This window comes from Periplaneta americana, chromosome 14 (genome assembly GCF_040183065.1).
Source record: "Periplaneta americana isolate PAMFEO1 chromosome 14, P.americana_PAMFEO1_priV1, whole genome shotgun sequence".
Classification (NCBI taxonomy): Eukaryota; Metazoa; Arthropoda; class Insecta; order Blattodea; family Blattidae; genus Periplaneta; species Periplaneta americana.
Genome location: NC_091130.1, coordinates 80705542 through 80777630, shown reverse-complemented (window position 1 = coordinate 80777630; position 72089 = coordinate 80705542). Strand labels below are relative to the sequence as shown.

The 72089-nt window shown below is 35.7% G+C and overlaps 1 protein-coding gene across 3 annotated transcripts; it reads right to left on the bottom strand.

The window, feature by feature from the left end:
- Positions 1 to 22123: 22123 nt before the first annotated feature.
- LOC138713504 (uncharacterized) lies at positions 22124 to 56477 on the bottom strand. Of its 3 annotated transcripts, none has more exons than XM_069845672.1 (4): positions 56354 to 56477; positions 48983 to 49494; positions 36834 to 37044; positions 22124 to 22824 (listed from the first exon to the last, which is right to left on the bottom strand). In XM_069845672.1, exons 1-4 carry the CDS (start codon positions 56399 to 56401, stop codon positions 22723 to 22725), a joined length of 873 nt encoding a protein of 290 aa, XP_069701773.1. In that variant the 5' UTR covers positions 56402 to 56477; the 3' UTR covers positions 22124 to 22722. The 3 variants fall into 3 exon arrangements, 2 of the variants coding, with proteins under 2 accessions (XP_069701773.1, XP_069701772.1); XM_069845671.1 differs by lacking the exon at positions 56354 to 56477 and adding an exon at positions 55951 to 56287; XR_011335878.1 differs by lacking the exons at positions 22124 to 22824; positions 36834 to 37044 and having other exon boundaries at positions 49356 to 49494; positions 54538 to 56377.
- Positions 56478 to 72089: the final 15612 nt, after the last annotated feature.

The window sequence follows — 72089 nt, the reverse complement described above, 5'->3', positions numbered from 1 at the left end:
GAACTTCGTAACACTTCGTGAATCTCCGTCGATAGCGAACATTGCATACTTCGCACCATGGCAGTTGAGCGCTAAAGTGATTCAAGTTGTGGGGCCCTTTGACACGGGCCCAAGCTCACAATATTTAGTGTCATAAAATCTTCGACGTTTTATTGACACACATTGCGCCATTTTATGCAATTTACTGAAACAATTATGAATCCAGTACCAGTGGCGGCTCGTGGGTATTGAATTCAGAGGGGCTGCATACAAAAATAAACCATGCAACTAACCTGATTTAAAGATTAGTTCCATGCGCCTTGTCTTGTAGGTTGGAAACTTTTTAATCATTTTATTAAAATCCGATATGTCGTTTAACATAGTCATTACAATATAAAACATAGCTAATGCGGTAAGTCTCTCTTCTCTCATCGTATTTCCGAGATAGGATTTTACTCTCTTCAAACACGAAAAGCAACGTTCTGGTTCGGAAGTTGTCATTGGTATGGTGATAGTTATGCGTAGTAGTTTCACAACTTCTGAAAATGAGGCCTGCAAATTTTCAGACAGAAGAAACTGCAAGAGCTTGACTGCGTCACTGATATTTCTGAATTTTTATCTCTGATACAACACAGTGAGTTCCGTTTTTAGTTTGTCTTTATCGAACATTGGAAAAAGCTTCACGCATGCATTTAGGTAATTTTAAGGAAATGAGCTTTTGTAGCATTCAAAATTTTCTTGACACAGAAGAGAAGATAATATCAGATGATCTATGAAGTGGAATTGGATGTTAGCTTGTGTGATAATGAGGTCACACACTTTCTTGGCTGCCGCAACCCTTGTCTGAATCCCTTCGACCTTACGACGCTTTTTAGGGTTTTCATTTTCACAGATCTCGCTGCTCAACTGTGCACTGTTCCGTATTGTCTGTATGGCATTAACAAAGCTTGATATGCAGAGTCGGTCTCGGTAGGATAATAGGTTGCGAGTTCGATCCCGGCCCAGGTCGACGGCATTCAAGTGTGTTTAAATGAGACGGGCACATGCCAGTAGATTTACTGGCATTTAAAAGAATCCTGCGGGACAAAATTCTGGCACACCGGCGACGCTGATATAACCCCTGCAGGTGCGAGTGTCATTAAATAAACCATAATTTAATTTTTTATATGCAGATTTGAACCTTAGAAATATCTAACTGGCGATGTTGTAGTTGGTTGTATAATATATCTATATGATACATCAATAAAAAACAGCCAGGATCTTCAAGGGTACGCACCAGGGCCTCATTTATTGTGATGTTGTTAGATGTTTCAGATTTCATTATGGTTTGAAAACATTCTAGCAGTGGCTCCTTCTTCTCACGAACAACATTTACTGTTCTTATTTTAAAACTCCATCTTGCTGATGGAATTGTCTTTGAAACACATTAATCTAATACAGACTATGTGGAGATCGAGAGAAGAAAGCAGGGATACTGGAGAAATTAGCAAAAACTATGCGAGCCTTTGTATTTTGTTTAGCGACTCTTTCCATTATGAGATTCAACTGATGAGCCTAGCAATGCGCAAAATATCCATATTTGTAACAATCTCTAACTCTTGCTTGTACCGCAATTAATGCAACACTCATCACAGCTGCTTCATCGTAGCTCTATCCAACAAGCTTATCTTTCTTTTGTTTTAAATTTGTTTCTAGCTGTGAAAGTACGCACTCTGACATTGGATTTGCATCTTGTCTGGTTGGGTTAAAGAAACTCCAGAACCTCTCCACGGCTTTTCCTTCTTTGTTACAATACCGAACTGCAATCACAATTTTTCAGATATATCTGTGGTCTCATCAGCAAAAACAGAGACAAATTCGGCTTCCCCAATCTCTGCTAAACTTTCCTCTCTGAATACGTCCAATATACATTCCAGTAGCTCATTTTGAATACTTTTTGATAGGCCTTTAAATGGCGAAGAACTCTCCACATGGGACTTGAACATCGAATCTGTTTCACTTGTATATTTCACCAAATTGAGGAATATTCCTTGATTGTCACACCCTATCTTTTCATTATGCCCTCGTAATGCTAACTTGTTGGTTCTACAAAACTTGATTCAGTCAATAATAAAATTCTAGATAACATTTCTCTGTTTTTTCTCACGTAGTTTTATAATGTTCAACAGCTTGTTTATGAGCTAAACTTAAACGTTCCTGAATATTCACTCTTCCCAACATAGCCAAGTTCAAGGTGCTATTTATATGTTTCACCGAATTTGCATGCTTATTAATCTTTTCCTTTACTTTCCTAAGATCGGTTATGCCTTTCTGAGTCCAGGCTACCAAACAAAAGACATGGAAAACAGAATAGCGCATTTTTAATATCACAGCCTGTCAACCATACAAACTTCTTATGAAACATCCTCATGTGTTCTTTTTGTCGGCTTGTCGAATACTGTTTTATATCTAGCACGGCACTTAATTCCACATTTCTCCTGAATACTGGAAAATACTGTAAATATTAAGAACTAGCCATACCCCTATGCTCCGCTGCACCTGTTAGAAATAAATATAAAGTAATTACATAATTAAAATAGGACGTTTGATCCAGGGAACATTCGTGTTTTATAGAAGGATAAATCGTTTAATATGCTACTTAATTTAAATTGTATTTAAATAATTTCAATGCGGTCATTTTTGTCCAGAGAGCAATCATTTGTTGCAATGACAATTCCTTTAACATGTTTCTTAATTGTTATTACATGCAACCATAGTTTAATGAAGATTGACATACCATTTAGTTTTAATGTGTATACTTCATATTACTTGCTATATGTTTCACATTGAATTATGGTAATAACTTAATTTTAACTCTTGTTTTCTACGTCTTCAGTAAATGGCGCTTAGCCCACCATGATTCTGAACCCTTTAAATAACTTAAATAGTGATACAGCAGCATAAACAGTGATATGTAATTATATTTCTTTCTTTCTAGAATATAAGAATTCACGATCTCCTATGTACCATTGCCATGGAATGAATAAATGTGTTTTTTCTTCCTAATCAAAAATTTTATACGAGTATTTTGCACATTGGAGTTACTGCAGGAACAACAACGCTATAATCTGAGGCAGCGGTGAAAATGTATTGTATTGTTATTTTAAAAGTCTTGTATATCCTTAAATTTCACTCAGAAGTTACTGTAATAACATTATAGAATTAGCCTATGTTCATCTAGAGAAACTACACTTTCCAAAGGTGAAATAATAATTAAACAATTAATTAGCTTTCGATATTACTTCATACAAACACAGAAACATTCTCTGTACGCTATGTTTAATAGCTTTCGATTGTTGTTGTCCAAGGCCCCTTATAGACGAAGTCATTTGTTTTTATTTCAATACAGTGCCTTGGATGGCGTTGTTATTGTAATTTTAAAAGTCACTTATCTCATTAAATATCAGTGCTATCAAAATTTTGTATAGAATAAAACTTATCGAAAATCATTTTTAAAGAAACTTTTGTTATGTAACATTTTTCATGAAAATTAATAATAAGGAAGATATTTCGATTTATTTAATTAAGGCCCCCTTATAACCCCCCTTTTAAATAAAGTATTTTGAATGCCGTATAGCCTAAAATCTAAGTTACAACGAACTTAATTTATATTCCAATTTTCATATAAATCGTTCAGCCATTATCACGTGAAAAGGTAACAAACATCCAGACAGACAGACAGACAGACATACAAACAAAAATAAAAAAAAAAGCGATTTTCGGTTTCAGGATGGTTAATTATACATGTTAACACCAATTATTTTTGGAAAATCGAAAATTACCAGAAAAATTTTAGCTACAGATTTATTATTAGTATAGATTAAAAATTGTTGCACTTGTTATACTCACAACATTAAAGAAAATGTATTTAAAACTGCACGCTACTGACAAGCTGCTGCAAATTTTGCAGCGCCTGGTGACTCTGGAATCATGGCCAGGGGCAGCAGGGGGAAGGGTAAAACTAACGTGCAAAGCATCCGAGACGAGACTGGCAGCTCCAGGGGAGGAAGTGGCTTCACCCATAGTCCTTGTTTCTGGCTTCGCTCTGGCAGCACCAGGGGAGGAAGTGACTTCACTAACAATTGCATGCATGTCAATGAGAGAGAGATTTTAAAAAATTCGAGCCGCTAAATAGAGACTGTATAATAAATGCATTTCACAACATAAAACAAGACAAGAGCCACAAATGTCTGGGGGTGCTGCAGCTCCGCAGCCCTTCTTCGAATGCCACTCCTGTCCAGTACATTGTCCTGAACAAAATTTACGCATTTTAAATGCGAAAAGAAAATTGCTGGGGAAAGAAATATTGGTGGGGCACGGCCCCGGTGGCCCCTAAGGACGGGCCGCCCTTGGTCATGTCAGTATAATAAAAATAATATCATGATACATGAAAGGAACGATATTTTTTGTGAACTTATAGCATTAAATTTTGTCCTGTGCACACCATGAGTCCATGTTTTACACAACGATTCATGAGGTTTCTAAGCAGTTTCTCTGCTCAACCAAAGAGGTATGGAGTCGTTGGTTTAGATGTTTTGAAATGCTCCAAAAAGGGCTGGGGCTGACACTCAACAACAATTGCTTTTAAAAGGCAAATTTACACTTTGCAAATGGATCCGCTACTGTTTCCTTATGATATTCAACAATTAATTCTCCAAACCAATGTACAATTCAGAACTTCAAAGGAAATGGTTTACAACCAGTCAATTCAGTGAACAGTGATCGTCGAGCAGAACTGTCAGTGAAAAGGTAATACAAAATACGTAGGAAACTACTCAATTCTCAGTTGATAGATACTACTCCTGTTTTTAAGGTACTGTACCATGCACAAGCAGCCCATATGTTTCTAAATTTAGCAGCCTTTTTTCATCACTGCAATACATTTCATGCGGTTTGAAAAAGTGTTACGAATGTAAGACTGACATTAGGGCTTCCACTGAAACTCGCATCAACTTGGACAGAGATAGAGAAGAAATTCATCCAAGAAATGCATCAACAAATGTTGAGCAGTGCTTTTATTAACAAACATATCGTTCAAGTGAATCATTTATTTCTAAAACCCCACAAGTGACAAAAACAAAACTTTTGGGAAATCAATAAAAACTGTTTATTTTCATTACTTTTATTTTTATTGTCAAAATGTATTTAACAAGTGATATTAATTGCTAAATATGAGGTTTATTTACTATTAATTAAATTAATTAGGATGTTATGGAGTTTTTCCAACAAACAAACTGAAACTAAGAAAAGCATTGCCTTTTTCCAAGTATCAGAGTGAATGAAAGACGAGGCGCATCCAAAAAGTAAGTTTCCCGATTTTTTCCCCTTGAAGGTAAACGTAATTAGCCGTGTCAATTGCGCATGCGTAACAGATCTATGACGTATCAATCATATACCAGCCGGACAAGTCCCGCCTGGTGCCAGTAGCATGGCAGCAGTGGTCCGAAATGGAAGCTCTTATTCCTTCTCCCGCTGCCTGCAAGGTTCGGTCGGTGATAAAGTTCTTTAATGCACAAAGCATTGCGCCAATTCAAATTCATCGGCAGCTCTGTCAGGTCTATGGGCCGAACATCATGAGTAAGCAGATGGTGCGTCGCTGGTGTAGGCAGTTTTCCTAAGGTCCTCTAAGTGTCCATGATGAAGAGCACAGTGGGCGACCGTCCCTCATCAATGATGATCGTGTTGAGCTGGTGCGGTAGTGCATCATGGAGAACCATCGCTTCACGATTACGGAGCTGAGCAGCCATTTTCCGCAGATATCGCGATCCTTGTTGCATGAGATTGTCATTAAGCACCTGCAGCTCAAAAAAGTGTGTGCCAGGTGGGTGCCAAAAAACCTGACACCCGAACACAAAATGCAACGTTTAGGAGCAGCACTGACATTTCTGCAATGGTATCATGATGATGGCGACGAGTTCCTCGACAGGATCGTCACAGGCGATGAGACTTTGATTTCGCACTTCACCCCAGAAACCAAGCAGCAGTCAATGCATTGGCGGCATAGTGGATCTCCAGTCAGGACGAAATTCAAACAGACGCTGTCAGTACAGAAAGTGATGTGCACGGTGTTCTGAGATAGGAAGGGCATTCTGCTCATTGACTTCCTTCCAAGAGGTGAAACAGTGAACGCTGACCGTTACTGTGAAACACTGCAAAAATTGCGACGTGCCATTCAAAACAAGAGGCGTGGAATGCTTACTGCAGGTGTTGTGCTCCTCCATGACAATGCTCGTCCACATACGGCTCGGCGCACAGCAGCTGTTTTGACGGAATTTGGCTGGGAGTTGTTTGATCAACCACCCTACAGTCCTGATCTAGCTCCCAGCGATTTTCACGTTTTCTTGCACCTCAAGAAATTCCTGTCCTCCGGTGAGCGTTTGGCAACGACGAAGAACTGAAGACGTCTGTCACATGCTGGTTCCATTCACAGGCGGCAGAGTTCTACGACAGAGGGATACAAAAGTTTATCCCACGATATGACAAGTGTCTCAATTCTGATGATGGCTATGTTGAAAAATAGCTGAAACATTGCTGTACCTGTTGCCAATAAATGTTTTCCTGAAAGTGTGTGTTCTTTTTTTTTTTTAAATAGGGAAACTTACTTTCTGGATGCGCCTCGTAAGTATGAACAAACTTTATACACTACGTAAAAACTACAGTATAAAATCACAAAACAAATTAAAGTTTATTCTGTTGCAACAGACATTTTTCTTATCAGGACTTATTATTTTTCTAGTCTTGGCTTCCACTGTCATTACTATCTTTGTTGGTCGTAGGCCATGTGTACAGTTCTGTGTAGAATCCTTTCACTTCATCCGGTATGTACTGCAAAATCTTCTTAAAGTCCTCCATTTTTTTAACATTGATTGGTAACGTCGAGCTGTTATAAGCTATGTGTGTTGGCAATTCAAACGGTAAATTTTCAGCATAAACACTTTTCTCAGGAATTCGAATGGTGAATACTTCTGCCGGTACAATGCTGTCAATGAACTCTTTACAAAGAATTTTACCTCTTTGTTCATTACAGTGAAAAAACTCATTCACCTTCAACATTTTAAAATGTACCTTTTTATCCTTTGGTACACCACAGGCATAAGATGAATCAGACATGCTACCAAGCTTTGAAGTTAACCATATCATTAGCTGTGACTTGTTTTACCTTAAACTTAGACGAGTTCTCAGTAATCCCCATTAGCAATATTTTCATCACTTGAACTAACCATCTCGTAACAAAATACTCAAAACAGATAATGATAGTAAGGGCAACACTTAATCAGCAATAGACAGAACAAAATACTAATCCGCTGTGACTGAAATCAGTTGTTGGGTGCGACAGTGCTGCTGTCAGCTAGTTTGGCAGACTAGTTTATTTGAAAAACAATGTGATGTTGGATGAGGGGTTTTTACAATAAATGCATATTTCTTGTCCAATTTTTTACATGTTACATGCTAGATATAAGGTTTTCATATCAAAAGATGCGCATTCATGCTGGCAATCAAAATCCACAAAAAGAAAACGCATTTTGTAAAAAATCGCGGTTGTGGTGTTTTTACAACAAACGATTCAAGTAGCGGTTGGTGACTTTTTGGTTGGAGTTGTCCAAGAATCTGATAATGATATCCATCTACCCTCTTTGAATTACTTTATTTAATGCTTCGTCAAAACACACAACATAGTTGTTACATAATTTTAGATGGTTCAATAAATTGTTCTGAAAGTAAGGAGCCGGATCATGAACAATGAAATATGCAGCTACTGGGCAATCTGAGGACATTCTCTGGAAAGTTTTGTCTATATTATGAGATGAATTGAAAGACTTCTCTTGATAACTTACAATGTCCAAACGACTTCTGCTTTAGATACATCATCTTTTAAAATGAAAGTGTGAAGGTTTCTCTGAGAATCTACATTTTATTCTCACATCTTTTAACACCATTCTCTTGTAGAACAACATGTCAAGTCACTTCCAGCTTTACTGAGAGACTGAATGTCAATGTGTAATTTAGCTTCTCTTAAAATCGAATGAGTTGTTGAACAAGAATCACTTGACTTTGCTTGGGAAAATGTTGACAGAGTGCTGGTGTCTCATACCTTCAATAATTTTCACATGAGTTGGTTCTTTTGCATGAGACACCAAAGCCAGCTTCCCCCTATTGCTAATTCAGGCTCAGGTCTCTTTTTCGCATACTTTACAATATACTGGAGTTTTATTGTCAAAAGCACTAATTCAGCCACTGGCATAGCTCAGTCAGCTAAGGCGCTTGCCTACCGATCCGGAGTTGCATTCGGGCACGGGTTCGATTCCCACTTGGGCTGATCACCTGGTTGGGTTTTTTTCGAGGTTTTCCACAACCATAATGCAAATGTCAGGTAATCTATGGCGAACTCTCGGCCTCATCCCACCAAATATCATCTCGCTATCACCAATTCCATCGACGCTAAATAACCTCATAGTTGATACAGCGTCATTAAATAACCAAGTAAAAAAAAAGTAAAAAAGCACTAGGCTAATTCAAGATACAAGTTGAGAAAAATGTGGGTCCAACCGCAACTGGTTAAACATAGTAATATTCTTTAGACATTGTTATACTTTAAAGAAGCCTAACAAACATTACAACTACAACCTGAAAAGAAATTGTAACATTAGGATATGAAAATATCATGGTAGGTACCTACAGTATAGACTCAATAAGTGTTTGAGCGTCAGTAAACTTTGTTCCATATAATCTGAGGCATCTTAAGGAGGGAGAGGAAGGTTGAGAGAGAAAGAGCGAGACCAAGACAGAGAGAATGGCAGAATAAGGAAACTGAAGATGACAAGTCTCATCCAACTAGAATTATCAAGATTCTGCTGCAATTATATATATCATCAGTTTACTCAGTCAGAGATTGTCTGGATCTGTCTATATAGTGACAGGCTGCTGACATATAGCATTGCTGAAAGTAAGTGCACTTACCTATAACTATGACAAGCTCAAGCTCAAGCTAGCAAATTCCCCTCAGTTTTTCATGTTTGGGGAATTTGCTCTTAACGAATCAAATACACTTTTTTCCTTGGATAATATATGAAATTCATGATTAATTATTTTATTTTAATTTCCCTAACATTTAAGGCCCTCCCCAACTTATATTTTTCCCCTGATTTTCCAGAATGTAGGGACCCTGTTTATTCTACATGCCAAATTGATTTAAAGGCTTAATTTTATAATTTTTAATAACTCTTCCAGTTAGGCTGATCAGATTTTTTATGGCCCAGCTGGGGACATCGGCAATTTCAAGAAAAACCACAAACACTTACCTAGTCACTCTCTGTTGAAAAGTGGGAGAAAATATATGTAACAGTAGATACAATGATAAAACTTTGCACACTAAATTTGTGGAGTACCTTAACGTTTTGAAGTAATTGCATAAACACACGTAACTCCTATATACAGATAATTATAGCCACTAAGAATTCAATTTCAGTACTGACGCATGTATGGAAGTCTTTCACATATTGTACACACTGAAGTCTAACACACACATTTTACAAGTACTTGTCTGAATAAGGTATCTTTTTAAGGATCTGTTCATTCCTATATAGCTTCACACCAAGTTCTTCAAATGAGGAATGAAAGTTTGTTTTCACTTGCAAGTCTAACAAAGCTTTAACTGTTTCAACTTTCTTTCTTGACTCTTCATGAGTCCAGACTGAGTTCACTGTAGAGAAAAGTCTTTCAACTGATGAATTACTGACTGGAAGACACATGATTAATCACACTATTTTGAGAAGATTTTCAAACGGAATGAAAATTTTTTTTAAATGTTGAAAAACATCATACCACTTTTCACCTATTGGTTTGTCACAAAAATTCTCATTTTTTGAACTACTTAAAAATGGATGCTGCGGCAGTTCTAACGCTTCTGCACAATGCGAATGCTAAGATGACCAAAGACAAAGATGTTATGTTTTTCTCGTAGAGTGCAGAATATGTCATACTGTGCTTGCTGGTTCTTGTATCTGATACTGAGAAGCGTTCAGAAATGTGCATGAATCGCAGCAGGTTCCATCATGATCCTTAAATATTTACGTGTAAAATGTTATTGAAATAAAATCAAAGCTTTTGGGGACAAAACAGGGACATTTGGTCCCCAGGAACAAGAACTCAAAATCGGGGACTATTCTTGGAAATCGGGGACGTCTGGTCATCCTACTTCTAGTTTGACATTTAATAAAAATGTCTTATATTTCATGAATTTGTGTTTTAATATTTATGGTTAGAGTATCAGTTTACTATGTGAAATATTATTTTTCATTTGACATTTAATAAAAATGTCTTATATTTCATGAATTTATGTTTTAATATTTATGGTTAGAGTATCAGTCTACTACATAAAATATTATTTTTCATTTTCTATTTATGTACTGTGTTTTATTAATTATATAGGTTATACTTAAAGATTGGAAAAATTCGCAGCCATAAATTCAACATATTTATTTAAATACAGAGTGAACCTTAAGTAATGTCATTAATTTCAAGGGGTTATTCTTTGAGACATTACGAACAAAAAAGTTTTAAACACAATTTTGTTCGTTTTTGCTTCCTTTAAAAAAAAATATATATTCTATGTGAAACACTTCATAGCGTGCTTTGGGAAAGCCATTGATTTAATTCCCAATATGCTCAGTCAATTTAAGAGAGCAGTGCATTATGATAATAAATGATTGAAAGAATTTTAGTTTTATCCTTTAAATGTGTAGAAATTTGATCCGAACAAATGTAACATTTTAAAATTCCTTCGCAGAACAAAAAGTTCCATTTGTTTGGATGAAATTCCTGCACATTTAAAGGATAAAACTAAATTTTTTTTCAATCATTTATTGTCAAGACTGATATAATGCTCTCTTAAACTGACTGAGCATATTGGGAATTAAATCAATGGCTTTCCCAAAACACGCAATGAAATGTTTCATATAAAACTTTTTTTTTCTCGAAAAGGAAGCAAAAATGAGCAAAATTGTATTTAACTTTTTTGTTCGTAATATCTCAAAGAATAACCCCTTGAAATTAATTACATTACTTATGGTTCACTCTGTATATATGAAGAGTACAGAGGAAAAACAAAATCACAATTCACTTAAGGGTGATGTCATCATCTAATTCTATTACTGAAAAATTTGTGTGTTTTTATTATCAAAACTATAAAGGAAAATTATCATCACAGATACAATTATCCTTTCCTACTTTTTTCATTAGGAACAGCAATAAGTTTTACAGTACCGGTAATATATTGAATTGGTGAACAGTATTGCCCTTAAGAGAATTGTGACTTTGACTGTTTTTCCCCTGTACTCTGCATATACATGTATCACAGATCACTACCAGGTTGCTAAGATGAGCATTTGCGCTGGTCACTACAAGGACACTCTATGAGGTGTGTTAAAATTATCGGACCTTAGGTCGACAAAAATATATTTATTCATACACAATAAATTTACTCTAAATCTCCTTCAATGTAGTCTCCTTGATAATGCACACACTCCTCCCAGTGGTACCATCAATGTTGTGAGCACTTCTGGAACACATCTTTTAGAATGGTGTTCTGCTGGACTGTCGCCTTCCACATGTCTTCCCTTGATTCAAATTGCGTCCATTTTAGCGGCATTTTCAACTTGGGGGAATAACCAAAAACCACATGGAGCAATGTCGGAGAAGTAGGGAGCCTGACGAATCACGGAAATGTTGTGTTTGGTAAAAAAAGTCGAGTCAGATGCGAGAAATGGGCAGGTGCATTTTTATAATGGAGCTGCCAAGCTGTCACTGCCCAGAAATCTGGTCAAAATTGAATGTACCGATCCAATGCTTACCCTCAACTTGTTTGCAAGTTCTCAGACTGTGATACAACGATTCTGCATGACTAAAGTCCGCAATTGGTCAAGGACATTGTCATTTCGGCTTGAGAGTCTACCAGGACATGGATCGCTGTCCACTGATGTGTGGCCATCTTTGAAGCAGTTGTACCACTCCTTTATTCATGAGGTACTCATGGCATCATCTCCAAAAGCATGTTGGATCTTGTGAATGGTTTCTACTTGGGTATCGCCAAGCTTTCGGCAAAATTTGAAACTGAAAAATAAATTTTATGCCATCCAGAAAGTCTCTTTACAACGCATTTTTTATTTACAATGAAGTCTTTAATATGGTACATTTTATTTTGAGGCAAACTTTACCAATGAAACGTGAACATCTGCAACAATGTTCAGTTTAATATTTCTACCTGGCGATAATTCGAACGAAAGTGAACACCTGCAACAATGCTTAGTAATTCGTTTACTTATCCCACTTAGTAAAAAACAGAGTTTAGAATCGTCAGAACATATTGGTCAGTTTCTGTATATACGTACATGTGAGTGGGTGATAGTGCGACTATTTTATCAAAAGTGCTTTATTTAGATTTTATCATGGACAAATTTTTAATTCGAAAAAGACAATCTGAATCCAGTTCTGGGTTAGATGAGAGCACTGCGAATTCAAATAATGTGATCGAAAATTACAAAAACGTTCATTGATTAAAGTTCTCGTTAACACTTTGTTAAAAACATAAAATTTACACTGTCACACGTTAAAAGTGTTAAAATTGTTTAAAAAGGTATTTACCTTCGACAGACGGCCCGTTTCAACGCTATTTGTCGTCGTCTTCAGTGTGTCTTGAACCACTGCTGATTTTGGCTCTGCGATGTGCAGTTGTCAATGGTAGGGGTGGGGATGTGTTGTTCCTATGGTGGGGGTTGGCTGTCTGTATGTTATGACGTATTATGATGTCAAACAATGTGTGCATATTGAACTGTAGTTGCGTATTAAGTATGTAATGTGGGTGTGCTATTGTATTCTTATATATTTCGTATTGTTCTAGGATATTTAACTGTAAACTTTTTGGTGTGATGTGTAAAATTTCCATATCTGTTTCTATAATATTGTAGTCATGATTATTGTCGATAATGTGATCTGCATAATTTGATGTAATGTAAGGTTTGGTTATAGCTTTAATATGTTCGTTGTATCTTGTATGAAAGGATCTTCCTGTCTGTCCTATGTAAAAATGTGGGCAACTATTGCATTTTAATTTATAAACTCCAGTTGAATTATATATATTTGAATGTTTAGTGTGGTTATTTAAGTATTTCTGTGTTGTATTATTTGTTTTGTATGCAATTTTGTACTTTAGTTTTCTGAATGAAGTTGCGATTTTGTGGGTATTCGTATTGTGATATGTTAATGTTATGTATTTATTCTCGCGTGCTGTTTGTGTTGGTTTGGTCTGTTTTTGTTTTGCCTTTTTTATTAGTGTGTCTATTATGTTAGGGTTGTATCCATTGTCTTGTGCTATATATTTTATTGTGTTTAATTCTTCCGTGTAGTTGTCTTTGTTCATTGGTATATTAATTAATCTGTGTATCATTGTACGGAAAGCTGCATGTTTATGTTGTATGGGATGATTTGATGAATTGTGTATATGTGTTGTGGTTGTAGTGGGTTTCCTATATATTTTGAATTCGTGTCTGTTATTTGTTTTGGTTATGGTGATGTCTAAGAAGTTTATAGCTTGCTTATGTTCCATTTCTACTGTATATTTTAATTTGGGGTGTATTTTGTTGAGTTGTTGATGTAGGTTTTCTATTTGTCTTTTGTTTCCATTATATAATACTATTATGTCATCTACATATCGATGCCAGTACATTATTTTCTCTGCGTGTTTGTTGTTGTCGGTATTTAGTATGTGTGTTTGTTCTATGTTGTGAAGAAAGATTTCAGCTAATATACTTGATATAGGTGAACCCACTGGTAATCCTTCAGTTTGTGTACAGTATTTATTGTTATGTGTGAAATAATTTTGTTTAGTAATAATTTCTGTGATGTGTAAAATTTCGTTAATATGAGTCTGTGGTATGTTATTTTTGATAAGCATTTCCCGAACTATTTCTAGTGTTTCTGTTACTGGTATAGATTTACGATGTCAAATGATGCTAATGTTGTATTGTGTGGAATGTGTTTGTGTTTTATTTTGTTAACTAAGTCTATGGTGTTGATTATTGTTGTTGGGTTTTCAAATTGTATACTATTTCTTATAATGTTGTCTATATATTTCGCTAATTTGTATGCTGGTGCATTCTTGTAGTTAATAAGAGGCCTGATTGGTATATTTTGTTTGTGAATTTTTGGTAATGCGTTTAGTTTAGGTGCGTGAGGTTTAATTTGTTTCAATTGTTGTTTTTTGTTGTTAGGTATGATGTGAGTGTTTTGATTTATTGTATTTTTGACTATTGTTTGATATTTTGTTGTTGGATCCGTTTTTATTTCTGTAATGTTATTTTCGTGAAAACATGTGTTAATTTTATCATTCATGTCTTGAGCATTCATTATTACAGTGCAATTACCCTTATCAGCTTTTACAAATGTCAAATTGTGTGCTTGTTGTTTCTCTCTTAATGTCTTTATTGTTTTAATTTCGTGCTTATAGGTTAAAGGTTTGTTTATTTTATCTATGTTTCTTAATAAATCTTGTCGGATGTATTCTTGGTGTTGTGGTTGTGTGTTTTGAATTGCTGTTTCTGCATTGATGATCATTTGCATTTGTTGTGTTCTTGGTGTCTTGTTATATTGTAGGTTATGTTTTAGTCCTTTTTCTAGTAATTTCGTTTCATTTTGGTTAAATGTTACGTTGGTATTGTTGAATATCTTAGGATGGAATTTGTGTGTGGTGTTGTATTTGGTTTTTTGTTTATGTGTTAATGTTGCCAGTTTGTTTCTATGTCGTTTCTTTATCTTATCACTTATTTGTGCTATTACTTTGTTCGTATGTAAAATAATTTCCTCTAATTGTATATGATGTACTATTTTTGTTAACTGCAAATATGTCTTATATGCATTTGTATTGTGTTTGTTTTTCATGTGATGTAAATATTTTATATTGTTTTGTATGTAGATTTTCTCTGCTGTAGCTTTTGTTTTCTGTGCTGGGTATGAATTGTTTTTTATGTTTATGTGTATGTAATTGGGTATTACGTCTCGTTTGAGGCATTCTTGATTAAATCTAATGTTGTGGGATGCGAAATATATAGACAACATTATAAGAAATAGTATACAATTTGAAAACCCAACAACAATAATCAACACCATAGACTTAGTTAACAAAATAAAACACAAACACATTCCACACAATACAACATTAGCATCATTTGACATCGTAAATCTATACCAGTAACAGAAACACTAGAAATACTTCGGGAAATGCTTATCAAAAATAACATACCACAGACTCATATTAACGAAATTTTACACATCACAGAAATTATTACTAAACAAAATTATTTCACACATAACAATAAATACTATACACAAACTGAAGGATTACCAATGGGTTCACCTATATCAAGTATATTAGCTGAAATCTTTCTTCACAACATAGAACAAACACACATACTAAATACCGACAACAACAAACACGCAGAGAAAATAATGTACTGGCATCGATATGTAGATGACATAATAGTATTATATAATGGAAACAAAAGACAAATAGAAAACCTACATCAACAACTCAACAAAATACACCCCAAATTAAAATATACAGTAGAAATGGAACATAAGCAAGCTATAAACTTCTTAGACATCACCATAACCAAAACAAATAACAGACAGGAATTCAAAATATATAGGAAACCCACTACAACCACAACACATATACACAATTCATCAAATCATCCCATACAACATAAACATGCAGCTTTCCGTACAATGACACACAGATTAATTAATATACCAATGAACAAAGACAACTACACGGAAGAATTAAACACAATAAAATATATAGCACAAGACAATGGATACAACCCTAACATAATAGACACACTAATAAAAAAGGCAAAACAAAAACAGACCAAACCAACACAAACAGCACGCGAGAATAAATACATAACATTAACATATCACAATACGAATACCCACAAAATCGCAACTTCATTCAGAAAACTAAAGTACAAAATTGCATACAAAACAAATAATACAATACAGAAATACTTAAATAACCACACTAAACATTCAAATATATATAATTCAACTGGAGTTTATAAATTAAAATGCAATAGTTGCCCACATTTTTACATAGGACAGACAGGAAGATCCTTTCATACAAGATACAACGAACATATTAAAGCTATAACCAAACCTTACATTACATCAAATTATGCAGATCACATTATCGACAATAATCATGACTACAATAATATAGAAACAGATATGGAAATTTTACACATCACACCAAAAAGTTTACAGTTAAATATCCTTGAACAATACGAAATATATAAGAATACAATAGCACACCCACATTACATACTTAATACGCAACTACAGTTCAATACGCACACATTGTTTGACATCATAATACGTCATAACATACAGACAGCCAACCCCCACCATAGGAACAACACACCCCCACCCCTACCATTGACAACTGCACATCGCAGAGCCAAAATCAGCAGTGGTTCAAGAGACACTGATGACGACGACAAATAGCGTCGAAACGGGCCGTCTGTCGAAGGTAAATACCTTTTTAAACAATTTTAACACTTTTAATGTGTGACAGTGTAAATTTTATGTTTACAAAAACGTACTGCATTTCGTAAATATAGTAATGAATACTTGTAATATGGTTTTACATTGCGTGGAGATGAATATAAACAAAATCCCGAAATTTTTTTTGTGTGAAAATGTTTTGTCGAATCAGTCAATGGTGCTGAATAAACTAAAAATGTATTTAGAACTGCCATTTTCAACTTCATTCTTGTGTGAATCTGCATTTTTCTAGCATGAAAATAGTAAAATCTAAAAAAACGGAACAAACTGCTGCATCTTAAAAGATGATTTAGGCTACGTCTTGGCCTATCAATCATAACGCCGCATATATAGAAACTCTGTGCAACTCACAAAGTGCAGACTTCACATTAATTTAAATACACGAGTTTTCAAAAACGATAATAAAAATTTTTTATCGGGCATCCAGTATAGATAGGTTGGGATTTTTGACACACAGGTATTGTAGCTTTGTTTTTTTTTTCTAATGCCACTCAAGTTGCTTTTCTTTTTCTTTTTTTAACATCGACCTATGTACAATACTGGATGTCTGACACTACATAGAAGTTATCAGTGCTTTTTTTCTAGCACTGTAACAACTTAGACCTTGAAAGTCTTAGTTGGACGAAAAGGAGGTTAAAAACGACAAAATCCCCATGCAATGAACAGAAATCATCACCCTGTTAGCTACAAAATATTCTACACAGAGTTCCACCATCTTTTCTCCAGAAAAAAAGCACTAGTTGTTATTATATTATTAGTATTAAAAACAAATAAGTGTGTCGCGATACCGTGTGCATTCAGTAAAGTGCGCGGTCAGTCAAAGAAGATTGGGAACCACTGGGTTGGGCAGAGAAATATGATTACAGATACTGTTGGTTTGAAGTGGATTGGGTGACAGAGTGAGGTGGTATCACTGATGGTCTCGTGAGAGCTTATTGTAGTACCTGTTTAATCTGCATCTGAGCCCAAAGGTTAGTGTGGCCTGACAATATTTAAAAAATTGGAACCAAGAATAATAAAAAATAGTTTATCACCATCACCTTCACTTGAAATGTTCGACTTTTTAGTATCACTAATCTATCCAGCACAACATCTTCATAGTTCCTCTTTTTTTCGCTTTTGTCGATGAGAGAGCTGAAGTACTGGGCATCCAGTACTGTTTTCATTAGGGTCCACAACTTCCTCTGGGCTTTCATTTACAGTTTCACCTCGAGTTTATCAATATTGCTACAATGATTCATATACTAGCAGAACCTCTAGTACAGGGCCGGGCATGAGAGCGGCTTCATATATCCAGCCAGAGCTGCTCTCGCTCCGTAAGGCACTTCAATTCCAAGCCAGAGCAGAACGCTCACGCAGTGGCGGACTCGCTTTATAGCTACCTTCTCTGCATTAATATAACAAGAGCCACGGTTGTTCTAGTCATTCAGTCTGTCAGTACATAATAGTTTATAAGGATATTACATCAATCTATTGTACAGTACAAACTTTATAACACTCTTATTAATTTAATGGAATAAACTTCGCTCTATGCACACACACAAATCATTAGGCTTATTTACATAACCCATACGCACATACTGCAATCTCCTCACCAAGGTTCTACGAGACAGGGGTATGGCTTCCACTTCCCATACTTGCTGTGGACAGAGGACAGAGTTCACCTGCCAATATAATTAAACATCGCTTGCTGAATTCACCTTCGTTGAATGTTTTCAATTCCCTTGCAATTTTGTGGCAAATTTTGTAGCTAATTCTCATAGCCAATTCACTAAGTGCATTATTATCATCCTGTTAATACATAATATAATATTATATGATATGATATATGATATGATATGATATGACAGCCTATATCATAAACTGTAATATACTATACTGTGATATAACATAATACTTGTATAATTTAAAATTATATATTACTAAATGTATAATAACTTATAATGCAATATAAATATCAAATAGATACTCTGATATAATGTACCTGAGAAACATTTTCTTTAAGTTGTTGCATTAATTTATGGCGTTCATTACCAACATATTTGTCATATTCAGTAGCATGTTGTAAAGAATAATGCCATTGGATATTGAACTTCTTAATCAGTTAGGTTATATTAAAAAAAATACTGCATTACTAATGTCATTTCGGAATATTATGTGATACAGTACTTATCATCAGCATTATCATGTTCATCAGCTGCTTTAATGTATGAGCGGAAGCTCCATCTTCAAAGTTCGCCATCATACTTCAGAGTCACCACTGCACCAATACTGCATGATGTACAGTATGCATACGTTACAACGCTCAGAAGAACCGCTCTTCAAAGCACACAGCGCTCATTTCTCAGAATCAGGTAATGTGCCCAGCCCTGCTCTAGTATTAACACAAGCAAATTCGTTCTGAGTCAGAGAACAACAGAACTGAATGCCTGTTCTCAGTGACGCAGAATGAATATGAACCTCTTTTGACATGCCGACAACTCTCTCAGAACCTCAGCAAAGCAAACATGTTCCTTCACCTTCGTTCCCTTTCTTTTTGCTCTTCAAATAGAGCAAATTTGTTTGTACATTTATATTCGTTCGGCTTCGTTCGATGTGTATAAACTCAGCTTAAGTTAGAACATTTGAGATACTATACACATCATATGGTAGTAAGCAAGAAAGAACATAGTGTGAAATAAATAAAAAGTATAAATAAATTCACATTGCCATCTTCATTTTGCACTATCTTCTCCACACTGTGCCATCCTTCTATCATTGCTTCTGCAACTCTAACCAAGCTTTCCCTTTCACATTCATATTGCAGTAGCCTTTGTCCTTAAAAGTATCACGCCATGGCATCGTGGTCTAAGGCATCCTGCCTAGGACTCGCGTTACTGAATGCGGGCTGGTTCGAGTCCTCATAGAGGAAGAAATTTTGTCATGAAATTTCGGCCAGTGTATTATTAATATTTGTCCTTTAAATCATATAAACATGGTCGGTGTTAAATTTTATCATAAATTTCTCTGTATCAAACATACTGGAGCAACAGTGCGCCCTTCTCTAAAGAAACAGACATTGGTGTGTTGTTGCAGCCTAGTCGTCCATGGCCATGTGATTTATGCACGACTATGTTGCAGGTCGCCACGTTAAGGTCGCCAGTCTTGCTGTAGCCTAACGTCAACCGCATATTGAAGCAGCCCACTAATTAAAGTCATAAATTTAACCAGTCATCATCCGATTCAGACTTCAGATCCAAGTAACGAGAGTATATAACTGCTATCCTTCTTAAAGGCTCTGCCTGGACTGGCGTCAATATGCAGTCATTGTTCCAACCCTACTCCTCTGCGATATTCTGTCTCCCCAACTATCCTGTGCTACCCTATGCTGCCTTCAATATGTGGCCAGCCTAAGAGGCCACCCATGATTTTTTAAGTATAATAATGGAAAAGCAAGGGCCACAAGTGTGGTCTATTAGTAGCAAGCAGGACTCTGCTTTGAGGTTGTGTTCTGGTGTGGGTTCGAAACCTGTTCAGGTTCTTCAAGGTTTTCATCATGTGTAAGGTGAATAGCAGGTAATCCATGATGAATATTAGATCTCATCTTACTAAAATACCACTCTGTGATCATTAATTCCAATGACTCTAATAGCTTCACATTGTACGAAATGTCGTTAAATAAGTGATTAAAAAAGAAACATAAACAAGAGAAACTTTTATAAGAATTAAAAACAAATATCTTACTGTAACTGATATGCGAAATATCCCTTACTATAACAGCCATTATTCTCTCTCATAGTTGCCTATGATTTTTTCAGTCCATTTCTATGGACGTGCATTCTTACGCCCACATCTTATCCAGTCTCCTCACTCTGTAACGGTAGTCAACCACATGACAGGCCAAATCGGCCCAGAAGGTGGTGAGAGATTAAGGCTCCCACCTTTACAATCAGCATTTAATGGCAACAGAAATGTCAGTCCTACATGCCTGCGACCTTTACACCCCTCCCCCCACCAAGGAAATGCCCCTGATACTCACTTCTGTTAGAGGTTGAGTAGACCCCAGAGCCATATTGCAGCCAGAAGGATTAGATCAATGGAAAAAAATCCACGACCCCATCGGGAATCGAACCCGTGATCTTCTGGCTTACAGCATTGCTCTTTAACCCTGATACTACCACACGAGTCCTTTCTGTATCACAGATATATTTCCCATTTTAGAAGTTCTATCGAGCCCATGATAAAGTATGCATTCTCTTAACCCATTCAGAAACTTCCTCTCACCAAAATTAAAACAGACTTTTTAGTGCAAACTCTCACATTACTACTATTTGACTATTGCGACGTATTACTTACAGACTTGGCACGAACAAGCTGCAGTGTGTGCAAAATGTATGTGTCAGATTAACCAGCAATGCTCGTTCTCTACTTCACAAGATTAGGGGCTGTCAGACAACTACTTTCACGAACAGGCTAAGCAATTTCTTACTGACGCAGTCAAATTGAAGTTATAATTATAATCATGATTGAGTTTAATAATTTCATTATATTTAGGTCTGATTAATATTATTATTATTATTATTATTATTATTATTATTATTATTATTATTATTATTATTATTATCATCATTACTCTTTTTACTATTATTATTACATAATTATTTTATTGGTATCTTGGGAAGATAAAAGGAATTGTTATTGTATTATATTAATAATTATGTATTAAGTATTGCATTATATTGTATTAATTATGTAATTTTCTATTATACTGGTTGAGTGGAAGAGAATGCTAAATGGCCTTAATTCTGCCAGTTAAAATAAAACATTATATTATTATTATTATTATTACAAACTTACAAATGGCTTTTAAGGAACCCGCAGGTTCATTGTCGCCCTCACATAAGCCTGCCATCAGTCCGTATCCTGTGCAAGATTAATCCAGTCTCTATCATCATATCCCACCTCCCTCAAATCCATTTTAATATTATCCTCTCATCTACGTCTCGGCCTCCCCAAAGGTCTTTTTCCCTCCGGTCTCCCAACTAACACACTATATGCATTTCTGGATTCGCCCATATGTGCTACATGCCTTGCCCATCTCAAACATCTGGATTTAATGTTCCTAATTATGTCAGGTGAGGAAAACAATGTGTGCAGTTATGCGTTGCATAACTTTCTCCATTCTCCTGTAACATCATCCCTCTTAGCCCCAAATATTTTCCTAAGAACCTTATTCTCAAACCCCTTAATCTCTGTTCCTCTCTCAAAGTGAGAGTCCAAGTTTCACAACCATAGAGAACCAGTAATATAACTGTTTTTTAAATTCTAACGTTCAGATTTTTTGACAGCAGACTAGATGACAAACGCGTCTCGACCGACCTATATTTATTCTGCGTTTAATTTCCTCCAGAGTGTCATTTATATTCGTTTATATGCAGTTTAAAAGCTGTGGAATAAAGAGGAGATTTTTTGCACAATAATACAATTATGGAGTTTGTTACAAAGACGACAATTTATCAGCACAAAGTATATTTCCATTATTATTTACAACATTTAATCATTAAGATATCAAGTCGTTATTCTTTCTCCAAATCTGGAATGTAAATCTGTGTGGGTAAATGTCAATTTAATCTGAACACAGTCTAACAAAGCCGAAGTAACGTAAAATGTCTCACACAATTAGCATATTTGGATTTCTCTGTTGTGACTGTAAGAGTTTATTATATGTTTTGATTTACTCAGCCTCATAGCATCAATAATGTAACATACTAGGAATTCACAGCTTCCACTCATGGAAAAGGGATTTGGATGTTATGAAACGTTACAAAAGAGGCAAAATCTTTTGTCGCTGACAGGCAGATCACCCGGAAAACACTGCCAATTGACAAGAAGAAAGCACAGACTTTAATTAACTTCAATCTTTGTGTGATTCTAATGAGGTGCACAGATGTACCTTCCACAGTACTTTGAATACAAAATGTACATAATATTAAACAAACATATAATCTTAAATTAATGACTGAGTATTTTTTTTAATTTCTTCAATACTCCGCAAGGGAAAGAGAGAATGTCTGCAACTGTGAATACACCAAATGACGTGGTCAGCACCAATCACTTAGATTTCAGGAGATCAACAGGAACTTCCAAAGGATTAAAACCTTGTATCTTGACCAGCTTACTGATCAGTTCCTCGGAAGGAGAAGCAAAACTCGTCTGCAATATAAAATAACACAAATACATTAATTATAGTGTGATACACATCATTTCACACGATTTTCTCATTACATACTATATGTTACAAATATACTGGGATGGAAGGCTATGCCTCATTCTTGTAACCAAGACATTTACAAGTACTTCTGTTTTCAGACAAAGCGAAGTTCTTCTGAAGACAGAAGTTAGCATTTTCATAAAACAGAAAATAAAATTTGAAAGAAATAACTTTTTAATGATTTTATAACATTGGAGTCAGCTTTTCTTCTGCTCGTGAGTACACAGCAATTCCCAGAACGCCATATTATTAGTAATAATTAAGAAATGAAGATATTCAATGAACCAGAGAATCTATGTACAGCAAGGGTTACCACATGTCTTGATTTTTGTAGGACAGTTCCGATTTCGATTTTGTTGTCCCATAGCCCATAATGGTGGGGTGTGATAGCATTTTTCCATCACACCTCCGGAAAAATCACTGTGACAGATAATGGCGATTTTGTTACAGTATGATTTTGTGTTTAGTTGATTCTTGGTGATTGCGATTGTCACATATAGTCATATAATCACAGTCGCTATCGTCGCTGTGTCACAATGGGCAGAGACAGCAATGTCTCTTACTATGACAGATAATTGAGATTTTGTAACAGTGTGATTTTTGTGTTCAGCTAATTCATGGTTATTGCAATGTTGCCGACTTATCTTGAATGTAACCAAACTACATGTATGAGTCGATTAGAGTTATAACTCGTTCCAAAACTGAAAATTTTCACAAATGAGGGAAAATATGTAATACTTGGAGACTATTTTCTTCACAATGAAGGTTAATAAATGAAAGAGCATTGATTAAAAACTACTAATCAGATTTGTAACCGCATTTATTTATACAGGAGTAAAAGTTATTTAGCTTTAAATTATCATACGAGTTTTGACAATGACCTTTGGATCATGAGTGTTCTGAGAGTGCTCCATCTGGAACATGTGAGTTTAGAAAGTGACCAGTTGGGGACATGTGGGATTTGACAGTAAGAAATTAAAATATTACACAAGAACATTGCCTCAAGCATTTTGTTAAATTCAATATAAAAAAAATAGGTGTTCAATTATTAAATTCTTTAGATGAGTAGCTACATTTTATAAAATAAAGTACAATATAAACTGAGGGGTCCAGTCAGAGAGAAAGATGTCACAAATCTTGAAATAGAGAAATTAAGTATTCTGAGAACAGTCTGAGAATTTATGGTGGAAATTTAAAACTCCATTGGGGTAAGCTACAGTATTGCAAGATATATTGCAATTATGACACAACATTCTAGAGACGGGGGAGAAAAAAAAAAAACTAAATTTTCTTAGAAAAGCAGGTTCTCCTCCTATTTGAGTCGACCACTCAATTTTGAGCCGAGCTCGAAGTGTCAGTCATCCACCTAGTACGTCACTTTGCCTGACAGAGTGCACTCAAACAGCATATCATAGATAGCGCCACTATTTCCTTTTATTTTCATACCTAAATTTCCTATTGGCCGGTTGGTTTAGTTAAACAAAAGAGAGAGAAAGGTGACGTTACTTGGCTACGCTCAGATATTTTTGACTTTACTCAGCAACCAGGCCGCGTACGGATAGCTACACATAGGAATCAGCATTCGTGCACTCAGGAGGCAGGGCTCGAATAGTAAACTACACTTTGCAACTTAAGTTCGTCATGTTAGATTGTTCGAGAATTGTTCATCATTAAATTTCACCTAGGAATCTACGGGTTACATGAAAGTTTGTTTGGAATATATCTTGGGATTCAGTGCTGTGATAAGTTGTATCAGATTTATTATTGGAGTAGTTAAATTAGGCTTGTGAAATTATTCCGATATTTGGTGGCATGTGTTTGCAATATATTGGTGGATCGTGTACGGAAATCACTCACTGATGACATGTCTTGGTTTAAGTAGTTGCGATTGTGTGCAGATATATAGTTTTGCTATGTGAGGTTGGATTGAAATTCCAAGACAGTTTTGGTGATATTGCGGTGATTACGATCTCTTTGCTTACATCGTAATAGGCGGTGTAATGAACTAGAACAGAATGGCTTTTGTAATTATTCTAGTACTTGCTACTCCATATTGGTTATCATTAGTTTCCACACGCTGGTATTCAGGAATCCGAGTGTATTGAGTTTCTGTTGCTATTCAAACGAGTATTCGTATTTGAAACTATCGTCGGTTACATATTATCGTATCTCTCTCTCTCTCTCTCTCTCTCTCTCTCTCTCTCTCTCTCTCTCTTTTGGGCATTATTTGATTGTAAGGTACAGAGATTATTATCAGTACTATGTGCAGAGTTTATGTGAGACATATGTTTAATTAGTTATCTGTATATTGATCAGCCGTGTAACAGTTTGATATTGGGTTATTTCTTTATGGTTACTGAGTCAATACATATTGAATTTGTTAGCTGCATTTTCATGGTTATTGTAATCTAATGGGGCACGCATTAGAAGTTATGATACTGGGTGGGCATTCATGTTAAAGTCTCATATGTTGTTGGATATATATTCTGATAATGTTCCAGCGCGCAAATGTTCTAATAGGTCAGGAACCTATTACTTGGAATTAGTTACAAAGATTGTATCATGACTTGTAGTTATATTGGCCCAGCTTGCTTAAAGTCTCGACGGTTCAGTGATTTGTTTATTGTATATTTGAGATTAATTTGCAATATCATTTCTTTTCATTTAACTTCATACTTAGATGTTACTCTCATTCTATCAATTCATGTATTTGTTATCCATTATTTGTTAATTATACTTGTTACTAAAAATTCACACTATTTATTTGTAAGTCTTCCACTGCACATATCCCAATCATCCGATACACCATCCACCTGGCGAATAACAACCCGGTAAAGAGGATGATCATGCCTCTCAATTTACAACCTACAAAAGAAATACTGATTATAAATTTCATCAAAACTCAAATTTTCCTGCCTACATTGCTTTATATCACAAGATTAACATCTGCATTAATTCCTATTATATGTTTAGTATTGTCCCATGGATGATTATTCACAGCACCATCAATGACATACACGCAGAACTTGACTTCCTCAAATTCTCTCTCTAGTGAGCACACAAAACTTTTTCAACATCCTGAATTTTTTCTAAAGAGATACCATTACTTGTTTCCAAACTTCCTGGGTAGATATCTAAACACTCCAAGATCATTTCTCTATGTGAGTTCACCACGCACAGTTCTATCTCCTATTCCGCGCTTTCTATAAATGCGCTTACATCTGGAAATTTGAAAATGCCATGAACCAGATTTTCGTAATGCTTTTTTCATACCATCCTTAAAGTCAACAACACTGGAGTCTTTTCCTACTAATTTAAGTGTTCCATGGCCTGAAATTATATCATATATTGTTTCAGGTTGTACTGTAACTTCTATCTTTTTAATTTTCCTTTCTATGTTTCCAAATACCCTATCCGGAGGAATATAGCTATGACCAGTGACTGGAAAAAACATCTTCAGTTCCTTTATATGTGGTGAGGCTTTTTGTGAAAGACATATCAAGGGTATTCAACCTATCAAAGACGCAAGAAGTTATTGTGTTAGAGTCTCTCTTAAATTCATTTTCTGTCCAATAATATCACGTGACATCACTAGGACCCACGCAGGATCAGAAAAGAATACTAACCTCGCTAATTTCGCATGGTTTCTTTCCGTTAATTCTGGAGCTGCTATATGTTTCCGTGGTCGTCCACTCTTTCCAACTAGTGATATATTCTCTACCATAATATTACGTTTACAAAATGCTCAATTACAGCCGCTAAATTCACTGATACTTATAAAAATAACACAGCACATGCAAGATACTCATCCAAAACCCTATTCTACACAAGAAGTGGAGAAGCAGGTGGGAATTACTGATTGGGGATTGGTCGAGAAGCAATATACAACAAAACTCACAAGATCCAGTGGATCGTCAGATTGGTTGGCACAGTTGGTATAGTGCTGGTCTTCTATGCCCGAGGTTGCGGGTTCGATCCCGGGCCAGGTCAATGGCATTTAAGTGTGCTTAAATGCGACAGACTCATGTCAGTAGATTTACTGACATGTAAAAGAATTCCTGTGTGACAAAATTCCGGCACACAGACGACGCTGATATAACCTCGGCAATTGCGAGGGTCGTTAAATAAAACATAACATTTAACATCCAGTGGATCATGAGACTTTTGACAGAAACCAGGAAGTCTGCCGCCAGTTTACAGAAACATCATGTAAGAAATGTGAAAAATTAACCTCTGAGTCATGTTCTACGCAGATTAACCGCATCAGAGCATGAGAATAAAATAAAAGGGTATCTCAATTTTTCATTTTTTGTAGCATGTGAGTTATGACTTCAACAGACTCATATAACTATACATCATTTGCTATCACGAGACAAAAAATGTTTATGTTTATCACTCTTCTGCGAATTGGCATACCAGTGTCATAAATAGTATATCAACAATACAGATTAGCGTGGGGGAGTAACAAATACGCTGTGAGCGGTATGCTAGAGTATCAAAGAGTTGAGTGAAGCGATAATAGATCCCAGTTATCAAATTAGTCTGAATCTTCTGAATTGGAGTTGTCTGGAGTGCTATCACATATGGTCATGTATGGTCACATATAATCACAGTCACCATCGTTATTACAATTCATACATTGGGTGGACATGGCGATTTCTCGGAGCTGTGATTTTCGAAAGACAGTCACTGTCGAAACCAGTGACAAACTCCTTATGATTTCAGATTTGATACTACCTATAAACAATTAGTTTTGAAGTGGAATGACAATAGTTGTCACAGTAGCTTAAAGAAATTTTGTCACAGTAGCTTACCATCTGACATACCCGATTCTATGGTATATACACATCGTAAATATAAAGGTCTTGATCTTTTTAGGATACGCTGGGAATCCTCCTCACTACAATATATTAACGGCTTAAGCGTATTACACAAAACTAATGATCTTTACATTACTTCCACCAGAGATCTTATTGAGGCGAGTAAAACATGTTTAAATAGCCTTAAATTAACTCCTGCTAAATCTTTTTTAAATAATCGTGAAAATTTTGTGGACTCTCGAAAAGTCAGAGATGCTTTAAAAGAAAAAGAAATTGAAAATTGGTATACATTGCAAAAAAAAGGTAAAGGAGTGATTCTTAACAAAGAGTTCCCCCCAGCAAACAGCTGGATAAGAAATCGTAAAGGTCTAACCCTCTCGGAATTGATAGACGCCCTTAAAATGGTAGGTTATGTCGCTCCGTTCTGAGCTGTACCAGATACAAGTCGGGATGGTAGGCACTGTCTCAGTGAGATTGAAACTCTTCCCCATATCCTTAGCTTCTGCCCCTTTAGTGAGGCTCTTTGCAACATCCGTCACCAGCTGTCCGTTCTATGCTGGCCGAGGCACTGAATGCAGTAGGGTTTACTGTCCATCAAGAGGTGCAGGGACTAGCCACACAAGGAAGTGTTCGGCAAATTGATATCAATGCCATTAAGAACAACTTGGCATACATTCTTGATCCCACCATCAGATTTGAGACACATGCAGATCAACCACAGATCAACGCATCTATGAACCAACAATCTCATTCTATAAAGATAAATATAGCCTGTCCCACATTGATGTAATAGGTCTCATGGTGGGAGCACGAGGTACCATACCCTCCTTCTTTGCCAACAAATGTAAAAACCTAGGGCTAACACACAGCACTGAGAAGGAAATAGCCATAGTGCCATCAAAGGATCGTTCAGATATTGAGAAATCACTTGTATGGAAGTGATAATGGAAATTTCAAGTTTCTTAACTGATGGCTATTGATTGGTTTAGATATCAATGTCAATAAATCCATAGCTATTATTTTTCTCGCGGCATATGGCATTCAAATCATTCTAACATATCTGATGATACTACTATCCCTTTCTTAACTGCAAGTGAGCACAAATGCTAGTTAGGTGTAAATTTTTCCGACGTTTTGTATATTCGATTCTCTAACCGTTTCAAACATAAATCATTTTACCTTTTAGGTGTGTTTCCAAATTATATGTAATACGCTTTGTCTGGCAACCTTTTCATATGGGAAGCTTAATTTATTATTATTATTATTATTATTATTATTATTATTATTATTATTATTATTATTATTATTATGATACAACAGAACCACTTACGGAAGTAAGACAACATTCCTGTGCAAAAGTAACAACTTGCAATTCTCCAGCCACATCTTGTGCTAAGTACAACAAAAAAATTGGGGAAGTGGATCTTAATGACTGGTTTGATCAAAGTATAAAGTCTCTGTTCGAAGTAAGAAAGTGATACTGGGCGATCACGAGAATCCTTGATATAATTGTAGTGAACACCTGGTGTGTCTATAAAAGGGTTCATCCTAATGATTCACTGTATTTGTAGAATTTTCAAAGAGTTATTGCAGTTTAGTTCATCAAGTCGAAGCCACCCTATATCTCAAGATGTAGAATAACTCAAAACAATGAGGGAAAAATATCAGGTGGCAGCTACAATTAAGGATGTGAGATACGATGGTAAACATCACTTCCTTAGCAAGAGAAATCAACAGAGAAGACATCAGAGAGAAGGCTGTAATCGAAGCTCTGTACATACTGTGTCAAATGTAATGCTACATCATGCAATCAATGTTTTCCTGTGTTTCATCCCCGAAATAAGTAAAATGAACAGTCAATACCACTCTGTAACATATTATGGGGAACAACATCAAATGCTTTGCTGAAGTCAAAATAAATGGAATCAATTTGACCCTGAGTTTCAACTATAGGCATAGCATAATTGAGATAAGATACTAAATTAGTAGTCGTAGATTTTCCTTTTGTAAAACCATGTTGAGCACAATTGATTTTGTTTTTCACATAAAAAGAAATATGTTTATGAATTATTTTTTCAAAAATTTTTGAGGAGTTATTGAGTAATAGCTTTATTACCACTCTTAAATATGGGAATAATAGATGCTACCTTCCAAAGAGAAGGATACAGCCCTGTTTTTAAACTCAAATTGAAAATATAGGTTAAAACAAGTAGGAAAATTTGAGAGCATCCTTTAATAATAAAATTAGGGATGCCATCCGTACCCATAGATTTATTTGGCTTGACATTTCTTATGGTCTTCCTGACATCATCACAAGAGATTACAGGAAGGGGTAAAAAGTTATTAATGTTACAATAACGACTGAGAAAATTAGAGTTATGGTTGATCTTAATTGATTTAAATTGACTAGCAAATGCATTTGCAATGATTTTTTTATCAGCAATGTGAACCCAATTAATAATAAATTCATTAGGAATGTTTTTCGATTTCCGAAAAGATTCTACATATATCCAAAATTTATTAGACTCTTTTTTTGAAACTATCATCAATGGATTGTAACCATTTAAATTTATCAGACTTAATCAAAGCCTTGATTTGTTTCTTATAGTAAGAGAAAATTTGATAGTGGTGATCAGATTCAATTTTTTTTAAAATTCCTATGTACTTTGTTTTTTTTCTTAATCGGTAGATGTAGGCTGTTTGAAAACCATTTTGGATAGTGCGACTTTTTCACAAAGATGACAGGGACAACTTTAGATATAGCATCATTAACGATTTTTGACAGGGAATTAGTAGCAACATTGACATCGGTAGTAAAATATATACAATTGCAATCAAAATTGTGGAGAGTGGAATAAAGACAGTGATAATCACCTTGAGAATAATTTAAATAAGATTGATTTTGTCTCTGTAATGGTGATGGTGAATTAACTCCCAGATCAATACAAATAGATGGGTGATGAACATCTTCCGAAACTAGCAAATGGTTAGCAAGATTAACTGGACAGTTATGGACATTTGTAAAGACAAGATCAAGAAGAGTTTTACTATTTCTCGTAAGATTAATTTGGTTTAGTTCTAGAAGACAAGAAGAGGAAAATAAATTCTGAGACTTAATTTTTGCATAGTAATGAATATCATTAAGTGTGCAACCAGATGCAGAAGTATTGAAATCACCGACAAAAACGATTCTAAAGTTGTGGGTATCAAGATTGTTTTCAATAAAATTTAGATAAGACTTTAAATGTTTATGATCTGTATAGGGTGGGAAATAATGATTACCAATTAGCAGATTACAACCATCAGGCATTTTAATTTTGATCCAAATGCATTCATTAACGAATTCTAAATCATATCTCCAACATGTAAAAGGTATCTGGTTACTAATAGCAGTTAAGACACCTCCACCTTTTATTTTGTTGGTATCTTCAAACAATCTGTCAGCACGGAACACAGTATAATTATTAGGAAACAAATTTGTACGAGGCGTGTTCTTAAAGTAAGTTCCAAAAGGGTGTAGTAAGTAAACGGGAAGATATTTACAAACCATTTTTGTCGCATTGTATTCCCCACACTTCAATTACTTCTCAACATAATCTCCACCATTATTGAGGCATTTATCTAGTTGTGGCACAAGTCTTTCTATCCCCCTCATTGTAGAATTTGCTCGCCTGCAATGTGAACCACTCCCTCACTGCTGTTTTCACTTCATCGTCGCCATCAAAACGTTGACCACCGAGGAACTTCTTGAGGTGCAGGAAGAGATGAAAGTCATTTGGAGCCAAATCCAGGCTGTAGGGGGTTTTGGTCAATTTGTTCCCAGCCAAATTTCGAGATGAGATTTTGGGTGTCACGAGCTGTGTGTGGCCGAGCATTGTCATGAAGCAACACAACTCCGTCGGTCAGCATCTCACGTCTCTTGTTCTGAATTGCGCGACGGAGCTTCTTCAAGGTTTGTCAATAGGTTTCTCTATTAATGGTTTCACCCCGAGGCAAGAATTCGATGAGTAGGACACCTTTTCTATCCCAAAAAACAGTGCACATGATCTTGTGTGTTGACATGGTTTGTTTGAATTTCTTTTTCCTTGACGATGCAGTCCATGGACTGCTGCTTTGATTCAGGTGTCATGTGAGACACTCAAGTCTCGTCACCTGTCATGATATGGTCAAGAAACTCATCACCTTGCTCAATGTAATGTGTGAGAAAGCTCAATGCACTGGAAGCTCGTTTGGTTTTGTGTTCCTTGGTGAGCATCTTGGGTACTCATCGTGAGCACAATTTTCGATATCGTAATCGATCTGTCACAATTTTTTAAAGAACACTCCGCGACATTTGGGAAAATTCAAGGAAAGCAAAGAAATTGTGAACCTCCTGTCCTCATGAATTTTTTCATCAACAGCACGCACCAAATCGTCACTGATCAAAGATTGCTGACCAGTATGCTGCTCATCATGCACAGAGATGCGGCCCTCATTGAAATTCCTAACCCATCTCCTGACCATTCCATCACTAATGGCATGATCACCATACACCTCACAAAGCTGACGAATGTCAGCAGGTTTGATGTTTCTCACATTCAAGAAACGGATAACAGACCGCATCTCACAGTTGGCGGGGTGCTCGATCACTTTAAACATTTCAACTGATCACAACTAACCACACACATGGACTTAAGCTCTGAAACTGCATGCACAGCTTGCTTGAGGACTGAAGAAGAAAACACGCATGCGCAAAATAACAATTGCAGCGATGAGACAGCTATTATTGAAAACGGAACTTACTTTAAGAACACGCCTCGTATTAACAACAGATTCGGATAATCATGTTTCAATGAGACATAATATCATTATTACTCACTTATATTTTGGAAAATTTCGTCACATTTCGTATTAAGTCCACAAACATTTTGATAAAAAAATCTCCAGATGATTATTGGAATTGCACATTAATAGTTAAGTGATAGCAGATAAGACTAAGAGGCATTTCCCTGAGAATCAACTGAATCTGAATTCGAAGAATGCGAGAAATCCTGTTCAGGTTTGAGTTTCCCAAAAAAAAGTGCAATTAGGCAACCAGCAGGCCAAACTTCAGGATTATTTATCGAATCAAAATCCCTTTCATCCACAGCTACATGGAAGGAAGAATAGGTTTGAAATTTGGTTTTGAGTTTAGTTACCAAGAGAGACGTAAGTATTAATTGATTTTCAAGAGAGTCCACTGTATTGTCAGAGCTAACTTTGGAACCGAATCTCGAAACAAACAGGGATTTAGTTCTGATTCGCTCAGGGACCATTTCAATGTTGCTAGTAGATGAGGTTATCATCTAGACTGCCTGGATATTGGAGAAGCTGAGTATGATGACTTCATGCAAAGTGGCAGTTCAACCTATAAGTGCCAGAAGTGTGTAAGTGCTCTGAAATCAGCACAGGGGGACAACACGCCAGTGCGTCCTATTACTCTAGGAGAGAAGAAGGTGATCTCACCTACACGTAAGCTTGTGTATAGTAATTTAATGCCTTTACCTAAAGGTGCTCTTGCAGTTCAGATTAAACAGTCAGACTAAATAGTGTTTCTTTAATGGACGTGGTTAGTGACATTTTGCTCTATATCAAGAATTTACAGAAAGACTTTAATGAACTGAAAAATGAAAATTTTGCCCTAAAAGAACAAATGGCCGAATTGTTATCAAGGGGCTGCTGCCTCCCTAAATCCTTTCATAATATTTCTTCTAATGGTCAACAATCTGTACAAGCTAATGACCCCAAGAAGTCTTGACTTAGAAAAGAAGTATGAAAATCCTGAGATCGTTTGAAAAAATATTTTGCAAACCTTGACTGCACACAATGCCTGCGACAATACAAGATTTAATCTATGGGCGTAACAGTGCACGAACTTTGCTTCTGGATATTTTTCTTTTACTTTTGCTTGTAGCCCCCTAACATGTCCTGCAAAAACTGCCGCTCCATTGTATGTTTGCCCTATTAGTTTACTGACGATATTATATTCATCAATACATTTGAAAATTATCTTAGCAAGCCCTTCAGGTGTGATAAGGGATGAGAGACTTTAAAGTACACGTGACTTGTGCATGCAAGCGACAACAGTAACGGGACCTGGAGACTTGCTTTTAATACTTCCCTCATCTCCTTTCTTTAGCTGGTAAACCCCGAAGAGACCTGAGCACTGAGGGTTATACTGTTCAGCCATCTTTGTTAAGTGACAAAAGATGGAATCAGTAGGGGAGAAAAGTTTACCACTTCCTGGAAACATATGTATTGCTGGAGAATAAGATTCTCAGCAAATATTTGTGTGAGGTGAAAATATATTTTTAATTCGCACAACCATTCTTTTTTGTTTTTTGGTATAATTTATGTGCAGTTTATTTTAAATGCATTAAAAATATAGAAAATGTACAATAACGACGTAAAAAGGCTAAAAAAGGCATTTAACCTTAAAATAGGCAACGGGAGCTAAAAAAGGCAAAATAAAAATTGGGTCTATTGTCCCCAAATGTGTGGAAAGTTGTTTATCTCTAATAGGTCTTTCATACATACACTCAGTTAAAAAAGGCATTTTACCTAACATCTGGACTCTAATAATGATAATCTAAGAAAGATGGCCTTGATCCCTCCATCAATGTCTTGGTTTTCCTTAATTTCTGTGTCCTCTTGGTCTATATGCTGAGGCTAATCTTGGAAGTCTCTCCCTTTCCATTCTTTGTACATTATTGTACTAATTATATTTATAAACTAGCTGTACCCATGCGCTCCGCTGCACTTGTTAGAAATAAATATAAAGTAATTACATTAAAATAGGACATATGGTCCAGGGAACATTCGTGTTTGATAGAAGGATAAATCGTTTAATATGTCACTTAATTTAAATTGTATTTAAATAATTAAAATGCGATCATTTTGGTCCAAAGACCACTCATTTAGTGCAATGATAATTCCTTTAACATATTTCTTAATTGTTATTACATCCAAATAATTAAAATATGATCTTTTGGTTCAGAGAAAATCCGTTTTTGGTGCAATTTGGTCCCATCAAAATTTTGCTTGGAATGAAACGTATCGGAAATCATTTTTAAAGAAACTTTTGTTATGCAACATTTTTCACAAAAATTAATAATAAGGGAGATATTTCGATTTATTTAATTCAAGCCCCCTTATAATCCCCCCTTTAAATAAAGTATTTTGAATGCCATACAGCCTAAAATCTAAGTTACAACGAACTTAATTTATATTCCAATTTTCATACAACTCGGTTCAGCCATTATCGCATGAAAAAGTAACAAACATCCAGACAGCCAGACAAACATAAATTTCAAAAAAGCGATTTTCGGTTTCAGGATGATTAATTATACATGTTAACACCAATTATTTTTGGAAAATCGAAAATTACCAGAAAAATTTTGGCTACAGATTTATTATTAGTATAGATCTAATCAAAGCAATACAAGACCATAAGTAATTTTTACAATATTTTAAATTTATTCCATATCACCAAATTTGTTTCTTCATTCACAGAATCCTATCTATTACAGCCAATTTAAATTCAGGGAAAAATCTGACTCTCAGCATCTGATATAGACAACCCAAATGTTTTTTATGTACATACCGGTACTTAAAAGATTTAAAGAACCTTGCAACAAGGTCATTAATCATTATAAGGGTATGTACACTCTGAACCTCGAAAAGGGTGACCAGATTCACATCTACAAAAAAGAGGACACAAAGCTTCAAAAAGGAGGACATTGTTCGAAAAAAAGAGGACAGAAAATATGTACTTAGATTTAGGCTTAGGCCTATATTATACTGTTACTAAATCTATGTATTACTCTGTGAAGAGATTTATTAAATCTACATACTTAGACTTCAACAAACAAAATTTGATAACAAAATCCCAAGGGAAAAAATGGAACTCTCTGCATCAAAATCCACAGTTAATTCCCGATTTACCACGAAAATCGTCTGTAGCTGCATTTAGATTGGCAACAGGCCATGATTGTTTGGCCAAACACCTGCATAGAATTGGAATATATCAGTCCCCTAACTGCCTATTGTGCAACTCAAACCAAGAAATGGATTCGGAACACCTCAAAATCTGTGCTTCATTGGCTGGTCATGATAATATCTTTGAAAAATATTGGAGTGCAAGAGGTCAAATGACTTTATTGTCAAACACCTGGCATTAGAAAACAACAACAACATACTTTAAATTATGTCAATATACAGTACAGATTTAGGCTTATATCATACTTAAAAGTACCATATGTTAATATCTATTTTATTACAAAATAATTATGATAAAGCTTAATAATAATAATAATAATGATTTAGAGTTAGCTACATATGAAAGTCAAGGGAATTATAATTATTATAGAGGACAGAAAATATCTATTTATATTTAGGCTTAGGCCTATATTCTATTTAAAATTATGTCAATATATATTTATTATAGTGTATTTATGATAAAACTTAATAATATAAGATGATTTTACATATGAAAGCCAAGGGAACTATAAATATAATCAAAAGGAGGGGCAAAGAGAGTTAACAGCGTTGGCAAAGAGTACATTCCGTTGATGCTGCTGCCACCTACTGGCAAATCACTTGAAAAGGGCGTCAAATCAGATAGTTTCAAAATGTCAGGCATATAAGTTACGAAAAGAAGGACATTTCTTGATTTTAAAAAGTTCGCCCAGACCTCGGACAAAGGCCTAAAAAGGAGGATATGTCCGGATAAAAGAGGGCTTCTGGTCACCCTCTCCTCGAAGAACATCTCGAGCTAACAGTGGTGGTGCAGCACACAACAAAAGTAGTGAATACCACCCAGTAAATGCATCAGAAGTCACATTCAGTTTAGAAAGACTAGTAATACTGCAAATATGTGTTAAAGAAGACATTTAAAATTAGAGGAAAAAAATATAACTTCTCATTTGCTGCTAAAATTATAGCTACTTTCTCTCTAAACAAGTCGAATTCGTCCTAATTCGTGATAAAATGAATTCTGTGACCAGTTCAAAACTGTAAATCACATAAAAATACTTTTTTGTCAGTTTAAACAGCTTCATTATTCACTACCAACAAACACTCCTAACTCTAATTCAGCTTTGAACATTACTAACCTTTGATGGTCCCTCTTTTCCATAACACCGACGAACTTGACCTGGAATTCTATGCAGCCGGTCCAAGAAGAAAGCCTCCTCTTTCGTACCTCTTTCTCGCATCGCTACTGCCATGTCATTGAGACTGTTGAGGACAAAGCTTGCTGACTCTTTAGACAGCATCTTGCAGGGATAACCATTCAGCATGCAGTACAGGTACTCATACAGTGCCCTAAATACAAGGAATGAAGGGAGAGTTACCGACTTCAATTAAACGAATACACTGTATACAGCAATACAGAATTTTACAAACTAACTCTGAGTATTAACAATTAGATGTTATAGGCTGAGACAACTTTACCAATGAGAACCTAAACAAGTGTTTCTAGCACCCTTTGGAGTTCCTTTTTTGATCATGCTCTTATACTACATTACACCGGCCTGGAGAAAACTAACTTAAATTAACATATACAAAGTTTGCTAATAAAACGAAGTTCACAGCAGTGGCGATTCCTCCATGAAGGATAAGAGGATGATCCTACAGTTTAATTTCGTGCCTCTGAGGATAGAAAACATTTTAATTACAGATTCTGATTTTCAATGCATCCTGACATATTAATTTCCTTTAAGTTTCCACTTTCTGTCGTGAGCTGTTGCCACTCCACAGCTCAGAAATAATTTCCAAATATCCTACAGCAAATGGTATTTCTAGCAGTGAAGTTAGTGAACAGGTGAGGGTGTGGAGGGCGGGGTACAGCTCGAGTTTCGCAGCATTTGGGGATATGACTGCGTATCCTAATTCTACGACACTTCTTTCTGGGTGGTGGAGACCCTGTCAGAGACTACAATAAGAATTTTCAAGTACCCTTATAGCCTCCTTAAATGCAGTTCATTGGTCATTTTAAAAGAATAGAATAAACGAAATAATAAATAATTTAAAATGATATAATATAAAAAACAAAATTACATCAAAATAAATAAAATAAGCAATAATAAATACAAGAATTAACAGGACTTTCATATGACAGAACAGCCGAAAGAATATCTGAAGTTGTATTTGATTGTTTAGAAGAATTTAACTGTAGCAAGAAATTAATTGCACAAATGTACGACTGAACATCGGTAAATATCGGGCAGTACAATGGCTTAGGAGTCATATTCGTAACTAAAAAGGGGAGGAGAATCGAACTTCACTACTAATAAATTGCCAGTTCTAGAATGGTGAGTGAAAGACTAACATATGCCTACTTGTATTGATTTTGCATACTCTATTATTATTATTATTATTATTATTATTATTATTATTACTACTACTACTATTATTATTATTACTAATATTATATTATTATTAATATTAGTTCCTGTCTTGGTCATCAGTTGTCAATCTCATATCCTACATACAAAAAATATCACGAGACGCCACTGGTTCACAGGGTATGTACCAAAAATGTGAAACAAAACTTAGTTACTTTTTAGTTACCACAACTTAATAATTACTCATAAGCACAATGAAAAAATATTAACCACATGTTAGTCATCTTACGATCTGTCATCTGACTTGTTTCCGAAAAATCGTTTGTGTTTCTTTCATCAAGTCGAAATCACTATCTCATGATGTAGAATAATTCGAAAAAATTACGGAAAATTTCAGGCATCAGTTATGATCAAGGATGTGAGATACGATCACTTCCTTAGCAATAGAGAAGATGTCAGGGGGAAGGCTGTAAATCGAAGCCCTGCACATATTGTGTGAAATGTAATGCTACATCATGCAATCAATGTTTTTCTGTGTTTCACCTCTGAAATAAGTAAAATGAACTGTCAGTAGCGCCAAATTGCACAGAAGTCAATTACAAATATTGTATTGTTGTTATGTAAGTGCCTTGCACATTAGTCATTTTATAATAAAGGTATATTCCAAATTACGATATTGTCTATAATAAAAGTATCATTAGAACCCACCTGTCCTCCGAGGACAGGTCTGTAAATGAGTCCAATTTTCTTTTTCAGCAATATACAGTAGAACCCCGATTATCCGACACCCTACTAACCAATCAGCAGATTATCCGACTGTCTTTCTCTCTTTCTTTTTTTTTTCTCCAAAACAAACTATGAAGTCCTATAGAGTTACTTGTGGGAGGGGGTGTTTTCCCAACTTGTAAAATAGTCACTACCTGCTTTCAAGGAAACAATCCGAAGAACTTCCTCACAATTGCAAAATCTGTGTACCATTCAGTCCTTGTTCTATTGTTGAAGTGGCAGTACTGTATAACTTATATGTAAAAGTCTTCCATGGGTGTCGAAAGAAACAAAAAAAGCACGAATAGGTTTAATTGAGAGATTCAGGAAAGCAAAAACTTTATCTCATGTCGAGTCAGAATATGAGACTGGCATTACAACTATGTATGATTTAATATAAAAACGAGGGTAAAGTTTATAAAGTACGAGTATGTAAATCTACAACACGAGACCTCTATTCCTACATAATATTCATAGACAACCATCACAAGGAGTTTCCTTTGCCTTTAAAACTGGACTTAAATTAGTTAACTTCTGATCTTCTAACTAGCATGTTAAACACAAAACCACGGAGAACATTATAACTAGGGCCCGGAAGTTCATGCATTTGCATATTTTTTCTTAGGGGTTAAAAATGTATGCTTATACATTATGTGCACGAATTATGGAATTTTCAGTTATTTGAACATGATTCTATGGTGCACATAACTGCATATTTTCCTGAGTTTTATAAATGGCATTATATTTCAATATTTTAGTACCTATATGGCATATTTTAACGAGTTTTATGGTTTTTATTTTTTTTCTTCATCTGGATCATATTGGCAGTAACATTGCGCGTGATGATGCCTTAAATAAGGAACAAAAGACGATAACTTATCTTCTTAATGTATGTGAATTGCAGGCCACTAACAATGTAACTGTGACCCAGTGTGTGATGGACTCCTTGAAATTATAACGGGCATCTGAAATCAAATGTGAATGGGCTACTTTTATTTGTAACCGTTGTAGGTACTTATATGGTAAAATCAGGACAAACACTGAAAGATATTTTTCCTAACTTAATTCATATAACTTGTGTGGCACATGCTCTTCCACGCATTGCTGAGACAATACGTAATTCTTTCCAACTGGTAGATAGATTTGTGGCTTCTACAAAGAGAATTTTTGTTAAATCTCCTTCCAGAGCAAAGTTGTTTAGATCAACAGCACCTAATATCCCACTTCTTCCTGCGCCAGTGTTAACTCGATGGGGAACATGGCTGGATGCAGCTTTGTATTATGTTCAGCACATAGAAATAGTCAAAAAGGTTGTTAATTCATTGGACTCGAATGATACATCATTAGAAACAGTGCAAAATGTTCTGTCAGGCACTGGGTTAGAAGAGAATCTTGTTTTCATATCTGCCCATTTTTCTTTCTTATCAACAGCCATAACGTAACTAGAAGCTACGGGATCTCCCTTAAATGATCACTTACTGTTTTTTGAAAAAAAAAAAACAATATGCAATCTAAGTTCTGTTCCTGGTAGTGTAGGACAAAAAGTGAAAGAGAAAGTGAATTATGTGATTTCAAAAAATCCTGGTTATAAACAGAACTATGATATTCGAGACATCCTCGAAGGAAAACCGTCTGTCACACCAAGAGAATTGCCTCTCTCTGTGGAGCAGTTAACATCATTTAAATATGCCCCAATAACATCTTGTGACGTGGAGAGAAGTTTTTCACGTTACAAAAGTGTTTTGTGAGACAACAAACGAAGTTTTTCGGTTGAAAATTTGTGCAAAGTGATGGTTGTGAACTGCAATTCATCAGTCAACATTGGCAGCAGGACCACTTCTGCTTCAACCTCTAAGGAATAGCTAATGTAAGTTTATTATTATTAATACTAACTCGTCTTGTCTACTGCCAAGGGACATTAATTCTTTTAATTTAATAGTGCATATTTAGTGGCATATTTTTAAGTTTTTAAGAGCATATTTGCATGCATATTTTATAGTTTTTTTAGGGCATGACCTTCCGGGCCCTAATTATAACACTATAGGCCTAAGTATTATATACTTAATTTATGAAAATACTTTATGGTATCGCTATGGATTATTCGATTTTTTCGATTAACTGTTCAGTTCACCCCTTCCATTACCACAGATAATAGAGGTTCTACTGTAACTATATGCAACTGATATACGTAGTATGTATTCCATAACAAAAATACAAAGTATCAACCTAAAATTAAAAAAAAAAAAAAAGTGTGCTAGTTGTTAATGAGTTAATATTATAACTATAACTGCCAATCAGATGTGTAGTCTTCCATACTGTGTAAAAATATTTCTCGTCTCTGACATGTTTGGTAAATTCCAGTAACTACGTATATGCTTTGCACGCTGCATGCAAATGTTTGGTACATGCAAAACCCTCAACAACAGTGTGGGCTCGTGCCTGCTAGACAGTGAGAATTTTTATGTTATTTATAGCTTTATTTAGGAAGACCAGTCATCACCACTACTATTCTCGCCCCATCCTACCTTGAGGCGAACAGTGACAAGAGACGATAATGTGAAGCACACGTTGAAATAGATGAAAAGTAATTTATTTGTTGTACATGTTAACTGTATTTTTTTTAATTTGCAACACTTTCTTCATAATCACATTATAAACAAGATCCTGTCACCTCTCTCCTCTGACAGATTGTCAAACCTAACAAAACATCAATATTTTAGATTAAATAGTGGGAAATGAAATAACAGTAAAATTAATGGCTTTGTTGCCAAACATCTACACATTTCAACAACAACATAACAGCAAAACAGTGAAATTTGAAAAAGAATAAAATGATGTACAATATGTGAATCATATCATATTATTATACGTGATTTATCGGCCTCATTTGACAATTTCCCAATCTCATACTGTTAGGATATGTTATGATACTTTTTTCGCAAATAACTATTACCATTTTGTTTCTGTAACATTTCACATAGGGAGTGAATATATGAAATTAAGATTTTATGAACAGTCCAATCTGAAAGTGAATTTCTTTATAATACTTACTTACAAATGGCTTTTAAGGAACCCGAAGGTTCATTGCCGCCGTCACATAGGCCCGCCAGCGGTCCCTATCCTGTGCAAGATTAATCCAGTCTCTATCATCATGCCCCACCTCCCTCAAATCCATTTTAATATTATCCTCCCATCTACGTCTCGGCCTCCCTAAAGGTCTTTTTCCCTCCGGTCTCCCAACTAACACTCTATATGCATTTCTGGATTCTCCTATACGTGCTACATGCCCTGCCCATCTCAAACGTCTGGATTTAATGTTCCTAATTATGTCAGGTGAACAATACAATGCGTGCAGTTCTGTGTTGTGTAACTTTCTCTATTCTCCTGTAACTTCATCCCGCTTAGCCCCAAATATTTTCCTAAGCACCTTATTCTCAAACACCCTTAACCTATGTTCCTCTCTCAGAGTGAGAGTCCAAGTTTCACAGCCATACAGAAGAACCGGTAATATAACTGTTTTATAAATTCTAACTTTCAGATTTTTCGACAGCAGACTGGATGATAAGAGCTTCTCAACCGAATAATAACACGCATTTCCCATATTTATTCTGCGTTTAATTTCCTCCCAAGTGTCATTTATATTTGTTACTGCTGCTCCAAGATATTTGAATTTTTCCACTTCTTCGAAGGGTAAATCTCAAATTTTTATATTTCCATTTCGTACAACATTCTGGTCACGAGACATAATCATATACTTTGTCTTTTCGGGATTTACTTCCAAACCGATCGCTTTACTTGCTTCAAGTAAAATTTCCGTGTCTTCCCTAATCGTTTGTGTATTTTCTCCTAACATAATCACGTCATCCGCATAGACAAGAAGCTGATGTAACCCGTTCAATTCCAAACCTTGCCTGTTATCCTGAACTTTCCTAATGGCATATTCTAGAGCGAAGTTAAAAAGTAAAGGTGATAGTGCATCTCCCTGCTTTAGCCCGCAGTGAATTGGAAAAGCATCAGATAGAAACTGACCTATACGGACTCTGCTGTATGTTTCACTGAGACACATTTTAATTAATCGAACTAGTTTGTTGGGAATACCAAATTCAATAAGAATATCATATAATACTTCCCTCTTAACCGAGTCATATGCCTTTTTGAAATCTATGAATAACTGATGCACTGTACCCTTATACTCCCATTTTTTCTCCATTATCTGTCGAATACAAAAAATCTGATCAATAGTCGATCTATTACGCCGAAAACCGCACTGATGATCCCCAATAATTTCATCTACGTACGGAGTTAATCTCCTCAAAAGAATATTGGACAAAATTTTGTACAACGTCAACAAAAGTGATATTCCTCGAAAGTTACCACAGTTGGTTTTGTCCCCCTTTTTAAAAATAGGTACAATTATGGACTCCTTCCATTGTTCTGGTACAATTTCCTTTTCCCGAATAGCAAGTACAAGTTTATAAATTTCGCTATATAATGCACTTCCACCCTCTTGTATTAATTCTGCTGGAATTTGATCGATACCTGGAGACTTGTACTTTTTTAGATTTTCTATCGCAATTTCGACTTCTGAAAGTGTGGGTTCGGGTATAAATAGCTCAGCAGTTTGTATTTCAATTTCGTCCCGATCATTTCTATTTGGCCTATGTACATTTAGTAATTGCGCAAAATAGTTTTTCCATCTGTTCCGGATTGATGGAGAGTCTGCAAGCAAGTCACCATTCTCATCCTTGATCATGTTTACCCTTGGCTGATATCCGTTCTTAAATTCCTTTATACCCTTATATAAATCTTGAATGTTTTTATTCTTACTATTTGTTTCTACCTCATTCAGTTTTTCCTTCAAGTAACCTCTTTTTTTTTATTCCTAAGTGTACGACTTGCTTCCAGTCTTTCATTGAAATAATTATCTGTCTTCTCCTCAACTGGATCCTGTAAGAATTTCAATTTTGCCTGTTTCCTTCTTTCTATTACCATGCAACAATCTTCATCAAACCACGGTTTCTTTTTCTTAGTTTCATAATAACCTATGCTCTGCTCAGCTGCAATTTTGATATTATCTCTGATATTTTCCCACACACTATTAACATCTAATTCTTTCTCAACTTCATCGGAACTTTCTAAAGTGGCAAACCTATTCGAAATTTCGACCTGATAATTTTGCTTAGCTTCCTCGTCCTTTAATTTCTTTATAATACAATCAGAAAAAATTATCTTCCACAAAAGCTTCTTGAACACTTGTATTTTATTACTCCATAATAATTACTAATCAGTTACAAGTGATATATGCATTGTTCCACGCCACTAAAGTTTTAATGAAAGTTGCTTGTTCCTATCATTTGAAGAAAGGTGATATGTACTTAAAGTGTATTTGGTATTTTATTGAATGTATTTACATCACGTGATGTAAGTATAGGATCCAGCAGGAAAAAAAGGTGATTTTAATATATGTATTAGTGTACCCACTAGATTTTAAACAGCTCAATTACACTTTACAGCTAACAGAAGAAGTAAATACATCAGAAACACCCATAGATGTAACGAAAGCTCGAAACAATCAACACAAATATCTCTCAAAAGAATGATTACAAATTTTTACAGACGAATCTTCTAAAGACCACTGAACTGGAGCTGGAGTCTCATGTTAACTACCGGTATTCTCATTTTATCAAGCAACAAGTCTTAACACCACAAATTATGACGAAATAATGACAATACACATAGCTCTACAGCAATTAACGAATCTCCCAATTAACAAGTACAATAAAGCAGTAATCCTCTCAGATTCCAAAGCTGCAATTCAAGCTATATACTCAAACACCACAAAAAAATCAGAGAAAATAAAGGATTGCTACAACATGTTAGTTCAACTCAAAAATCTTAACAAAATAATTCACATGCAGTGGGTCCCGGCACACTGTGGGATCAAAGGCAACGAATTGGCAGATACTCTTGCCACGAAAGGTACAACAATACAGCAAATGAGAAAGACAAATTTGCCAATGACTTCAGTAAAGCACCTGATCAATTCTAAATTCTCACACCTTCATATTGAGGAATCAAAAAAAAACATGCCGAAAACAAAAAATGGAACACCCTAATCTTGAACCCAGAAGTAATCTCACAATTACCATGGAAAACAGCAGCTGCAGCCTTCAGGGTGCTTACAGAACATGATTGCTTGGCAAGCCACTTACATGAACTATAAATTCTAAATTCACCATTGTGTTCCCTGTGCAACAGTCAAGAGGAGTTGAACGAGAGCCACTTGAAGACCTGCAATGCACTATCTGCAGAAGACACTGCAGCCTAGAAGTAGTGGAGAGCACGAATGCTAATGGCTTCATTGCTAGATGCAAGGCATTGAAACAACAACAACAACATATATGTATTTATATATGTCCTGTTGTTGTGGAAGAGTGATTTAAATTTTCATGTAATCAATGCTATGCTATTCGATTACAATGACACACTGAACAATTTAACAACATATTGCAGCTGTCAAATAATTAAACAAATAATAAGACAATAATACCAACTCCTACGCTGCTAGAAATTAAAAGTGCCAGGATCTTGTTCCACTGGAGTACTTTGCATTTTGACAAGAATTGTCTCAAAGACCAGAAAGGAGACCATAGCTATATCTATTTTGTTCAAACTCAGGGCATTATTGATTAGCTGCCCACCTCCACAAAACTGGAGTGTACGAACCAGAAGGATGTGCCCTCTGTAAACAAGGATCAAGAACTGACTACAAATACCTCCATTACGAAAATAAGAGAATCTGAGTGGTCTGTACTACGAGGGAGGAAGAATAATGGATTAAATGCTCCCAAATTCACCTACTGGATAACAACAATAACAGAATCCTGTTTCATTGGCCTACACTATGAAATTATGCGTAGGGTGACCAGATTCACATCAATAGAAAAGAGGACACTTACTTACAAATGGCTTTTAAGGAACCCGAAGGCTCATTGCCGCCCTCATATACCTCATTCAGTTTTTCCTTCAAGTAATCTCTCTTTTTATTAGAAAAGAGAACACAAAGCTTCAAAAAGGGGGATATTGTTCGAAAAAAGAGGATAGTAAATATGTACTTACATTTAGGCTTAGGCCTATATTATACTATAAATTACGTCAATTTCTACTTTCTTACAAAATATTTACAGTACAGTTGGCCTGGGTAGTGTAAGTCAGTAGATTTACTGGCATGTAAAAGAACTCCTGAGGGACAAAATTTCGGCACACCGGCGACACTGATATAATCTCTGCAGTTGCGAGCCTCGTTAAATAAACCATACAGTACAGAGTTAGGCTTGTATCATACTTAAAAGCATTTCAATATTACAAAATAATTACGGTAAAAATAATAATGATTTTACAGTTAGCTATATGCAAGTCAAGCAAACTATAATAAATTAAAGAGGACAGAAAATATATATTCAGATTTAGGCTTAGGCCTATATTATACTTAAAATTATGTCAATATCTACTTTATTACAGCATACTTATAGTAAAACTTAACAATATAAAATTACTAGTGGCTTGTGAAGCAAATACTGCAAACTAAGTCCATAAGAAGTTCAAATAAAAATTGTTCAGATTTATTTTCAATGAAGAATACCAGACATTTTGAAAGTTATTTGCTTCCATAATAGTGAAACATACTCCCTCTGAATCTTTCTTTTTTGCCAAATACTTTTCCTTGAACCGTCTTCAGTTCTTGAGTTTCAATGCGAAATCGCAAGTAACAATGTCAGGACGATCAGCGAGTTTTTCATGTGGGAGTAATGCAGTAGCTAGTTCATGTAATTGCGGATTGTAGGTGAAAGTTAAGAAAATGTAAGGTTTGTCATGCTTTGAACAAAAGACTTAGCATCTTGGCATACCTGCTGCATGTTTCGTGAACTACCCTGAAATGTAGAGGGCAGAATCACTTTTTCCCACTAAGAGATCTTGCTGAGGTGATCAAGAGATTACAAAATCTTGTAGGCCTCTTATTTTATCAGTAAGTAATACCTTTTGGTCTTTTCTTAGGAATTGTATGTTTTGCGCTTCCTCCAGACAATACTGATCTACCAAACACTGCTGCATTAATTTGTGCAACAATGAATGTTATCCCATATATTTTCTGTAATATAGGCTGTTGTGAAGAATCTATTGCTGAGATGTGGAAAATGAGGCGAATGATATGTCAGAGTTGTAGAATCTTATATGCGCCCTAAATAAACTTGTCCATCATAAATCGTTAGCAGTTTCAGTGTTTTATTCGTTGCTGGTTGCGGGAAATAAACTTACTTATCATGGTAGCAAGAAGTAAAATGGCATGCTATTTTCCCTACAACAAAATATGCTTGTCAGCAATCACAAATCTAATCGATTAAACCAAAGAAGTTATGAAATTAATTTTGATGTAGTTTAAAGACGCAACTAAAATAGGAAGCATGACTCAATTACTACCGAAGGAAAATTAGAGAATCAGTAATATCTATATCACACTGCCATTAAATATATGAAAAAGACCCACACCACTTGATTAATAACTATAAAAGTATTTCATTTTTAATAACAATATTGTTACCTTACGTAAGTGTTATAGTTTTCAGTAATATATAGCCGTTACTCAGTAAATTATAGAAATGAAGATCTAATATAAAATATTCTTTCTCTGCGTCTACTTAGATAAAGCCCCAAAAGGTTTCACTTTCATATCATCAGTATAGCATTATGTGTTGTATTAACTATAATAATATTTCATTTTTAATGGTAATAATGTCATCAAACATTCTTAAGTTTTGTAGTTCATAACATCCAATACACAGTTGTACTCAGAAAACTACAGACCAGAGAATCACACCTGTAAATTATTTTTTGTATGTTATCAAAAAATTACACAAATGAAGATGACATATTGGCATTATGATGTGAAAAATCTGAGCCATCTGAACTCTTAACTATGTCAGCAATCCTGTAGGTCATGGCCTTCGTGTAATAGTCTATTGTTTATTCCAGTGTGTCTTTTGTTTTATTCTGAAATGCAATTAATTAGTTCTCAAAACTGACGAAAGATGGATTTTGGAAAATAGGAAAATGATGTAGGAAAATTGACATTTCACTGAAAACTACTATTCTTCTGAAAAACTTTGGGTTCCAAGCTTCAAAATGAGGGGTCATTTATTAAAATCCATTCAGCCATTTTCCCGTAATTTCCATTACCAGTTCAAATTATTATATAGATTTCACAGTTAACTACATATGAAAGCCAAGAGAATTATAAATTACTATCAGAATACATAAAAAGACCACACAAAATGTGAATTTAATATTACTTTCCAAGCATAGAGTTATGATTGTTGGCAAAGAGTATATTTCGTCGATGCTGCTGCCATCTATAGGCAAATTACTTGCAAAAGGCGTCAAATCAGATAATTTCAAAATATCAGGCATAGCCTACAAGTTACGAAAAGGAAGACAATTCTTGATTTTTTTTAAATCCGCCCGGACCCCGGACAAAGGCATAAAAAGGACGACATGTACGGACAAAAGAGGACGTCTAGTCACCCTAAGTATGGATCACTATAGCTATGAGCTGAGCTCAAGCTGGTTTATTTCCAGCAGAGGTGACAGTTATTGGCTGGCTAGATCCTCCTTTGATTTGACCATTTGTGCTCTTTTTCTGAGAATCTCTGAAAAGCAGACTATATTCCAAATTGCAACAGGACACTGGAAGATTTAAAGTAGGTATTTGTGAAGAGACTGCTGACATTCTTAGAGATGTGTTAGACAGTGCTATGTGAGGAGTGTGCGCGAAAAAATAGTGGCCACTTAGAATATTAGATCATCATTCGAAAATGAAATTATAAATCATGTACAAGTAGTTTAAGATGGCATAATTGGTACCTACATAAACGATCTTGAGTAAGTATCTGGCCTCCTATAACCACCTATTATCTTATTAGACCTTGTATAGTGCATGAGAGTTGCTGTGTATGTATGGAAACAATAAGTCTTTATTTTGGAACTGTATTTGAGAAGAATTAAAACACTGTTATATTTAGTAGAATTTAAGGAATCTCTAGAGAATGTAACAAAGCTGGGATACCCAAATGAAGTGAGATAAGTTGTCTTGTCACCTGTAATCAACACCACCACACTTTTCTGGTGGGGGGTGTTCTTCATACTTGGAGATGTACAAGAACACCTTTGCAAGGAGCTTCGACTGGAGATGTCCAACCAGTGGCTGACTTTCCTCCAACTTGTGTAGCCACTGATCTATGGGTGCTCTGCCAGTAATGCCACTGCCCCTGGGCACTGAGGGCCTTCCCCTTCCCCTTTTTGGCACCAGCTTCAGTTTGTCCTTATTCCTCTTTTCACCACTCGATGAGGCGTTCATTGCAATCCGTGCTGCCTTCCACCACATATCAATGGCCATTTTGATGTGATTCTTGCTTTTGGTAGGCACAGCCTTGCACAGATTTTCTATGTCATAGTGTCCATACGTCTTCAGGGCATCAAGTAATGCTGTTTTCTCTTGATGAGTCCAGTCGTGAAAATGTGCAGAGGACTGCACAGGTTGCTGGATGTCTGGGCTGTAAACATCAACAGCTGGTTTTCGTTTCCTAGTCTCTCTTCTACCATTTTCTTCCTAAAAAAAGAATTGAATAATGTCAGTTTTATTACTAAATATCTGTTGATAAGACACTCAAAAGTAAATAACTTCAACTTTGCTGTGGTAGATTTAATTTTATCACGCTCTCGGAATTCTTTTTTCATTTCAGACTGCTGAGATACAAGAATTTAACAGGAATGAGATCGTCTGAGGGACTTCTCTTGGCTTCCATATCATGCCTGTCTACCATTTTTAGGTTAGTTCTAGTTCATAACAATTGGGTTAAAAAGTCCTTCTAGGTGACAAAAAGATATGTCCGTCAAAGAAGAAGAGCAGCTGTTAGAATTATTTTCTGATTCCAACTTAAGAATCGTGTTTTTTTTTTTTTTTTTCCTGTCTATGTAGGTCTATTCCATTGTTTCCCAAATTGCCATACAACATTTTAAATGTCATATGCATCAACGTGTTGTTAGTGTGAGTATATATTTTCTGCTCTGGTTATCTTGAAGGACAAATACAAAAGTAAATATTGTTTGGACTTGTGATTTGTATCTATAATTGAGCCAGACTTTGTAAAACTGACAGGTGGAAAACGACATCAACAAATTCATTACAGTAACGGCCTTATTGTGAGTCTTAAAAATTAGTTTAATTTTTGACAGCAAAGACATTATACAACGTAAAATAATGTTTTTATTTATGTATTTATAGATTATATTAAAAAACAAACTAAAATTTGTAATTAGCAAGTGTCAACCGGTCAAGATTAGTGGATTAGTTGAGGGTATGGTTGCCAGGTTGTATGTTTTTCTCATATTCTTACATTTGCTAAACTGAAAAATTAGCTACGGTAGCTTTCAACGTGCCATTACAGTTACAACCAAATAGAACTAGGCTAAGTACACAATTTCGCCAACATGTGGGCATGATATTGACCAGTGGTGTCGTTAGGAGGAGAAATTTGTTTCTTTTTTTCTCTGTACCTCCAGCGAATAGGGATTATAAAGAATGGACACTGAGCGAATTTTACTGTGTTTTGTTTCTCTGTGCGCCGACGTTTGGTTCCACTTTCAAGCGCTAGAGGTTAGTGTAATCGAGCATACGGTAAGATAATAATTGAGTATAGAGTTGAGACACAGGATCCAAACATCGCCTACCTTATTGCATAATCCAGTAACGCTTTGCTTGAAATAAATTCAAGTTAACGGCTTTTCTTTATTTCTCAAAAAAAAAAAAAAAAAAATTATAACTAATTTGTCACTTGACCTCAATAATCTCGTCCGATGCATATTGTTAAAACCGGACCAAAAAATGAAAATAATTAACGAATATATCTGGCCAGGTCTTGTTTATCCCTTGCAATGCGCTCCACTCAACCAACTTCCTGAAAATTTTTTGAAAAATATTGATAAAATTATCAGAAGTGTAATCAAGGAAATATTGTCCCTCCCAGATGACACTCTGAATGCCATGCTGTATGCATCGAAGAACGTAAGAGGTCTTGGAATTCTGAGAGCTGAATGGGAAGCCAGTATTCAACACTATATCATCTGTAGGCGACTGGAACACGTGAATGATGCACATCTACATCACATGAGAAATCTAGAAGAGGAGAAGAAAACATCTCTCACGCGCCTGAAGATTGCTCCACACAGCGTCACTCCTCAAACTAAAGGAAAAAAACATCTCAGAGAAATTCTCAGAAAACAATCATTCCAGTCATGGTGCCAGCTCCCACATAAAGGCAAAGGTGTTTGTACATTTGAAGAATGCCCCAAAGCCAACTCCTGGATCTCCTCTAAAAAGTGTCTTTCGTCCTCGGAATACATCAATGCCATCAAGATGTCTTGCAACGTCACCGCAGTGAGATCTGTCCCTGGCAGAACCTTCAGTACTACCCATTGTCGCCATCCCAGCTGCAGCGAGACTGAAACACTTGGCCACGTACTGGGGTTCTGTAAGAAGGGAGAGCTACTGCTTAACAACAGACACCATCGTGTCCGTACAGCAATTGCCAACCTGCTAAGAAACAGAGGATGGGAAGTACATGAGGAGATTCATTGCGTGTCTGAAGATGATTCTCATAGAAGAGTCGATATAATTGCCATCAATAGAAGAACCCAGAAAGCGATGGTCTTAGACCCTATGATTTGCTTCGAACGAGACACAAATCAAGCACTGCAGATTAATGATGACAAGCGAGCTAAATATGTACCTTGTCTTCCATACCTCAGTGAAAAATATGGCATTTCACTTTACAACTGGGATGTTGCAGGCTTACTATTTGGAGCGAGGGGTTGTTTACCAAAATTTACATGTAATATTCTTAAATCCTTTAAAATTCCCTTTTATGAGGTTCAGAAGATTGTAATGGAAATTCTGAAGGCCTCTCTTCAAATTTTACACTATCATCTATATATTAACTCGTAAATTTTTGTTTTAATGTACAAATCTAATCCATATTTTGCCCGTTTCATTTCCCATTATATTTTATGTTTGTTAATTCCGGATCCCAGTGGTCAACCTCACTTGAGGACAGATGATTTTAAATCTTGGTAGTAATTTTTTATATTTCAGATATAATAAATTATGTTATAAAATAATATAATACAATATAAAATTATGTATCAAATTCGTTTAATATTTGCATATAGTATAATATAGGTATATGGTTTTACTTCTCATAAGAGTTTCGTTTTTCCATTTTCAGTGCTATCAAATCATTACATATTTTAATTGTTGTTGGGGTCAACGTCTCAACTCTCATTATAATGGAACTCTAGAGTCTAGACATTACAGTTAATGACGGATTTATTATTTTATAGATACAATTTATTTTATTTGAGTACATAATGTACCTAGATGTATTAATTATATGTGTTATATTTCCACTGTGTCGACTGCTAGCTGGTGTGATGTCAGCGCCAACTATAGAGAGAAAGCAGAATCTCACACTCTAGCTGGCTTGAAGGTCATTGAAATCAGTCCGGCTACATCAAAGGCACCGACGCAAAGTGTCCATTCTTTATAATCCCTATTCGCTGGTACCTCCTTCATTCTGAACATTATTGACAGATAGCACCACTGTTAGTGACAAGGTTAGATAGGGTTTAATGAGCACCACTGTTAGTGACAAGGTTAGATAGGGTTTAATGAGCAGATACATATATTAGTCTAAATTAGACATACGGACAGTGATTAGGCTTATTAATATTTTGAAATATAGGCTACTCTCATTAGGATTATGTTGTTCTTTAAAAGTATTTCGAAATATATTCTCATTAGAATTATGTTGTTCCTTATCAATATTTTCACATAAGTGACATTAGCATTAGATAGTTATTTTTCTTATTTTCTTCTTTCTTTGGTTATACATATTGCATATACAAAGGTTAGGTTTAGTTAGTTTACATTTTTATTAACAAAGTCCATGCATGAGCAGTTAGGCATGATAGATGATATCTCAGAGCTAAATGTTCCTGTTGTGAGTCACACGTGACAAAACTTATTAATTTAAACATAAGATTTCATTTCATTCTCCATGTACTCATGTTAATTATACCATATTGTTCTTAATAAATAATTTGTAAATTTCAACAAACTGTTTCATTTACATATTAGTCTAGTATAATACAAAAATCTATGACGATGTATTTTCTATAGACCAGAAATAAATCGGCAACACGGCCATAATTACGTTGTTAACACTTTAGTGAACATTAACTGCAAATTACTCTCGTTCATTTCAATGATATTTCCTGAATCACACCTTTTTTCCTTTTATTTCATTGTAATAACCTAGTATAAGATTTTTTTTTCAGTGCATTCAAAATATTGCCGTTATACTCGGTAACCTTGGACTTGACTAATGGAGTTAATTATTTAAGAATATAGTCGCGAATTTTACTACTACCATTTTGATTGCCTTTTGTTTACACAGCTCGGTACAGTTCGGTGACTAGTGGCCAGTGTAGTTGGCATTGCTCTATTGTGCACATTATCCAGTTGTTCCCTTACGTTTTCTGGATGCTAACGTGACTTTACATGTTTTATTTCCCCATACAACACTTCCTTCATTTATTTCGAATTTGGGACTGGGTAATAATGAAATGCTGTATAACAGTTTCTATTATTTTTGTTATTTTATTGCTGGGATTTCGATTTTGAAAAATTTTCAAGTTTGTACTAATGCAGAGCTCAATAAATTCAGAGTTTCAAATTGCTATAAATTTTAACATGCCCTGCTAAGAGTTTTTTAATGTATTAAAATGACAGTAAATTGCTAAATGAAGCTAAATCAGTTTCAAAATATGAAAATGTCGTTAAAAATTATACTTAATTTCATTTAGTGTTCTGCCCAAGGGCAGGTCTTTCGCTGCAAACCTAGTTTTCTCCAGTCTTTCCTATTTTCTGCCTTCCTCTTTGTTTCCTCATATGATCCACATATATCTTAGTAAAATTTAAGAAAGCATGAGTCACTAAAAAAGAAATCGATAAAATCTTCCGTTTCTTATTTTGAAAAGTTGGCAATCCTACATGAAGGGATATAAGTGACTTGAGGCCAAGGAATTATTAAGATCACTGAAATCTTTTCATATAACTTACTCATCGATCTCAAGTCACTTAGATATCCTCTAAACTAACCCACTAACCTTATCACAAACATTGTAAAAGACTGTTGCTAATTACCATAACATTTAATATGACTTCAATATATGAACCATGTTTACTTCATTACATTAAGCAAATATTTAATGAGAAAACATGTTACCAGCTAAATTATGCAAAACATTTGAGTGAGGTTCCAACAAAAGGATGTGTGAACTTTAAGGGATCAGTGACCCCTTTGGGAACGCTGTATTATACTAGTAACACTGTTCAATGCTATTAGGTTTCAAGATGGCAAATGGTTTCATTGCCTAATAGCAGAGCAGTAGACACCAACCATCAATGAGATATCTTTCAATGTAACATTCATATTCTCTGGGAATCAACTAAAATCCTCTTAACTGCAACTGTTACATACAACTTATTGAACATAAAATTAAGGATTACATAAAGTGATTTACTTAATTGTACCTGGCTGAGGGAACTGTTCAAGTCACTTGGATGAAATAATTCTCACGGCCTTTACTTTCAGTATGAAAATAATGTCAGTTTGGTTGCATGTGGCAATCAAATGCAAAAATTTAAATATTTAACGATTCTCGGAAAAAAGGGGCTAATAATTACAATAAAACTGAATAAAGGATAAATTCAACACACGAAAACCTAGACCTATTTCTTAACATCACAGATGTACCTACTCTCACTTCCCAAGAAGACTGTGATATTCTACATACGAGACCAATAGTATCATTTGATTTCCTTGTACAATTTGACAATATTTTCCACTTTACCAAACGCTTCTTTGAACTCATCCTTCGTCACACCGAATGACATATACTGATCCACATAAGCTCCATTTTGAAACATACGCCAAGCTCTATTAGTACAGAGATCTAGTGGATAATATAGCATCCTATTGTTTGTAGCTAGTGAAATAAATTTATCCCTATTCATCAATTTAGTGTTATGGTGCAGATGAAGGCATCTACAAACTTTGGGTATCCACTGAGGATACAAGACATCATCATGCAGAGGTGCTGCAAGAAAACTTCCCACGTCGGCTGGATATTGCCCCCTCGAAACAAGAAGGTTGCTGATACAAGGGCTATACTGCATTAAAGAATGTTGCGAAGTCTGCACCAAACGCGGTGTCTTTGCCTCCCGGTCAAACACTGGTTCAGCATCCAGGTAATTGCCACGAAGGGATTGCTTCAAGTGATCGACCAAAACGTCCCAATAGGCACTTGGTTCGAACACCCCTGATTCTCTTGCGTGGTAGGGAGAAGACTTAATCGTAACGAGCTTATAATGGGGGTGTGGAGTGAGATGTGAAACAAGACCACGTACACCATTACAATGTGGAGCTTCCACCGGCTGCAGTAAAGATCCTAACTTAAGTACAATCAGATCATTCAAGTCACTAAGCTCAGTACTTTTGTTCCTCAGTAAATTCTCGCTCATCTTATGGAGGTTATCATTTTCGAAAACAATTACCATATCAGACACATCATATAATTTTGAAAATGTGAATACAGTGTTATAATTTTGAGTAACAACATCTCCCGACTTGTATGGAAAAACAACAGCATTCACTATACATTTAGTGGGATATTCTTCACGAAGTACGTTAATCATGTAACTGCCCACCCCGGAACCAGTCCCACCAGCAGAACTGAATATGTTTAAAATAACTGATTGCCCATCAGCTATCTCCACCTCCTTTCTTACACATTCCATAATTTTATCTCGGAGACTTGGTCCCTTCACTTTGTAGCCGTACGCCCAATTATTTCTCGCACCACCTCCATCGTTATCCAATATAATATTTGATGCCTCGTACTTCCAACGGCTTCCTGCAAGCTGCTCATTAATTTCCTGTAATACCTTTGGTTCTGTATCTACTAAAACGGCCCGAGCTACAAATTTTCTGCCCCGCGGTACATGTCGAAACCATCTTCTTGAACTTTCTTTCCAGTAAAGGAAATTCCCATTCTCTTTTTTTGAACCTTCTTTCACACTCTCTTCTCCAACGAGCTGTAAATCATCAGACAAAAGTGAATAAAACTGATGACCGATTTGATTGCCACATTGTCCGTACTGTATACATATCACCGCCATGAAGAAAACTATTATGAAATAGTGAGGTTAGAAACGAATCGACGTTTGTAACACTATGAAACAATTTCAGGGGCGTATCTCAATGCAACAAAATAAAATGTAAAACTAGTTAAATGGTTCAGTCAAGATTACGTCTACTTTTCAACTCTTTACAGCAATGAAAACACACCAAATGACTCGTAACTTGTTGCGAACTCAATTCCACACGAAACTCCATATTCCCAAATCGAATTATTTCTCCCACCTAAATGTTACAGGATTGCCAATAGTAGGTATGAACCTCAGGTATGAACAGTAAGGACATCATAATTTCCCCCATACATTACACGAATAGGAAATTTTATACAATTAAAATATATTGAAGGGAATCTAACTTCTTTCACTAAAATGATTAAAGAATGAGTGATATATATATTATATATATTTTATTTAATTTCTTCCTGTAACCTCTACAGGTTGCCATCGACAAAGAGTACCATGATACAATAGAATAAATGCCTTGAGGCAAACTGTAGCTTTAGTGATACATTGTTGTTAGTTAGAGTGAAAAATAACAATTTGAATTATAGTGAAACACATGATATTAAACGAAGTAACGTCAAGGAGATGCGAATTAGTCATGGTCCATATGCCTGAAAATAGCAATTGAGCCTTTGAGTGCTGCAATTGTTAGATCTGTTAAAATATTTTTATGCAGGCCAAAAGATTTACAGAAGTCGATTAGGGACTGGGGTATGGTCCCACGGGCTCCTATCATTAGTCCTGTAATGAGATGGATTCCAGATGGTATTTGTCATAAAAACTTATGGAAGGTTCATATATATTCCTTTTTTCCTCGTGTACTTCTTCTGGCTGGTGTTCTCTTTTATCGTTTATCATTTAGTTCATGTAACCTCTTAGTTCCAATTATAATTACATATTTCGATAGTCCCTACTTTCGTTAATTTATAATATTTTCAGATGTTTTTCAGTAGCAGCTCGCCCTAAAAAATTAGACAACAGGAGAAGTGCCGTTCACATACACACATGCATGAACAGTTTTTTTGTTCAAATTCTATATTAAATTTATGGACATTACGACGAAATGAAGAGAAACGAATAGAAGCATTTGAAATATGGATATGGAGAAGAATGGAGCATATGAAATGGACAAACAGAACAAAAAATGAAGCTATGCTAGAAAGAGTGGGTGAAGAAAGAATGATGCTGAAAATGATCAGAAAGAAAAAAAGAAATTGGGTAGGTCACTGGCTGAGAAGAAACTGTCTACTGAAGGATGCACTCGAAGGAATGGTGAACGGGAGAAGAGTTCGGGACAGAAGAAGATATCAGATTATAGACGACATTACGATATATGAATCATTTGCGGAGACGAAGAGGAAGGCAGAAAATAGGAAAGGTTGGAGAAAGCTGGGTTTGCAGTGAAAGACCTGCCCGTGGGCAGAACACTTATGTTGTATTCAATATGTGATCTAATTTCTCTGGGAATTACGAACATGAAATAATATTAGTGGTAAAAGAATAGTCTTTACTTGAAACCAAAAGTACACATTTTTTAATCATTTAGCTATAACATTTTTTTTTTTAATTTAGTAAACTTTATTGTACATAAATAAATACATAATAGTTGGGAATAACAGGAACAGAGAAAGGAAAACAAAAATAAAATAAAATAACTTGACACTTGTTTATGGGTATTGCATTGGATATATAACTACAATGTCTTTGGTATTGCCCACTGGCAATCCCAAAAGTACCCTATAGCCTCATATCACTATGACGTTTTCTTTTTAGTGTTTTATGTGCTGGATCTTGTGGTGGATTAGTGACAATTACTTGAAGTAGCGGATTCATGTGGTTTAGAAAGGAGTTATGCAGTCTGATGTAGCTCTATCTTAGGACCTCCATCACCTCAGGAATACAGAGATCATCATGCAGATTCTTGTTGCTGATATACCGAGGTACACCAGACATCAGCCTTAAATAGCGATTTTGCATGACCTGTATTCTTCTTATTTGTGATGCAGAAGCAGATCCCAAAATTGAACATCCATATTGCCACACAGGGCGTACAATTGAAATATAGTTAAGTCTCTTGTAGTATAGAGGCAATGGAGACCTGTCTTGAATAATGTGTTTTACCAGGTAGGTTCTGTGTCTAATTCTTTTAACAATAGCTGTTATGTGGTTATGCCAAGTAAGTTTGCTATCTAAGATTAATCCAAGATATCTGACAGATTGAACATTGGTACTTCTGAACCACATAATATTACTGGATAATTTACAGTGTTTCTCTTATAAATAAATCTGACTAAATTTGATTTTTGAAGATTCATAATTACTCGCCATTGCTTACACCATGTGGAAATTTTTTCACAAAAAATGTTCACTTGTTCTGCTGCTGATTCACAAGTACCTTTACTAAGGATGGCAACATCATCAGCAAAATGGGCTATTGTTAAGTGATCTTGAGTTGGAAAATCCGATGTATATAGAATATAAGGCAGCAGTCCCGAAATACTACCCTGAGGTACTCCAGATTGAACAATATTTGATTTTGACTGAGCAGATTCGTATTTAACAGAGAATGTATGTTGTGAAAGGTATGACTTGATTATTAAATAATAGGTATCTGATACATGATTTTTAAGCTTTGAGAGCAAGTCTTCATGCCATACTTTATCAAATGCCTTTTCTGTGTCTAGAAACAGACCCAAGCACACCACCTTTTCCTCATATGTGTCTAAAATAGTATCTGTGATCCGGTGAAGTTGTTGTGGAGAAAAGTGTTTTGCTTTAAATCCAAACTGCGTTGAAGGATAGTCCCTTGAAGTTGTTCTAAGAGATGAGGTATAAGTAGTTTTTCAAATATTTTTGATAGTAATTGGGCGGTAATTTGAAGGGTTGCTTTTGTCTTTATCAGGCTTGGGCATCATAACCACTATGGCATGCTTCCATTGTCGAGGGAAATATGTTAAACGTAGAACTGCATTGAGATTTGTGTTAGAAGAATGAGTGGTTTTCTAGAAAAATTTTTAAGCAGAGGTTGAACAATAAGATCATGGCCAGGAGCTTTCTTCTTTGGAGATCTTTCAATTTGATTTCTGACTTGTCCCGGTGTAAAAAATTTTCCAAAGTAAGATATTTGAAGAGGTTGTGTTAAACTTTCATGAATTTGATGAGCAAAATCTGGGTCAAGACTGGAATTGGGTTGGAACTGATGATATAACTGTTCAGAGAAAACTTTTACTTTTTGTTCAGGTGTTGAAAACCATTGGTTGCCGACTTTAAGTGGAGGAATCCTACTGTCAGTATGTTTTATGGCAAACTTTGTTCTTTGCCATGATGTTCCATCTTCAGAAATTAAAGCTTTTAATTTACTCTTCGTTACAGCCTGATGTTGGTTTCTTAAAGCTATGGCGAGTTCTCTGGAGGCTGCGTTTAATTTGGTTTTGTATGGAGAATATTTTGTCTGTTCCCAGATTAATTTATATTGCTTTTTAATGAGATAAAGTTGTCTTATATGTGGTGTAAATGGAACTCTATTTTTGTTTTTATAATTCTGGGAAGGGCTACTGGCGACATTCGCTGCAAATTGAATGTTCCTGGTTAACATAGACACAGCAATGTCTATATCCTTGGGAGTCTTGAGAGGTATTTGTGTTTCAGTAATTGCTTCTAGTGTTGAACTATATAGTTGTCAGTTAAATGGAAATTTCATCAGTGTAGGATGCAGAGGAGTATCTAAATTATTTATAGACAAATGAATCATTACTTGAAGATGATCTGAACTTAATTCATGTAATACAGAAGCCTCTGAACACAAATCGGCAAGGTTTTTTACCAGGAAAAAGTCTAACAAGTCTGGAGTGCTTTCATCTTGAGGATAATGTGTAGATTCATTCAGGTAAATAGTTTGCAGAGTAAATTGATAAATTACATCGTGGAGTAATTTACCTCTAGGATTGGTCGTGTTACTTTCCCATCTAGGATGTTTACTGTTAAAGTCACCTCCAATGAGAAAATGTGTCTTCATGATATGAATAATGTCCCAGAAATGCGCCATAGTTACTCTATTTGCAGGAGCAGAATAAAATGATGCAATTTGTAATTCATTGCCTTCAAAGGTGATTTGTATGCGAGCAACTTGAATTTCAGATTCAATTATAGGTAAAAGTTCACTGTGTTTTAAGTCTGATTTGATAAATATTGCAGAACCCCTTTTTCTCACACTACTGGGATATGCTCGATATGCAATATAGCCAGGAATTCTAAAGTGGATGTTATGTGATAACTGGTTTCTGTTGCAAGCAGTATGTCAATATCATGTAAATTAAGAAAAAAGAGTAGTTCATGATATTTATTGTTAATTCCTTGACAATTCCATGTGCAAATGCGTATTGTTTTATTAGAGATAGTGTTCATTTTTTGTTAACAAGGACAGATAGGATTTGAGATAACGCAGTTATAAGAGGATGAAGCAGAGCTAAAAGAGAATCTAGCTTAGTAAGAACTTGCTCCAGCTGATTTACCTTTGATACACCTGAAGCTTTTTTAGCATAGGATTTTTGATTAGTTGATATTTTTGGAGCCGGAAGCTATAGAGAATTCAGATTGGATAAGTTTGTACCCACTGGAAAAGAATTTATATTTGTATTTACATCAATTTTTCTCTTATATACAAATGAAGTTGTTGCTTTCTGGAGCTTTAAATGTTCAGGGCATCCTCTGTAACTAGCTGTGTGCTGTCCTTTATAGTTTACGCACACTGGAGGTACGTTATGAGGTTTGTTACAGATTGAAGTGGGATGAATTCCATCACATTTAACACACCGGGCCCTTTTATGACAGTAATTTTTACTATGACCATATTCCTGGCAGTTCATACATTGTATAATGTGTTTCTTAGGTTTAGGAGGTTCTACTTTAATCACAGCATAGTACAACCTATTTAAATCATAAAGGTAAAGGTACTTTAGTAATAGGATGGTATATTGGAACTGTCTGCAGAGGTTCAAATCCTTGTTCACGCAACTCGTTCTTAACTGCACTGGTGTCACATGAAGGATGTAAGCCTCTAATCACAACTCGAAAACTGCGTTCATTCCTCAATTGAAATCTATGATATTCAGCTTTATGTGTTTCAAAATATTTGATAGCATTTCTGTAGTCTTCAACAGATTCAAAAGAAAATTTTACCCTCTGATTATCCAGAGTAATGTGTTTAAAATTACCAACATTTTGTGTGCTTAAGTTGGAAAGAATTACATTTATGTTTGATACATTGTTTACATATACAGGTGTTACAAACTTTCAGGGATGATGGTGAAGGGCACATGTATCAATTTGAGATAAGGAACCTTGGTCCGGAAATGACCGAGTTGAAAGTTACAAGAAAAATAGTTGTGTGGAAATGAAATAATTTTATTCCTCTGTACACCTTATTTTTGTGTATTTATCTGTACATCTTACACATACTATATTCATCTGACGTTGTTTACATTGTCTACTTACAGTATTCCATTCAGTGCGCTGTCTGAGGGATGGGGACAGGAAATTACACTAAATCAATGCAGATAGCGTAATGTGCAACGGACATGGTCGGTCCTGATATGCACGTCTGTAGACAGCGGTGTATGTGTAGAAGTTGCAGTGTCCAGTCGATCAGTCCTAGTGAAATGGAAGAGTACACAAGAGCGGAATTAGCAGACCTGATTTTCGAATATGGATGAGCCAATGGGAACAGTAGACAAGCTCACAGATTGTATTGGGTCAAGTACCCATGTAGGAGACATCCAGCCTATACCATCTTTTCACGACTGTTCCAAAGGTTAAGGAAAGGAGGGCACGTGGTGCCAAATTACAATTCCATTTCCACACAACTATTTTTGCTTATATCTTTAGACTCAGTCATTTTCGGACCATGGCTCCTTATCTCAAATTGATACATGTGCCCTTCGCCATCATCCCTGAAAGTTTGTAACTCCATCTCGGAAACACATTGTATAGGGGGAAATTTTATTGATTTTTTATTAGAACTATTGTTCTGATCCATACTTTCTGTGTCATCATCTTCTGATAAGTTTGATACCGGTAATGGTTCAAGAGGATTTGGAGAAATATATGAAGACTTACTATTACTTTCAGATCCTGATGTTGATCGTTTTCGTTTTTGTCGATTGTTGTCATCTTCATTGACATCCATCTTGATGAGATTATGCTAGCAATGCAGAAGCAATTTATATAGTGTGTACTCTTAGTCAAACGCCTAGATAACACTAAAAATTATGAAATTTAAAATAGAAACAAACTAACACTTAAAACACACAACTTGAAAACTTGATGTAAAGATTTTAACAATCTAAACTAATTTTATTATAATATGGAGCCACAATATCTAGCTTCACAAACTTCCCAAGGTTCACTCTGAATCATTTATAACATACAATTTATATATATATATATATATATATATATATATATATATATATATATATATAAGAACAGTTAATAAATTTATTGAAAATATTAATTACAGAACTGATAGCGCTAAAACATATAAATTTCTGAAGTATATTTCCAATACACAGGAAAATACTAGCCAACCTATTATTCATAATAACAAAACACTAACAGATAGTAAAGATATAGCAAACGCATTTAATAAACACTACTCAAACTCTCACAGATTACATCCCAATATCAAAAAAACTGACAAATTTATCAAAAGAGAATTACATAAAAATAATAAAAACAATATTACTAGTACAAAACCTGAAATATTTCATAAAAATTTTACTTCCAAAGAATTAACTCTAGCTATACAAAATTTAAAAACCAAGAAATCTCCTGGCCCCGACAACATTCATTCCGAATTTTTTAAACATCTGGGGGAAAAAGCCAAGTCTGTACTTTTATCCATTTTCAATTTATCATGGAACACCTCAATTCCTGCAGCTTGGAAAAAAGCAAAAACCATGGAGTCCATGATCTCCAACAGATTAACTTGGTATTTAGAATCCCAAAATCTTTTATCACCAAGACAAGCCGGCTTTCGACAACTACACTCTACCAATGAACAAGTCATACGCCTCGGCCAAGAAATAAAAGACAGTTTTAACAAGAAAGAAGATACCTTGGCAATATTTATTGACTTTCAGTTAGCATATGACTCTGTTTGGAGAAATAAATTATTACTAAAACTCCAGAAATTAGGTATCTCCAGCAATATGTTCAGATGGATATCAGAATTCCTTAGTCAAAGATTCATTGCCACTAAATTCAATAACTCACTTTCTAATTACAGACAAACATATCGAGGTCTACCTCAGGGCGCTGTCCTCAGCACAACTTTATTCAATATTTATATAAATGACTTACCCTCCCTATTAGAGGAGTCAAACATGAAAACAGCACTATTTGCAGATGATATAGTTTTGTGGACTTCCGGATCTTACAGACATAGAGACAAAATTCAAAATTCTGCTCTTAAAGCTCTAAATCAACTACATGAATGGAATACATCAAATTTGATGACACTCAATTTAAGCAAAAGTAACTACGGTACCAAATATTTTCACTCGATAAAAAAGAAAAAGAATTCAATATCCAATACAATGGCCAACACCTTCCTAGGATTTATGAATCCAAATATCTTGGAGTTATTTTCGATAGTAAGTTAACATGGAGCAAACATTTGAAATACATTTCCGAAAAAGCTCGTAAAAGATTCTCCCTTCTAAAAAGACTAGCAGGAAAGAAATGGGGATGCTCTAGGAATACCTTAAACACTACATACAAAATGTTTAGACAGCCAGTGCTGACATACTGCGGAGAAATTTTAATTACTTCACCTTTCATAAACGAAATAGAATATGTTCAAAACCAAGCTCTCAGACTCATTACTGGTGGAATCAAAACAACGCCAATAGATTCTATGAGATTCCTCACTAATATTAACAGCACCAAAATGACAATAGAAGAAAAAGCACTGATTCAATATGAAAAACTTATTAGATTATCAGGAAACAATTGGCATTCATACAGTCCTCTCTGTAGATTGAAAACTCAAAAAAGTTTCATATCCATTGTTCAAGAATTAAAACAGAAAATCAATATCCCGAATTTAAAGAAAACTTACAAATTAAACCAAACCCTTTAACTCTATTAAATATAGAATATAATCTAAATTTAACAGAAGAAATACTGAAATCAGAAGTAAACACTGAAATACTGAAACAATTGTCTTTAGAGACAATTACTATTAGGTACCCTCCACAAAACTGGCTTCATTTATACACTGACGGATCCTTGATCTCCAGAGAACAAGGTGCCGGTGCAGGTGTTATGTGCAGTCTCTTCTCACTTTATAGATCTCTTGGATATGGAACAACAAGTTTTGATGGTGAAATCATTGCAATAAGTGAATGTCTCAGGAATCTTCTATGCCACATCAATAAATTTAGGAATGCAGTTATATTGTCAGACTCCAAAGCAGCTATTCTATCAATCGTCTCTAAACACACATCTTCATCTCAAACAGCAGAAATAACTAAAATGCTCTCTCAATTAATATCACTCAATAAAAGAATTGTATTCCAATGGATACCATCCCATTGTGGAATCCTGGGAAACGAGAATGCGGATGCTTTAGCAAAGAAGGGCAGCACTGCTACTTACAGACCTGTTACTAAATCTACGTATTACTCTGTGAAGAGATTTATTAAATCTACATACTTAGACTTCAACAAACAAAATTTGATAACTCAATCCCAAGGGAAAAAATGGAACTCTCTGCATTAAAGTCCACAGTTAATTTCCAATTTACCACGAAAATCGTCTGTAGCTGCATTTAGATTGGCAACAGGCCATGATTGTTTGGCCAAACACCTGCATAGAATTGGAATATATCAGTCCCCTAACTGCCCATTGTGCAACTCAAACCAAGAAATGGATTCGGAACATCTCAAAATCTGTGCTTCAGTGGCTAGTCATGATAATATCTTTGAAAAATATTGGAGTGCAAGAGGTCAAATGACTTTATTGTCAAACGCCTGGCATTAGAAAACAACAACAAGAACAACATATATATATATATATATATATATATATATATATATATATAGTACAGGGTTGCCATACGTACGACTAGAGTCGTATGCATACGACTATTTTGACCAATTGTACGATGTATGACCGCACTCTATGTCGTACGCAATTCTGTACGCCTATTTCACTGAAGGGAAAAAATTATTTTGGAACTTATATTGTATATTGTTTGTTTATAATTAAAATAAAATTGATGGCTAATTCGTCCCTTTTAGACAAGTTTTCTTCATTCAGTATGTCCTGGACTAATATAAAAGAAACATGCTTTTAAGGAGGAAAATGTTTTTGAAAATCGATCTGGTAACTATGCTTGCCATGCAAGTCATAATTTGCCATCTTGAACTCTAGGTTGTACGTATAGGGTGGGGTTATATCAAAGTAATACAGGTTTAATTTTATTAATTTCCTTGTTTGTTCGACAGAGGGAGTCTTTTATCAATTAAATAGTACTGCAGTAGCATTAAAAAGTTTAAACACGCAACATTATAGAGGTGTCGGGTTTGAATCGACTGTAGATGATTTAATATGATATAATTTTCAGCCGCCGCATTGATTGATACTAAAATATCTGCCGCCGTGCCAGCCAAATATCAAATTTCTGCTGACTTTAAATATAACAAAGTTATTTCTAACCAAGCGTCATCGTACACATTTCATGGCGGTAACAGTGTTGATGATGAAGAAATGGATGGTAATTTGTTTCAATGCTGAATGTCATTGTGGATGTGAACAATAATTAGCAATATTCTTAGTTGGAACTAAAATTTACTAGTAGACATATTATAATATATACAGTACATAGATTTATTTTACGATGGTTATCTGGCGTCAATGACATGAAGATGATAATGCCAGCGAAATGACTCCAGCGCCGAAAGTTACCCAGGATTTGGTCTTAATGGGTTAAGGGATAACCACGAAAACAACCTCAACCAGGATTTGAACCTCGGCCTGTTCGTTTCACAGTCAGACAAGTTAACCATTACTAGACAGTGGAGGACTAGAATTATATTATGTAGCCTATATTAGGAAACTGAGAAATGTATGACAATTTTCATAAGTTGGTATGACGGTTGCGATTCCTTTATCTAGCAACCCTGCGGTAGTATATACTCGTATATGAGGGGCTCACAACTAGAGTGGACCAAGTCCACCTGTGGTCAGTTTCTGGATTAATACAATCTGGGATGAAGAAAACTTAGATTTATTCATTGCCGTAACAAAAAAAAGTCAATAACTCATTGGTTACTCCACAGAGGACAGCATTTCCTACGGAAGGTGAAGGTTGCTAAGCATGAGCCAGGAACTTTAAAGCTCAATATTTCAGAACTATTCCAGATGGACTTGGTCCACTCTGGTTGTGAACCCCTCATATCTGGAGCAGTTGTTTGCACGCTTTCAATCAGAGATCTGCAACGACTTTGCTATGGACAAGACAGCAGGGTGATAGCAAACGATGAAGAGGATGCCTCATATATGAAGAGAAAACTGAATGAAGAATACTCGAAATGGGGAGTGAAGATGAATATACAGTACACAAAACTGAGTACCTGTGTGTTGGAAATGATGTTGAAGATTTATCGGTTTCAGACACGGAGAGGGTGAAGAAGTGCAACAAATATAAATACCTTAGCAGCTTTAAGAGTCAAGAAGGCTGCTGTGAAGAGGATATAAGATCTCAGATGAATTTGGGAAGTGCTGTGGTTGGAATACGGAATACTAATCTCCTTCTTTGGTCAACAGAGAATACAATATATACAAGGCAATTGTTGAGCCAATTGTCACATATGGGTCAGAATGTTGGACATCATCGAGAGGAACCGTACAGTAAGAGAATTGAGTAAGTAGAGCTGGATTTTCTGAGAAGAGGCACTATGGTGTCGCGGTTGGAGCACATCACCAATGAAGAGATACGGCGCAGACTAAAGAAAGAGGACACTATTATTCATAACATTGAGAGGAGGCAGTTGTTATGGTATGGCCATGTGCTTAGGATGGATCATTATAGGATACCATTATGATGTTCAATTACCAACAGCTGGATAGAAAAAGGAGAAGAGTTAGACCACGGCCACAGTGGAAGAAAGGAGAGGAAAGAGTGATGGAGGAGAGGAATGTGAGGCCTGGAGATGTTCAAGATAGAGTTCCTGGCGACGAAGTATGGGATGTGGCTGTAGCCACTTGATGATGATGATGATGACACTCAATTTTATCGTTTATTTCATCTTCTTTTAAATAAGGAAATCCTTTTCGTAATGTTCTTTAAACGATCAAATTATTTTCCATCAGAGTGTATAATAGCATTGATTAGTACGGTATTTCCAGTCGAAGTCGATATCGACTTGAATTATTATCTCCTTACTCTGTTACGTTGTACGAATGAATTGGATTGAGGGGGCACTATGGCCCAGTACCCTCAAGCTAGGCACATTCCCAAACCCACACCGGCTGACTACACTAAGATTCGCTGCGTACCCAGGTTTCGAGCAGGCAACTCCCTCTCGTCCCTAGAGCAGCCCCCTCCGTGCGTTGCCAGCCGACGATCGGAGAATGCTATGGAATGATGACGAAATGGAGAAATGGTGACAGAATGATGTAATGTCTAATAGGCATATGGGGGAGAAAAACCCCAACTGCAACCTTGTCCGCCACAAGTGTCATGGATTTTTCAATATACATAACACAATGACAATGTCACGAGAATATGAAAATAATTTATTCTCCTGTCTTTGATAAGTATTTGTGTTTAATTATACACAGTGTTAATGGTGGAAATAAACAAGTAGCAATTTTAATTTCTTCATTTATCCTATTGGTCGTCTTTAGGAAGTGCGGCTACAGTACCGAATTACAATGTACTTCAAGATACATTTTCAGTGTCTCAAACGTAAATTTTTTTATTGGGTTATTTTACGACGCTGTATCAACATCTAGGTTATTTAGAGTCTGAATGATATTGTAACTTCTTATACAAAACAATAATGTAGCTTTTATTTCAAAACAACAATAATCACTTTCTATAATTGAATGTAAACACTCCCGTCAATAATGGGATTTCCACTCCACACAGTAACACAGTATTCGATATTGCACTCCACAGACGACAATGACAATATACTCGGATTATTGAGAACAACAATGTACTGATAATCTTAACTAATGTTCACAAAGCACTATTTACAACACAGAACTGTCAATTCTCAGTTCACAGTTCGTTTGCCTTGGCTAGTTTTTCTAGCTCAGTCACTCGAGTTCACAGCATCTCGAACCCCAGACCTTCAGAGACAGTCCACTGAACTTCGAACTCAGGTCCCCCAACTGCGGTCCACTGCACTCGAACTCTGGACTTCGGACGCTCACACAGCTGCGGACACACTCAAGTCGAACTCCGGTATCGAAGCTGGCTTCACTGCTACACAAGACTGGCTGGCTTGCTGTTCAATGACTACAACAACAACTGCTCTCTTCTTTTATAACTAAACCATAGTTTCCAGAAAGTACGATTTCTACGGATGCCGAGAAGATGGCGCCTTTCTAGGCTTCTCTGGATTTCTCCCCCTCAGTCACCAGCCGCTTTACTTCCCCCTCTCCCTTCGTCACGTCCGCGCCGTCTCTCCTCTCCTCTCTACGCTACAGCACATGCCCCAGAAAGCAGATGCGCGCGCAACTTCATTTGCAGCGCCACCGCCACCGCCAACCTTGCCCTCCTTCTGCCGGTCGTGAGATCGTATCCCGGCTGTCACAATATGAAGGTGATAATGCCGGTGAAACGAGTCCGGGGTCCAGCACCGAAAGTTACCCAGCATTTGCTCGTATTGGGTTGAGGGAAAACCCCGGAAAAAACCTCAACCAGATAACTTGCCCCGACCGGGATTCGAACCCGGGCCACCTGGTTTCGCGGCCATACGCGCTGACAGTTACTCCACAGGTGTAAATCTTTTTCAGATATCTACCAAACACAGTTTGTACTGTGAAAAGCTGCGCTCTACGCCGCATGACGTGATAGGAGCAAAACGAAAAAACCTAACATCATTGCAGTCTCTAAGAGACAGTCCTTTATTCTCGGGTGACTCTATGTCTACTAATTTGCTGTATATATTACACAATGTTCTATATCCGTTATTGTTACATAAAATTGATTTCCACTTCTGTTTTACACATTCAATAACTTGTGTACTCGGTGTCTCATTAATTATGTGTGTCATTTCCTCAACTAATTTGAGGGCTTCCGGCATCTATTGCTCTGTAATAGTTTCAGAGGTTTGTATGAAAATCAAATTATTCGTCAGAACCTTCAAATCCAGAGCGTTTTCCTTTGCGTATTTCTTGGCATCCATTCTACAGTACCCCCACCCACTGTACGCTTTATCACTACACTCAGTACGTCGTTATGCGGATTTCCCACTGAATTGCTCTATTGGGTCCGAAGATTCGAAGCCTAGTAATGTGTATGCATGTATGTATGCAAGTAACTCAGTTATTTAATTAGGTCAATAGGATTCTATGTAAGGTTAAAATGAGCATTGTTGGCATGTATTTCTCGTCGTTGTTCCTATAATAAATAACTCCTATGTGCAAAATATAAAATTGTTCAGTAGGAAGAAAAACACATTTATTCATTCTATGGCAGTAGTACATAGGAGATTGTGAATTCTTACATTTTCGAAAGAAATAAATATAATTACATATAGGAGATTTTGTTATTTGCTGTATCACTATTTAAGTTATTTAATAGAGCAAAAATCTGAAAATCAATTAATGTCACATAGGAGTTATTGCAGGAACAACGACGTTCTGTTTCAGTAAGTAAACTGAGTGACATCACGGCATCACGTTTTCTGTATCTTCCTGGAACCAGCGGATAAGGGGTACAGGCTTGACTTCCTCTTTCGAGGGGATGTCCCTGTAATGACTAAATATAGAATTTACATGCAAATATGTATTTAATTTTTTCACGCAGAATACGTCTTTCCCCGCATCGAGTATGGATACCTGTTCAAAGAAATAATGGCAGAATTTCAAATGCTTACTGTAACAACACTATGTTCCACAGCCGAATGCTAATGTTATGTTTATTAATAGCTAGACACTATCTTCACTCGGTACGAGCTTGAGAGCATCATTAAACCATTACACGAAAACCGTCCATGCTATTGAAATACGCCAGAGGGATGAATGATTCTTTATTAGATTTTCTATCGATATGAACAAAAATGACGATCATATTCGCAACAGTTACCGAATAAGAGGGTGTTAAACAGTTGGGGGGGGGAGCTTTTTTTTTTAGAAAACTATGAACTTCCCACCAATATGGTGTCCACACCTGTGAAGTAACGGTGGCCCGGGTTCGATTCCCGGTCGGGACAAGTTACGTGGTTGAGGTTTTTCCGGGGTTTTCCCTCAACCCAATATGAGTAAATGCTGGGTAACTTTCGGTGCTGGACCCCGGATTCATTTCACCGGCATTATCACCTTCATATCATTCAGATGCTAAATAACTTAAGATGTTGATAAAGCGTCTTAAAAAAAAACCTACTAAAAACCAATATGGTATTACACTTTTTTGTTAGATATAACATGAGCAATTTGCGCCGAAAATCTGCAGGGTTATTTCACTTCCACCTTGTATACATACGGCGTTTCAAAATTAACGCATAAATGCAATTAAAATTGAATGAGGGAATTTTGGAGGAAAAAAAAAAAAAAAAACAAAGGCTCAGACACCTCAAACCTTATAGTTAGAAATGAATATTTGTATGGAAAGAAATATTTTTTTGCGGCTGTTGTGCGAGTTTGACGTCATCGAGATCATTTTTAAATGTCATTCTATAGTTTTAAAATATAATCTGAAAGAATTTTTTTAACGTATTGTTAAATTCGTTTTGTAGAGAAGCACTATGGTTAGATTGTGGTTAGTATGGTAACAATTTTAATGTCGATATACAGGCTGATTCAAAACCTCTGCGACAAAGTCTGAGGGGTGATAGATCTAATAATAAGGAATCCTTTTTGTTAAACAACCTGTGTCTTTTGACGCGTCGTTTCGAAGATACCGTTGAAAACGTTTTTGGGCGGGCGTACGTCAATGTATGCGAATGTGTGCACCCCTGTTTGTTTGTTTGTTGAGATGTTTGTAAGAGACGAGAAGGGTTGTTGTTGTTTGTTTACGTTTAATGTTCAATACCTTTTCCTTTCAGTTCAGTGTAATCATCAATTGAGAATGGATGTCTACGCGGTCTTCCACCAATGCGCCGGGGACGAAGAGACCCATCGTCTCGAAGGCGCTGATAAAGACGAGCAAACATTGTGTGATGAGGGTGATTTCTGTTTTGAAACTGTTGTTGGTACACGTGGAGAGCTCTTCTTCTGTTTCCGCGAGCCTCCCCATAACACATTATCATATCAGCTAGCTCGGGAAAAGTGTAGATACCCATTCTCAATTGATGATTAGGCTGAACTGAAAGGAAAAGGTATTGAACATTAAACTAAACAAACAACAACAACCCTTCTCGTCTCTTACAAACATCTCAACAAACAAACAGGGGTGCACACATTCGCATACATTGACATACACCCTCGCAAAAAAACATTTTCAACTGCAACTTCGAAACGACGCGTCAAAAGACATAGGTTGTTTAGGTTCTGAATCACCCTTATTTTGTTAGTCCCTGTTTTATTGATAAAATCAACATAAAACAATATATTCTTAATAGAAAATGAGAAAATTGAGATTCTAATGGAGATAGGATTTAGTGACAGGAGACATACAGAACAAGCACCTAGTTCTCTGTCATCTG

Coding starts and splice junctions, on each gene's coding strand:
- LOC138713504 (XM_069845671.1), bottom strand. CDS start 56,184: ATGGCGGTGATATGTATACAGTACGGACAATGTGGCAATCAAATCGGT. Junction 37,045..48,982: donor TGTGGTGGTGTTGATTACAG/GTGACAAGACAA, acceptor CCTTGTATTTAG/GGCACTGTATGAGTACCTGT. Junction 22,825..36,833: donor GAAAAGAGGGACCATCAAAG/GTTAGTAATGTT, acceptor TTTATATTGCAG/ACGAGTTTTGCTTCTCCTTC.